This window comes from Pantherophis guttatus, chromosome 4 (assembly GCF_059756535.1).
Source record: "Pantherophis guttatus breed Tessera chromosome 4, ASM5975653v1, whole genome shotgun sequence".
In the NCBI taxonomy this organism is placed as follows: domain Eukaryota; kingdom Metazoa; phylum Chordata; class Lepidosauria; order Squamata; family Colubridae; genus Pantherophis; species Pantherophis guttatus.
In genome coordinates, this window is record NC_142066.1 from 6,748,646 (window position 1) to 6,809,593 (window position 60,948).

Sequence of the window (60,948 nt, forward strand, 5' to 3'; positions counted from 1 at the left end):
ACAGAAATGAGACTGGCCCCCATTTTGACACTCTCACGAAAGGCTCTGAAGGCCTGGTTTTGCCAGCAGGCCTAGGGAGCCAAGAGTGGACTGGAGCCCATCAAATGGCTTATTTGACTTGTTACCAGAAGGGGATATAGTTTTTTTTAAATTAATTTTTATATTGTGTTTTATTGTTGTAAACTACCTAGAGTCGCCGTGAGCAAGTAGGTGGCTATACAAATTTTCTACATAAATAAATAAGGAAAGTGCAAACATGATTTGATTCAATATCTCTAATCTTCTAAAAAAAAAACAACTGAATTCTCAATGTCTTTCAATCTTGGGGTGTTGAAAGAAGGAAGTGTCTAATTAAAGAATCTTGGAGAATGATTGCAAATGCAGCAGCATGAGCATTTTTTTTTGCAATTGGCAACTATAATAAATCTTATTTGTCAGGTTAATCCTCCATCAATCCTCTGTTGTCAGAATTAAGGACTTCTATATGTATCCTATGGACAGCAAACAATCCTTCTTTCTTTTTTTTCATGAGCAATTTCTCAAAGCCAGAAATATTACACCAAGTGTTAATTCCTCTTTATCAGTTGCTCCCTGTGGTTTAGCTCAGGCCGTACAACAATGATGTAGCACTTTGGCAAGAATATGCATCCTAGTAATGCAGCGCTGGAGGCCAAGATGGAGAAGACCTCCACAGCTACCATGGCTTTTCCTTTTGTGCTCAGATAGGCTGGAAAGAAGGAGATCCACACACTGCAAAAGGCCAACATGCTGAAGGTGATGAATTTGGCTTCATTAAAGCTGTCAGGTAATTTACGGGCAAGAAAAGCCACAATAAAGCTGGCGATGGCCAAGATACCCATGTAGCCCAAGACACAGTAGAAGAAGAAAGCTGACCCCTCATTGCATTGTAAAATCATTTCTTGGAGCTCTGTGTGCACGTCCAACTCAGGGAATGGGGGAGATGCTGACAGCCAAAGAATACAAATACATACTTGTAATAGAGAGCATGAAAGGACAACAGCAAAAGCCAATCTTTTCCCCACCCACTTCCTCATCTGAGAACCTGGTTTAGTGGCCATGAAAGCCACAACCACGGTGATGGTTTTAGCCAGTACACTAGAAATAGCCACTGAGAAGGTGATGCCAAAAGTTGGTTGTCGGAGAAGGCAGGTCACTTTGTTAGGTTGGCTGAGGAAGAGCAAAGAGGAGAGAAAACAGATCAGAAGAGAGACAAGCAGGGTGTAGGTGAGGGACCTGTTGTTGGCTTTGACAATGGGAGTATCCCTGTGTTTAATAAAAATTCCAAGTACCCAAGATGTCAAGAAGAAGAAACAAAGAACTGCTGAGGATAAACCAATTCCTAAGGTTTCTTCCAAAGTGAGAAAGACCAGCAGTTTCAAAATACATCCTTTTTTTTCTTTATTTGGATAATGATCTTCTGAACATTGAAAACAGTCCTCCATATCTGAAAGAAAAGCCAAGGCATGTTTTTATACATTCCATATTTTTGAAAATAATATTCTTTATGAGTACCAATAATTATCACACTCAAGTTTTTTTCCTATTTACTACCAGTTGGATCATGTTTCTATGGAAATGCAGTTTTTCCATCATTGAATAAGCTGGGAACCACCATAACAGAAGTACAATGGAAAGGGCAATTATTCACTGAAATACAGTCCTGTCTAATAAATCTTCCAAATTTTAAAATTTTGACCAATTTGACATTTCCCATTTTTCCAAAACACAGAGAAGAAATTTGTAGGGGTGGATATAAGAGCTCAGCTCTCATGGGCATTGTGATTCACAGGTATAGAAATGAATACTCACCTTGAAAAATTCAAAAAACTACTTGCTACACTAAAACAGTGTATTACAATTTGCTTCTATTGAGGACTTGCCGGAATGTCTAACCTACCCTTTTGATTTGAAATCTTCCCTTCTGGACACAGGACACAGTTGTAGCAACAGAATTGCTTTCCTTCCAACCCTTTCTTCCAGTATCCAGGGGAGCAATGGTCATTACACAGAGAAATTGGAAGAACCTGGTGATAAACATAAAAGGTTTCTGCAAAGAGGATTTTTAAGCAGTTTGTACTGCTAATTTGTTAATATTTGAATTCTCAAAGGGTTAGTCCAGGTGTTTTTATAAGGTAAAGGTTTCCCTGTCCAGTTGTTTTCAGCTCTAGGGCACAGTGCTCATAGTGTTTCTTGGCCGAGGGAGCAAATAATGTCTGAAGATATTTTCCATGATCATGTGGCCAGCATGGCTATATGCCAAAGGCACAAGGAACATTGCTACCTTCCCACCAAAATGGTACCAATGACTCTACTCACATTTCCATCCTTTTGAATTCCTAGGTGGGAAGGAGCTGCGGCAGGAATGGGAGCTCAACCTATTGCATAGTGCTCAGGTCTCAAACCCTGCCTGTCAGCTTTCCAGCTGTGAAGCTCAGTGTCTTTGACCACTGAGCCATTGCATATTTATACTATCTATTAAAATGCTGACATTATAAGGATGAGCAAAGGGCGTGTTTGGAGAATGGCAGGGTGAATAAAGAAATATATGTGATTACAATATGATGGAAATAATGTGACTCCTGTGATTTCAAAGGGAAATGCAAGCCAAATGTGAATACCTGTCTTTTAAATTGTAATGTCATTTTGTCAATTTGATGAAAGCTTGATCACTGACAATATTTGTACAGAGTATGCCATTTCAAAAATCACAAATTAGATTTCTAAAGAGACTGTGTTTAATATTGGATCATAATGGATCGAGGAATAGTTGATTAAATGAGTCCACACCTGGTTAAAAGCTGGTTGCCACACAATCAGCTCTTCATCAATGATTAATTCCTTCACATTGGGAATATGAGGATCCATCTTTCCAACTTTGACTCTCTGAAAAGATCTATTTGGAAAAGTGATCAAGTTGGTGATGTCGAATCCACCTGTTGCTTCCCCTTTCTCATTCAGGAACACTCTCTCCCCAGCTGAATTGTTGAAAGAAATGCCTTGAAGAAATGGATGGAGCTACGAGAGAGAGAGAGGAGGGAGGGAGGGAGGGAGGGAGGGAGAGATGGAAGGATGATAATGAAAAAGTGCCAAGTATATTTAACTTTCACTTACTCATTCAAATAAGTACACTTAGAATATAGATACATACTCATATCAAATAAGTACACATAGAATATAGATAATCTATATTTCAGAGAAAGACACAGGTCTGTTCGAGTATTAATTTAATGTTACTTCCAAGGGAAAAAAATGAAACAACAGCAGTTAACAAATCAAAATCAAAACAAGGGATTGACATTACACAACTTGATTCAGATATGATTTATATTCACTATTTAAACAACTAAACAATCAAACTTGGACCATATCTAAACTCATCCTACATTTTTTGTTCTTTGTTAGTAGAAACGTATTTAACATCATGAGTCCTGACAAATTTCCTTTAGTCAGATTTTATCATCTGAGACTCAATTCTTTTGAGAGAGGGGGGGGAGAGATTGAGTATATATATATATATATATATATATATATATATATATATGTATGTATGTATGTATGTATGTATGTATGTATGTATGTGTATATATATATATATATATATATATATATATACGTATACATATATATATATATATATATGTATATGTATATGTATATGTATATGTATATGTATATGTATATGTATATGTATATGTATATGTATATGTAGGTCTTTGGTTATTCGGGTTTTCTCCTGCATAAAATTGGAAGTGTCTTGGCGACGCTTCAACAAAGTCTCATTCGTCATCTTCAGGCTGGTGTTTTCAGCTTCGTGCTCCTAGAAGCACGGGAAAAGACCCGAATACACCAAGACTTGCATACCTGTACCCGTGAAAATCTACGTAAACAAAAATATATATGTGTGTGTGAGAGTGTATGTGTATTCTTAAAAACAGAGGTTTTAAAGGGTGGAGGACACAGGTGAAAAGGACTGACATTTGGCCCATTCCTCTTGAACATTTATAGAGAGATAATGCTCTGCATCCCAACTCTGAAAGGTTCGTGATTCAAGGAGAAGTAGATTAGAGAACTGTTGAGGATAAGTTTGGATAGCAATAGCACTTAGACTTATATACTGCTCCACAGTGCTTTGAAACCCTCTCTAAATGATTTACAGAGTCAGCATTTGCTCCCAACAATCTGGCTCCTCATTTTACCAACCACAGAAGGATGGAAGATTGAGTCAAACCTTGAGCCGGTGGGCATCAAACTGCAAACCATTGATAACTGGCAGCCAGTACAAGGAGCCTGCAGTACTGCTTTCTAACCACTGTGCCCCCATGGCTCTGGTGAGTATTATTTAAAAGCTAATAAGAAAAGTGAAATGTCTACATTTCATAAATATTTTTTTTTTAAATTTGATTTATATGCCGCCCTTCTCCGGAGACTCAGGGCAGCTTACAATGTGCTAAGCAATAGCCTTCATACTTTTGTATATTTATACAAAGTCAGCTTATTGCCCCCACAAATGGGGGTCCTCATTTAACCTACCTTAGAAAGGATGGAAGGCTGAGTCAACCTTGAGCCTGGTGAGATTCGAACCTGCAGTAATTGCAGGCAGCTGTGTTAATAACAGGGTGCATTAAACCACTGTACTACCAAGGCTCATTTTGGGAGCACAATAAAAGAAAGACTGCCTTTGGACACAATACAGTTGAATTCTTCTTGGAACCAGGTTGGATAAATTTACAAGACAGGCCAATTCTATGTGGAGGTTAAAAGTTATATATACAATGAAAATTGATGCATACAGTAAATCCCACTGACTATCCTGAAATTAATAAAGACACAGTTTATGTTCATCCTCTTATTTTATAAAACTAATGTCTTTGTTGCCTCAGTTTCTCTATTGAGTTGCAGCCATAGACCAGGGTAAATAAAATATATTAGATTGTGGATGATTGTGGATAATCATTGAAATACACGATAGGTGTGGCATGGAAAGATTACCTGCCAAGGCATCAGATTTGGAAATTCAACCCTTTGAATCTCTCTTGGTTGGGATTTTGATCTCACTGCCTCATGCAAAGAATGTGCCACTGCATAAACAGCATTGTAGATACTGTAGGTTTGGCCAGTCATCTGAAATTCAAACAGAGGTGCAGGTAGATTCTCCAAATTCTCTTCTCCAGTACAGGTTTCATTCATCATTGAAGATAATTCTGTATTTGAAAATGAACAATCGAACAATTGTTCCCAAACATCTTGAAGAAATTGATCTTTCTGGGTTGAAGGTTTGATGACTTGAAGAAATTCTTTAAAGCCTTGAATGTCTCTTGAATGCACAGCAAAGGAAAGAGCCCCCTGGAACATCTGGAGATCCCAGCTCCTTTGACCTCCCATCAGGATGAAATCGATAGGATTCATCAGGATCCAAACCTTCCTAAATGATGCACTCTCTTTATTTTCAGGATCACGTAGAAACATGATGCTTCTGAGCCACGCTATTGTGAATGAATCTCCATAGACAAGAAAAACATTTGCTTTCTGATCTATTAGTCTATCAGAAATAATTGTGACTGAATTACACAATTTGGACAAGTTTTCCAAGTCGAGATATTGGGGAATTTTTTCTGTGAAAGCTAAACAGATCCCGTTCTGTGAAAGCAATGGCTGCAGTTTCTTCAAAAAATGTCCTTCCTTATTTTCAAAAGCAAAGACACCAATCCACGTCCATCCAAAATGGAGAAGAAGTTGTATAAGTCCAGTGTACTGATGCTCCTCTTTTGGGACCATGCAATAAAGTGGAAATAATTTAGTAATCTGAAAGTCTTCTTGGGCAAAGGAACCATAAGTCAACTTAACAAACGAAAAAGAGAAATTGGTTATTTATGAAAATCATGGGAAAAATATGAAGACTGCTTGTTAGAAATTTAATGAAGGTCTCCCTACATTGAACATTTGTCCAATTCTATGTAGATTATGATAATTCTGATGAAAAAGAGAAGCAATTAAAACCCCATGATGAAATATTTTCACATCTAAAATTTAACTAGATTACAACCATACTGCTTCCTTATAGAGTTCCAGTATGTTCATCCCCTTAGAACATCTGGAAACTTGCTAAATAGCTGAGCTTGTGAACTCTTCTCAGCCTAAGGAAAGGATTGTTAAGAGCTAGATTTACTGGGTTACCTTCTTCCCTTATTTGTAGCAGATAAAATAAAATACTTATACATGAAAAACTATGCCCATGAGATTCTGGAGGAATTGAAAGGATTAATCATGTGTTCATTTACTGCAATTATTATAGATATCTCCAAAAGTACCACATATCCTCAATCGTTCAACAATTTCCAGGCAAATCAGTTGAGTTTTAAATTCAGTTATTACTATCAGACCCAACCAAGACATACCAAAGAGAGTTCTGACCTATTGTCAGATAGCTTGGTGGAATCTGGAGTTGAGTTGTGGACAGCAGTGAAAATACTGATGAGTTGGGAATGGGCTGCAAGTGGCTGGAAGCTGATAGCTTTGATTTCAGGAAGTGGTTGAAAGGAAATCCTTCCTAAAACCATGAGACATGATAGCAGTGTTCCAATATTTGAGGTGCTCCTACAAAGTCGAGGGGGTCAAATTATTTTCCAAAGCACCAAAAGCAATACAAGAAACAATGGATGGAAACTAACCAAGGAAAGAAGCAACCTAGAACTAGGGAGAAATTTCCTAATGTTGAAAACAATTAACCAATGGAACAACTTGCCTTCAGATGTTGCAGTTGCGCCATCACTGGAGGTTTTAGAAAGAGACTGGACAGTGATTTATCTGAAATGGCATTGGGTCTCCTGCTTAAAGAGGGGGTTGGACTAGAATACCTCCAAGATCCCTTCCAACTCTATTATTCTATGTTCCATGTGATAGCCTGCCTTTTCTATCCTCCTCTTCGCACAGCTCCAGATTTCACCACAGATAGTGGTCAATCCAAAACATCAGGTTACCCTCTCAAATAAGATTAATTTTGTACTCTAATTTGTGATTTAAACTTTCTATATTATGATTGTAATAAAAGATTTTCTTGACTGATGATTTTGAGCCAACATATTGAGTTGTGGGATCAATTGCAGAAGGGAGAGCAAAGAAAGCCAAATTGAAGTCCTGCAGAAAGACATGGCAAAATACTAACTAGCAGCAATCCTTCAACAATTGCTAGGAAGAACAGTTGAGTTTTATACTAAACTACTGTTATCACACACCAATCAAATCATAGCAAGAAAAATTGTGACCTATTGCTGCATGGAAGTCAAACCACATGTATGATTGTAATAAAAGATTTTGATTTAATTGGATTACCTTGAGCTAGTCTATTGAGTTGTAGGAAAAACAGATGAGGGGTGATAAAAGTGTATTTAATTGAAGTACTGGAGAAAGGTATAGAAAGCAACTAGAATCTACTATCAATTACAGAAGAATTTTCCCTCTCATTCCACCCCATACTACCTGTGGAATTTTGTAGACATGTACACTTTCTGCCATAAAGGATGATGTATCAGGACTTAGTCCCCCAATGATGGCCATGAGATTCTTCTGGCTATCACATTTGTAGTTTGGGACAAATTCCTGGGCTTTGAAAAGCAGGTCCAGCGTGGTGCGATAGGTCATCCTTGCATTGTTGTAACTGTCATAGATGTGGAACCCAAGAGTGACGTTAGGTAAGATCTGGGAGTCCTCATTGATCTCCTTCACAGCAAAGGACAAGGCAAGGGCATGCTGGTAGAATTTGGTTATTACACTGCAAATAGTTTAAACACTGCCATTGAACAAATAAATTGACAATTCTTTGATGGTGAAAGCATTGATATATGAGTAACAACCATTTCTGTCTCTATTGTAAATAAGAACATAGGAGTCTTTGTAAAAAAAGCCAATAATTTGTATAGTTTTCAACTATCTAAAATATTTTTCTGATTTGCAACGAATAAGTATAAAACAAAATCGTGATTTTTTTTTATGCTATCGCATTTATTTCTATCTGTTTGGCTCAAAATATAATACAACCAGCAAATATCACTTTTTTAATACATGTAAGTTATGCAAAGAGTGATTGCTCAGACTGGATACTTTTAATTATCTTACACTCCCTAAATGTTTTCCAAAAGACTTCTTGCAGAATAGTTTCATACATTTCATGAGTAAGATTTTAACACAATGAAAATGATTTGTTTTCTCCACAATCCAATAAGTTTGAAAGACAAGGAAGGACATGTAAGTTTATATACAAAACCATGCATTTATACTCAAAGAGCTATTAGCCCTATAAGCAATTAAGGGAAATCTGGCTAAGATTAGAAAATGAATGGAAAGAAAAAAATCCTTACATTGGTAAATCATAACGTTTTAGAGAAGGGTGTTCCTTAAATTCAAGTTCAAAAAATGTTTGAATTATCTGAGACACCATCCCACCCACGATGAGGTCACCAGGCTGGTACCATTCATGGGGAATCGGGAAAGCATCACTCGCAGGGCAGCTCAGAGCAACTGCTTTCTGCACCAAGACCACAAGAAGGAACAACATCTTCAGGCGTTTGTCATAGGGAAAATATTTGTGTGTCCTGTCCATAAGGAAGTTTGTATTTCAGTGGTTCATTCAATGATTGAGCCAAGGTTGATATCTGACAATGCACCTAATCAGAAATCCCATCGTTTTCTATTTGAAGTTCCTTGTGTGTGCAAATTTCTATACTGACTATCACTAGGATTGAACAGATGTTTTGAAAAAGAAGAAATGAGGGAGACAACTAGTAGGACTGAATCTGATGGAACCATTATTATCCCTTTGTGCCAAACTCCCTGGGGTTCAAGAGTTTCTTTATAGCCAGACTGATACCTTCATTGTTGGATTTAAATACCTTTTTGCACAGTCCTTGATGTTTTGGCCTAGCTAAAAAAAATATGTTGATTCCTGTAGGAAATAATTATTTTGTTTTTGTGAGAGAATAAGGAGTTCAACTGATGGTTCAACAACTCTCCCCTCCCCCAACAACCAAAATTAGGCTTCCACACCCCCATCTTCATCCAGGTCCACCACCACAGACCTTAAATGCAAGCTACTTAATGCAAGAAGCCTTGCAAACAAAATGCCTGAATTCCTCCTCCTACTAAATACGACTCTATATTCAATCTTATATTTTTCTGCAAGATGTGGTTGAACATATCCTTCCCAGACTCCGTTACCACATAAGTGGTACTGGTCCGACTGTGAAATGTGTAGATGGGGTGGTGTTGCTAGCTTCTATAAAAAGTCCCTAGATTTGAAGAACATTCAAGTTACACGGGATCTTGCTCTTCCAGAGACCATCGTCTACGAACTCTCCCTAAATTCCATGTTTTGCTTCTTAGTATGTTACAGAGCCCCTGATTACGTCCTCGTTCATGCGAACAAGCTAAACTCACTATTTATTTATTTATTTTATTCAATTTGTATACCGCCCTTCTCCTAGTGGACTCAGGGCGGTGCACAGCCAGAACTAAAATACATACCAATACAAAATTTAAATTTTTTAAAAGAATTACATGACTTTGGCCCAAAATTTAAAACATTCAAACTAAAACCCATTGACAATTTAAAAGCTAAAAAAAAAAAGGGGGGGGGTTCACGCCAGCCCTGCTTGATGGAAAAGAAAAGTTTTTAGGGCATGGCGAAAGGCCCGGAGATCCAATGTCCTTCGGATCTCTGGGGGCAAATCGTTCCAGAGGGCAGGAGCTGCCACAGAGAAGGCCCTCCCCCTGGGGGTCACCAGCCGACATTGCCTGGTTGAAGGCACCCTGAGGAGTCCCTCTCTGTGGGAGCGTACTGGTCAGTGGGAGGCTATTGGCAGCAGAAGACGTTCCCGCAAATACCCAGGTCCTATGCCATGGAGTGCTTTAAAGGTGGTAACCAACACCTTGAAGTGCACCCGGAAGACCACTGAAAGCCAATGCAGCTCACTACTAACATGGGCAGCTGTTGTGGCCCATCAGCCGCCTGTGCAGATGTAGCTGATTCTGACAACGAGGAGGCTGGTGTGGTGCTGCACCAGCAACCTGTGCAGCTGGCGCTTGAGTCGGACAGTGTGGAGGCTGAAAAAGATGTGATGCCAGAGGCAGGGATTCAGCCAGGGCCTTCAGAACCTCCAGAAGCTCCTTTAAGTGGAGAGGAAGAAGAGGAGAAGCCTCTTCTCGATGCACGGGCGAGCAGAGCTGCCAAAAGGCAGGAGTGGCTCCTCAGGAGGAGGTCTCCTCGAGAGTAAGGCTGGGGGCTAATTAGCCACTCCCTTAGCCCTATTTAAGGAAGGACGACAATTGAGGCAATTTGCAGGGAACAACTAAATTCACTCTCCTTCACGTCTGGATCTTAGTTCTCTGCAAATTTCTTCTGGGCTTTCTGCCAACCATAGTAAGATTACGAAAACTGACTACGTAGCTAATTTTAAAAACTGCTACAAAACCTTATGCCATCAGATCAAGGCAGAATGCACCAATTACTACTGCAAACAAGACGAAAAGCTGTTACACGTGAAATCCACCTGCGCCTTCTATAATTTCGTAAATATCAAACTTAAAGATTCGAAAACCATGCCACCCTAAAAGGACCTCTTCAACATGTGCTTCAGTTCAGTCTTTGTCAACAGCAATGGCTCATGCCCAGTGGTGAAATGTAAATTTTGTTACTATCAGTTCTGTGGGCATGGCTTGTTGGGGGGAGTAATATGACTAAGTGGGTGTGTCCAACTTTTTTTTTTTTTACTTTTAAAACCATTTTTTCTACAACCTCTTCGGCCGAAGAGGTTGTAGAAAAAATGCTTTTAAAAGCCTCTGATGATCCCAGCTAAGCTGCGTGATCATCAGAGGCTTTTTAAAAAACTTTTAAAAGCATTTTTTCGGCCAAAGAGGTTGTAGAAAAAAATGCTTTTAAAAATAAAAAAAAAGCCTCTGATGATTGCGCGGCTCAGCTGGGTAATGGGGGGGGGGGGCAGGGATTTTTGCTGCCAGTTCTCCGAACCACCCACCTCCATCGCTACCAGATCGGACAATCCGGTCCGAACCGGGAGCATTTCACCCCTGCTCATGCCCCTCATTTCCTAGTCATTTCACAACTAATTGCAATGATCTGCTACATATCGATTTTACAGAAGATAACAATGAAAAGGCACTACGTAACCTAAAACCATCCTTATCTATTGGCCCTGATGGATTATGTGCCTACTTCTTGAAAAAGTTTTCCACTGCCATAGCCGAACCACTAAGCATAATCTATGAGATATCTTTCAGAACCGGCTCCTTGCCCGACCAATGGTCATTAGCCCCGGTCATTCCTATCTTCAAAATGAGAGATCCCCAGCCTAGTTGAAAGTTACAGACCAATCTCATTGTGTTGTGTCACCTGCAAAGTCATGGAATCAATCATAAACCAATCCATTACCCTCCATTTAGAGACAAACAACCTACTCTCTAGCAAGCAATTTGGATTAATGAAAAATTTATCCTGTAATCTACAACTCCTACAGTGAAGAAACATTTGGACTACACAACTTGGACTGCACATCAGCACCTTTCATACATCAACAATCTCCCCTGATGAAATCATCGATATTTCCTGTGACAGCCCTGAGTTCCAGTACAGCGACAGCTTGGTGGCCCCACACTTCTGCAGAATCGTTTGCAAGAATGAGTCCAGCAGACACAAATTCATTCATACCATTAAGTCAATTGCCAAAAGCAACACCAACCATAATAAACTTTGCTCACGGCTTGACCTATCCATACTACAACATGCCCGCTCCTGTGAACTCTGCTAGGGTCCAATTAATAAGAGGTAGATTGAGGTCACCAAGCAAGATAAGAGGATGTGGGCAGGAGGCTGCCCACGTTAGTAGTGAAATTAGCTTGTTTGCATATGCGAGGTTGTAATCAGGGGCTCTGTAACATTGTAAGAAGCAAAATGTGGTATTTTGGCACAGCTCTCAGATGATGGTCTCAGGAAGAACAAGCTCCTTTGTAACTTGAATATTTTTTAGATTTATTTATTTATTTATTTATTTATTAAATTTCTATACCGCCCTTCTCCAAAAAGGACTCAGGGCGGTGAACAGCCAAAGTAAAAACAGAGCATACAAAATTTAAAAACAATATTAAAATAATTAAATATTCTGGCCGTAAATTAAAACAACCCAATTTAAAATTAAACTCAAGCCAGCCCAGCTAGTTGAAATAAATAGGTTTTCAGGGCCCGACGAAAAATCCGGAGGTCTGTTATTGTATGTAACTCTAGGGGAAGGTTGTTCCAGAGGGTGGGCACCGTCACAGAGAAGGCTCTCCCCCTGGGGGTCGCCAGCCAACATTGTCTGGCGGACGGCACCCTGAGGAGGCCCACTCTGTGCGAGCGTACTGGCCGGTGGGAGGCTATTGGTGGCAGAAGGTGGTCTCGTAAGTACCCCGGCCCTAAGCCATGGAGCGCTTTAAAGGTGGTCACCAACACCTTGAAGCGCACCTGGAAGACCACCGGAAGCCAGTGCAGCTCGCGCAGGAGAGGTGTCACATGGGAGCGCCTCGTCGCCCCCATAATCCCCCGCGCGGCCGCGTTCTGGACCAGCTGGAGCCTCCAGGTGCACCCCAGGGGGAGCCCCATGTAGAGAGCATTGCAGTAGTCCAGGCGGGAAGTGACTAGTGCCTGAGTGACTGTGCGTAGAGAATCCCGATCTAGAAAGGGACGCAACTGGCGTATCAGGCGAACCTGATAAAAAGCCCCCCTGGCCACGGCCGTCAAATGGTCTTCTAAAGACAGCCATGTGTCCAGGAGGACGCCCAAGTTACGAGCCCTCTCCGTGGGGGTAAGTGATTCGTCCCCAATAGCCAGCGATGGCGTCAGCTGGCTATATCGGGACGCTGGAAGCCACAGCCACTCGGTCTTGGAAGGGTTGAGTCGGAGCCTGTTCCTCCCCATCCAGACCCGCACGGCCTCCAGGCACTGGGACATCACTTCAAGGGCATCGTTGGGGTGGTCTGGGGTGGAAATGTACAGCTGAGTATCATCAGCGTACAGATGGCATTGCATCCCAAATCTACGGATGATCTCATCCAGCGGCTTCACATAAATGTTGAACAGGATAGGCGAGAGGACCAACCCTTGCGGCACCCCACAAACAAGGCACCTCGAGGTCAACCTCTGCCCCCCAGCCAGCATGGACTGTGACTGGTCGGAGAGAAAAGAAGAGAACCACCATAGGACGGTGCCTCTCACTCCCAACCCCTCCAGCCGGTGTAGCATGATACCATGGTCGATGGTATCAAAAGCCACTGAGAGATCTAATAGGACCAGAACAGAAGAACATCCCCTGTCCCGAGCCCTCCAGAGATCATCGACCAACACGACCAATGCCGTTTCCGTGCGGTACCCAGGCCTGAAGCCGGACTGGAACAGCTCCAGATAGACAGTTTTATCCAGGTACTGTGGGAGCTGTCAGGCAACCACACTGTCGACAACATTTGCCATGAAGCGAAGATTGGAGACAGGACGGTAGTTTGCCAAAACAGCCGGATCCAGAGAGGGCTTCTTCAGGAGGGGTCTCACCACCGCCTCTTTCAAGGCGGGAGGTAAGACGCCCTCACTCAAAGAAGCGTTAATAATCCTCTGGAGCCAGCCTCGTGTAACCTCCCGGGTAGCCAGCACCAGCCAGGAGGAACATGGGTCCAATAAACATGTGGCGTTCAATCTCCCCAGCATCCTGTCCACGTCCTCGGGAGTCAAAGGATCGAACTCCTCCCAGATGACATTCTCAAGACCCACCTCAGACACATTGCCTGAACCCACCCAGTCGGAGTCCAAGCCGTCCCGAATCTGAGCGATTTTATCGTGCAGATAATACGCAAAATCCTCAGCACGCCCTTGCAATTGTCACATATTGTCACATGAGGACACTTGAATGTCTTCTCTGAAACTTTCTATTTTTTTTTAAAAAAAACTTTATTAGATTTAAAAAAAAAACATAAAATTGTATAAAACATTCACAACCTTAAAGTACAATCAGCAATATCAACAAACAACAAATAAGGTATATATAATGTATATAAGTACACATATATACAAGAACTTACTTTCCTTTTTCCCCCCCTTAATGACAGTGTATAATTATTACTTGAAATTTCTTACTAAGTTTTGACTTTACTTTCTTTTCCATTAGTTTATCCACTCATACCAACTGTCCCATATCTTAAAATACTGAGAGTCTTCCTTATCTTTCAATTTCAACGTTAGTCTATCCATTTCTGCACATGTGTAAATTTTTTGAATTATTTGCTGCTCCATTGGCAATTGATCTGTTTTCCAGACTTGTGCTAGAGCTAACTAGCTGCTGTAATTATATGTAATATTAGGTATTTTTTTTCCTTTCTAATGTTTTGTTTAAGCATTCCTAACAAAAAAATTTCCGGTTCTAGATCAATATCCTCTGCAATTATTTCTGATATGCAAATTTTTATTTTTATCCAATATTTTTTAATTTTTGGGCAAAGCCACCAGACATGAAAGAAGGTTCCCTGTGCTTGCTTGCATTTCCAACACGTTGGATTAAGGTTTGCATACATCCTCGCCAATCTCGCAGGGGCTAGATACCATCTGTACCACATCTTGTAGTGGTTCTCCTTATATGCTACAGATTTTGTTATTCTATAGTTGGTTTCCCATACTCTTTCCCATTCTTCTAATTGTATATTTTTGCCAATGTTCCTTGCCCAAGCTATCATTTGTCCTTTAACTAAATTTTCTGCTAGGTCAAATTCTAATAAGTATTTGTATATCTTTGAAATCAAATTTCCATCCTTAGTTCCTAATAATTTGTCGGTTGGGATTTATGTCGATTCCTCCTTCCTCATTTCTTTATTGTATCTAGTTTGTATTTGTAGGTAGGGCCGCCAATCTATTTCTATGCCTTGTTCCCTGAGTTCCTGCCGTGTTTTTAATCTTCCTTGGAGGTCCAGTAATTCTTTGTATCTTATTAATTTATGGGGGTCTAGTGTGTTGGGGTGCATGAAACTTTCTCTGAAACTTTCATTGCTACCTCAGCAAATTATAGTCTGCAACTTATTTCCTGAGTGCTGGTTCTTTTGTTGTTGGTTGTCCCAAAAGTGATTTTTCAAAAGGCAACGGGACTTTCTTTGCTTTTGCTCAAAGACATTTTACTTCTCATCCAAGAAGCTTCTTCCATTCTTGGTCAGAGTCAGAAACAAAGAAGCTTTTTAGGTGAGAAGCGAAATGGCTTCAAGGACATTTAGCTTTTTAAAAATTAATTCCTATATTTTGTTTTATTGTTGTAAACTGACTAGAGTCACTGTGAGCAAGTAGGTGGCTATATAAATTTTCTACATAAATAAATAAGTAAAATGCAAACATTGAACAAGATTTGATTCAATATCTCTAATCTTCTAACAAAACAACTGAATTTTCAATGTCTTTCAATCTTTGGGTGTTGAAAGAAGGAAGGTGTTTAATTAAAGTATCTTGGAGAATGATTGCAAATGCAGCAGCATGAGCATTTCTTTTGCAATTGGCAACTACAATAAATCTTAGTTGTCAGGATAATCCTCCATCAATCCTCTGTTGTCAGAATTAAAGACTTCTATATGTCTCCTATGGACAGCAAACAATCCTTGTCTCTTTTTTTCGTGAGCAATTTCTCAAAGCCAGAATTATTACACCAAGTGTTTTGTTTTTTAATTTGATTTATATGCCGCCCTTCTCCGGAGACTCAGGGCGGCTTACAATGCGTTAAGCAATAGCCTTCATTCTTTTGTATATTTTATACAAAGTCAGCTTATTGCCCCCACAAACTGGGTCCTCATTTCACCTACCTTAGAAAGGATGGAAGGCTGAGTCAACCTTGAGCCTTGGAGAGATTCGAACCAGCAGAAATTGCAGGCAGCTGTGTTAATAACAGGGTGCACTAAACCATTGTACTATCAAGGCTCTTTTTTGTTAATTCCTCTTTATCAGTTGCTCCCTGTGGTTGAGGTCAGGCCGCAAAACAATGATGTAGCACTTTGGCAAGAATATGCATCCCAGTAATGCAGCGGTGGAGGACAAAATGGAGAAGACCTCCACAGCTACCATGGCTTTGCCTTTTGTGCTCAGATAGGCTGGAAAGAAGGAGATCCACACACTGCAAAAGGCCAACATGCTGAAGGTGATGAATTTGGCTTCATTAAAGCTGTCAGGTAATTTACGGGCAAGGAAAGCCACAATAAAACTGGCGATGGCCAAGATACCCATGTAGCCCAAGACACAGTAGAAGAAGAAAGCTGACCCCTCATTACACTGTAAAATCATTTCTTGGAGCTCTGAGTGCATGTCCAGCTCAGGGAATGGGGGAGATGCTGACAGCCAAAGAATACAAATACATACTTGTAATAGAGAGCATGAAAGGACAACAGCAAAAGCCAATCTTTTCCCCACCCACTTCCTCATCTGAGATCCTGGTTTAGTGGCCATGAAAGCCACAACCACAGTGATGGTTTTAGCCAGTACACTAGAAATAGCCACTGAGAAAGTGATGCCAAAAGTTGGTTGTCGGAGAAGGCAGGTCACTTTGCCAGGTTGGCTGAGGAAGAGCAAAGAGGAGAGAAAACAGATCAGAAGAGAGACAAGGAGGGTGTAAGTGAGGGACTGGTTATTGGCTCTTACAATGGGAGTATCCCTGTGTTTAATAAATGTTCCAAGTACCCAAGATGTCAAGAAGAAGAAACAAAGAACCGCTGAGGATAAACCAATTCCTAAGGTTTCTTCCAAAGTTAGAAAGACCAGCAGTTTCAAAATACATCCTTTTTTTTCTTTATTTGGATAATGATCTTCTGAACATTGAAAACAGTCCTCCATATCTGAAAGAAAAGCCAAGGCATGTTTTTATACATTCCATATTTTTGAAAATAATATTCTTTATGAGTACCAATAATTATCACACTCAAGTTTTTTTCCTATTTACTACCAGTTGGATCATGTTTCTATGGAAATGCAGTTTTTCCATCATTGAATAAGCTGGGAACCACCATAACAGAAGTACAATGGAAAGGGCAATTATTCACTGAAATACAGTCCTGTCTAATAAATCTTCCAAATTTTAAAATTTTGACCAATTTGACATTTCCCATTTTTCCAAAACACAGAGAAGAAATTTGTAGGGGTGGATATAAGAGCTCAGCTCTCATGGGCATTGTGATTCACAGGTATAGAAATGAATACTCACCTTGAAAAATTCAAAAAACTACTTGCTACACTAAAACAGTGTATTACAATTTGCTTCTATTGAGGACTTGCCGGAATGTCTAACCTACCCTTTTGATTTGAAATCTTCCCTTCTGGACACAGGACACAGTTGTAGCAACAGAATTGCTTTCCTTCCAACCCTTTCTTCCAGTATCCAGGGGAGCAATGGTCATTACACAGAGAAATTGGAAGAACCTGGTGATAAACATAAAAGGTTTCTGCAAAGAGGATTTTTAAGCAGTTTGTACTGCTAATTTGTTAATATTTGAATTCTCAAAGGGTTAGTCCAGGTGTTTTTATAAGGTAAAGGTTTCCCTGTCCAGTTGTTTTCAGCTCTAGGGCACAGTGCTCATAGTGTTTCTTGGCCGAGGGAGCAAATAATGTCTGAAGATATTTTCCATGATCATGTGGCCAGCATGGCTATATGCCAAAGGCACAAGGAACATTGCTACCTTCCCACCAAAATGGTACCAATGACTCTACTCACATTTCCATCCTTTTGAATTCCTAGGTGGGAAGGAGCTGCGGCAGGAATGGGAGCTCAACCTATTGCATAGTGCTCAGGTCTCAAACCCTGCCTGTCAGCTTTCCAGCTGTGAAGCTCAGTGTCTTTGACCACTGAGCCATTGCATATTTATACTATCTATTAAAATGCTGACATTATAAGGATGAGCAAAGGGCGTGTTTGGAGAATGGCAGGGTGAATAAAGAAATATATGTGATTACAATATGATGGAAATAATGTGACTCCTGTGATTTCAAAGGGAAATGCAAGCCAAATGTGAATACCTGTCTTTTAAATTGTAATGTCATTTTGTCAATTTGATGAAAGCTTGATCACTGACAATATTTGTACAGAGTATGCCATTTCAAAAATCACAAATTAGATTTCTAAAGAGACTGTGTTTAATATTGGATCATAATGGATCGAGGAATAGTTGATTAAATGAGTCCACACCTGGTTAAAAGCTGGTTGCCACACAATCAGCTCTTCATCAATGATTAATTCCTTCACATTGGGAATATGAGGATCCATCTTTCCAACTTTGACTCTCTGAAAAGATCTATTTGGAAAAGTGATCAAGTTGGTGATGTCGAATCCACCTGTTGCTTCCCCTTTCTCATTCAGGAACACTCTCTCCCCAGCTGAATTGTTGAAAGAAATGCCTTGAAGAAATGGATGGAGCTACGAGAGAGAGAGAGGAGGGAGGGAGGGAGGGAGGGAGGGAGAGATGGAAGGATGATAATGAAAAAGTGCCAAGTATATTTAACTTTCACTTACTCATTCAAATAAGTACACTTAGAATATAGATACATACTCATATCAAATAAGTACACATAGAATATAGATAATCTATATTTCAGAGAAAGACACAGGTCTGTTCGAGTATTAATTTAATGTTACTTCCAAGGGAAAAAAATGAAACAACAGCAGTTAACAAATCAAAATCAAAACAAGGGATTGACATTACACAACTTGATTCAGATATGATTTATATTCACTATTTAAACAACTAAACAATCAAACTTGGACCATATCTAAACTCATCCTACATTTTTTGTTCTTTGTTAGTAGAAACGTATTTAACATCATGAGTCCTGACAAATTTCCTTTAGTCAGATTTTATCATCTGAGACTCAATTCTTTTGAGAGAGGGGGGGGAGAGATTGAGTATATATATATATATATATATATATATATATATATATATATATATGTATGTATGTATGTATGTATGTATGTATGTATGTGTATATATATATATATATATATATATATACGTATACATATATATATATATATATATGTATATGTATATGTATATGTATATGTATATGTATATGTATATGTATATGTATATGTATATGTATATGTAGGTCTTTGGTTATTCGGGTTTTCTCCTGCATAAAATTGGAAGTGTCTTGGCGACGCTTCAACAAAGTCTCATTCGTCATCTTCAGGCTGGTGTTTTCAGCTTCGTGCTCCTAGAAGCACGGGAAAAGACCCGAATACACCAAGACTTGCATACCTGTACCCGTGAAAATCTACGTAAACAAAAATATATATGTGTGTGTGAGAGTGTATGTGTATTCTTAAAAACAGAGGTTTTAAAGGGTGGAGGACACAGGTGAAAAGGACTGACATTTGGCCCATTCCTCTTGAACATTTATAGAGAGATAATGCTCTGCATCCCAACTCTGAAAGGTTCGTGATTCAAGGAGAAGTAGATTAGAGAACTGTTGAGGATAAGTTTGGATAGCAATAGCACTTAGACTTATATACTGCTCCACAGTGCTTTGAAACCCTCTCTAAATGATTTACAGAGTCAGCATTTGCTCCCAACAATCTGGCTCCTCATTTTACCAACCACAGAAGGATGGAAGATTGAGTCAAACCTTGAGCCGGTGGGCATCAAACTGCAAACCATTGATAACTGGCAGCCAGTACAAGGAGCCTGCAGTACTGCTTTCTAACCACTGTGCCCCCATGGCTCTGGTGAGTATTATTTAAAAGCTAATAAGAAAAGTGAAATGTCTACATTTCATAAATATTTTTTTTTTAAATTTGATTTATATGCCGCCCTTCTCCGGAGACTCAGGGCAGCTTACAATGTGCTAAGCAATAGCCTTCATACTTTTGTATATTTATACAAAGTCAGCTTATTGCCCCCACAAATGGGGGTCCTCATTTAACCTACCTTAGAAAGGATGGAAGGCTGAGTCAACCTTGAGCCTGGTGAGATTCGAACCTGCAGTAATTGCAGGCAGCTGTGTTAATAACAGGGTGCATTAAACCACTGTACTACCAAGGCTCATTTTGGGAGCACAATAAAAGAAAGACTGCCTTTGGACACAATACAGTTGAATTCTTCTTGGAACCAGGTTGGATAAATTTACAAGACAGGCCAATTCTATGTGGAGGTTAAAAGTTATATATACAATGAAAATTGATGCATACAGTAAATCCCACTGACTATCCTGAAATTAATAAAGACACAGTTTATGTTCATCCTCTTATTTTATAAAACTAATGTCTTTGTTGCCTCAGTTTCTCTATTGAGTTGCAGCCATAGACCAGGGTAAATAAAATATATTAGATTGTGGATGATTGTGGATAATCATTGAAATACACGATAGGTGTGGCATGGAAAGATTACCTGCCAAGGCATCAGATTTGGAAATTCAACCCTTTGAATCTCTCTTGGTTGGGATTTTGATCTCACTGCCTCATGCAAAGAATGTGCCACTGCATAAACAGCATTGTAGATACTGTAGGTTTGGCCAGTCATCTGAAATTCAAACAGAGGTGCAGGTAGATTCTCCAAATTCTCTTCTCCAGTACAGGTTTCATTCATCATTGAAGATAATTCTGTATTTGAAAATGAACAATCGAACAATTGTTCCCAAACATCTTGAAGAAATTGATCTTTCTGGGTTGAAGGTTTGATGACTTGAAGAAATTCTTTAAAGCCTTGAATGTCTCTTGAATGCACAGCAAAGGAAAGAGCCCCCTGGAACATCTGGAGATCCCAGCTCCTTTGACCTCCCATCAGGATGAAATCGATAGGATTCATCAGGATCCAAACCTTCCTAAATGATGCACTCTCTTTATTTTCAGGATCACGTAGAAACATGATGCTTCTGAGCCACGCTATTGTGAATGAATCTCCATAGACAAGAAAAACATTTGCTTTCTGATCTATTAGTCTATCAGAAATAATTGTGACTGAATTACACAATTTGGACAAGTTTTCCAAGTCGAGATATTGGGGAATTTTTTCTGTGAAAGCTAAACAGATCCCGTTCTGTGAAAGCAATGGCTGCAGTTTCTTCAAAAAATGTCCTTCCTTATTTTCAAAAGCAAAGACACCAATCCACGTCCATCCAAAATGGAGAAGAAGTTGTATAAGTCCAGTGTACTGATGCTCCTCTTTTGGGACCATGCAATAAAGTGGAAATAATTTAGTAATCTGAAAGTCTTCTTGGGCAAAGGAACCATAAGTCAACTTAACAAACGAAAAAGAGAAATTGGTTATTTATGAAAATCATGGGAAAAATATGAAGACTGCTTGTTAGAAATTTAATGAAGGTCTCCCTACATTGAACATTTGTCCAATTCTATGTAGATTATGATAATTCTGATGAAAAAGAGAAGCAATTAAAACCCCATGATGAAATATTTTCACATCTAAAATTTAACTAGATTACAACCATACTGCTTCCTTATAGAGTTCCAGTATGTTCATCCCCTTAGAACATCTGGAAACTTGCTAAATAGCTGAGCTTGTGAACTCTTCTCAGCCTAAGGAAAGGATTGTTAAGAGCTAGATTTACTGGGTTACCTTCTTCCCTTATTTGTAGCAGATAAAATAAAATACTTATACATGAAAAACTATGCCCATGAGATTCTGGAGGAATTGAAAGGATTAATCATGTGTTCATTTACTGCAATTATTATAGATATCTCCAAAAGTACCACATATCCTCAATCGTTCAACAATTTCCAGGCAAATCAGTTGAGTTTTAAATTCAGTTATTACTATCAGACCCAACCAAGACATACCAAAGAGAGTTCTGACCTATTGTCAGATAGCTTGGTGGAATCTGGAGTTGAGTTGTGGACAGCAGTGAAAATACTGATGAGTTGGGAATGGGCTGCAAGTGGCTGGAAGCTGATAGCTTTGATTTCAGGAAGTGGTTGAAAGGAAATCCTTCCTAAAACCATGAGACATGATAGCAGTGTTCCAATATTTGAGGTGCTCCTACAAAGTCGAGGGGGTCAAATTATTTTCCAAAGCACCAAAAGCAATACAAGAAACAATGGATGGAAACTAACCAAGGAAAGAAGCAACCTAGAACTAGGGAGAAATTTCCTAATGTTGAAAACAATTAACCAATGGAACAACTTGCCTTCAGATGTTGCAGTTGCGCCATCACTGGAGGTTTTAGAAAGAGACTGGACAGTGATTTATCTGAAATGGCATTGGGTCTCCTGCTTAAAGAGGGGGTTGGACTAGAATACCTCCAAGATCCCTTCCAACTCTATTATTCTATGTTCCATGTGATAGCCTGCCTTTTCTATCCTCCTCTTCGCACAGCTCCAGATTTCACCACAGATAGTGGTCAATCCAAAACATCAGGTTACCCTCTCAAATAAGATTAATTTTGTACTCTAATTTGTGATTTAAACTTTCTATATTATGATTGTAATAAAAGATTTTCTTGACTGATGATTTTGAGCCAACATATTGAGTTGTGGGATCAATTGCAGAAGGGAGAGCAAAGAAAGCCAAATTGAAGTCCTGCAGAAAGACATGGCAAAATACTAACTAGCAGCAATCCTTCAACAATTGCTAGGAAGAACAGTTGAGTTTTATACTAAACTACTGTTATCACACACCAATCAAATCATAGCAAGAAAAATTGTGACCTATTGCTGCATGGAAGTCAAACCACATGTATGATTGTAATAAAAGATTTTGATTTAATTGGATTACCTTGAGCTAGTCTATTGAGTTGTAGGAAAAACAGATGAGGGGTGATAAAAGTGTATTTAATTGAAGTACTGGAGAAAGGTATAGAAAGCAACTAGAATCTACTATCAATTACAGAAGAATTTTCCCTCTCATTCCACCCCATACTACCTGTGGAATTTTGTAGACATGTACACTTTCTGCCATAAAGGATGATGTATCAGGACTTAGTCCCCCAATGATGGCCATGAGATTCTTCTGGCTATCACATTTGTAGTTTGGGACAAATTCCTGGGCTTTGAAAAGCAGGTCCAGCGTGGTGCGATAGGTCATCCTTGCATTGTTGTAACTGTCATAGATGTGGAACCCAAGAGTGACGTTAGGTAAGATCTGGGAGTCCTCATTGATCTCCTTCACAGCAAAGGACAAGGCAAGGGCATGCTGGTAGAATTTGGTTATTACACTGCAAATAGTTTAAACACTGCCATTGAACAAATAAATTGACAATTCTTTGATGGTGAAAGCATTGATATATGAGTAACAACCATTTCTGTCTCTATTGTAAATAAGAACATAGGAGTCTTTGTAAAAAAAGCCAATAATTTGTATAGTTTTCAACTATCTAAAATATTTTTCTGATTTGCAACGAATAAGTATAAAACAAAATCGTGATTTTTTTTTATGCTATCGCATTTATTTCTATCTGTTTGGCTCAAAATATAATACAACCAGCAAATATCACTTTTTTAATACATGTAAGTTATGCAAAGAGTGATTGCTCAGACTGGATACTTTTAATTATCTTACACTCCCTAAATGTTTTCCAAAAGACTTCTTGCAGAATAGTTTCATACATTTCATGAGTAAGATTTTAACACAATGAAAATGATTTGTTTTCTCCACAATCCAATAAGTTTGAAAGACAAGGAAGGACATGTAAGTTTATATACAAAACCATGCATTTATACTCAAAGAGCTATTAGCCCTATAAGCAATTAAGGGAAATCTGGCTAAGATTAGAAAATGAATGGAAAGAAAAAAATCCTTACATTGGTAAATCATAACGTTTTAGAGAAGGGTGTTCCTTAAATTCAAGTTCAAAAAATGTTTGAATTATCTGAGACACCATCCCACCCACGATGAGGTCACCAGGCTGGTACCATTCATGGGGAATCGGGAAAGCATCACTCGCAGGGCAGCTCAGAGCAACTGCTTTCTGCACCAAGACCACAAGAAGGAACAACATCTTCAGGCGTTTGTCATAGGGAAAATATTTGTGTGTCCTGTCCATAAGGAAGTTTGTATTTCAGTGGTTCATTCAATGATTGAGCCAAGGTTGATATCTGACAATGCACCTAATCAGAAATCCCATCGTTTTCTATTTGAAGTTCCTTGTGTGTGCAAATTTCTATACTGACTATCACTAGGATTGAACAGATGTTTTGAAAAAGAAGAAATGAGGGAGACAACTAGTAGGACTGAATCTGATGGAACCATTATTATCCCTTTGTGCCAAACTCCCTGGGGTTCAAGAGTTTCTTTATAGCCAGACTGATACCTTCATTGTTGGATTTAAATACCTTTTTGCACAGTCCTTGATGTTTTGGCCTAGCTAAAAAAAATATGTTGATTCCTGTAGGAAATAATTATTTTGTTTTTGTGAGAGAATAAGGAGTTCAACTGATGGTTCAACAACTCTCCCCTCCCCCAACAACCAAAATTAGGCTTCCACACCCCCATCTTCATCCAGGTCCACCACCACAGACCTTAAATGCAAGCTACTTAATGCAAGAAGCCTTGCAAACAAAATGCCTGAATTCCTCCTCCTACTAAATACGACTCTATATTCAATCTTATATTTTTCTGCAAGATGTGGTTGAACATATCCTTCCCAGACTCCGTTACCACATAAGTGGTACTGGTCCGACTGTGAAATGTGTAGATGGGGTGGTGTTGCTAGCTTCTATAAAAAGTCCCTAGATTTGAAGAACATTCAAGTTACACGGGATCTTGCTCTTCCAGAGACCATCGTCTACGAACTCTCCCTAAATTCCATGTTTTGCTTCTTAGTATGTTACAGAGCCCCTGATTACGTCCTCGTTCATGCGAACAAGCTAAACTCACTATTTATTTATTTATTTTATTCAATTTGTATACCGCCCTTCTCCTAGTGGACTCAGGGCGGTGCACAGCCAGAACTAAAATACATACCAATACAAAATTTAAATTTTTTAAAAGAATTACATGACTTTGGCCCAAAATTTAAAACATTCAAACTAAAACCCATTGACAATTTAAAAGCTAAAAAAAAAAAGGGGGGGGTTCACGCCAGCCCTGCTTGATGGAAAAGAAAAGTTTTTAGGGCATGGCGAAAGGCCCGGAGATCCAATGTCCTTCGGATCTCTGGGGGCAAATCGTTCCAGAGGGCAGGAGCTGCCACAGAGAAGGCCCTCCCCCTGGGGGTCACCAGCCGACATTGCCTGGTTGAAGGCACCCTGAGGAGTCCCTCTCTGTGGGAGCGTACTGGTCAGTGGGAGGCTATTGGCAGCAGAAGACGTTCCCGCAAATACCCAGGTCCTATGCCATGGAGTGCTTTAAAGGTGGTAACCAACACCTTGAAGTGCACCCGGAAGACCACTGAAAGCCAATGCAGCTCACTACTAACATGGGCAGCTGTTGTGGCCCATCAGCCGCCTGTGCAGATGTAGCTGATTCTGACAACGAGGAGGCTGGTGTGGTGCTGCACCAGCAACCTGTGCAGCTGGCGCTTGAGTCGGACAGTGTGGAGGCTGAAAAAGATGTGATGCCAGAGGCAGGGATTCAGCCAGGGCCTTCAGAACCTCCAGAAGCTCCTTTAAGTGGAGAGGAAGAAGAGGAGAAGCCTCTTCTCGATGCACGGGCGAGCAGAGCTGCCAAAAGGCAGGAGTGGCTCCTCAGGAGGAGGTCTCCTCGAGAGTAAGGCTGGGGGCTAATTAGCCACTCCCTTAGCCCTATTTAAGGAAGGACGACAATTGAGGCAATTTGCAGGGAACAACTAAATTCACTCTCCTTCACGTCTGGATCTTAGTTCTCTGCAAATTTCTTCTGGGCTTTCTGCCAACCATAGTAAGATTACGAAAACTGACTACGTAGCTAATTTTAAAAACTGCTACAAAACCTTATGCCATCAGATCAAGGCAGAATGCACCAATTACTACTGCAAACAAGACGAAAAGCTGTTACACGTGAAATCCACCTGCGCCTTCTATAATTTCGTAAATATCAAACTTAAAGATTCGAAAACCATGCCACCCTAAAAGGACCTCTTCAACATGTGCTTCAGTTCAGTCTTTGTCAACAGCAATGGCTCATGCCCAGTGGTGAAATGTAAATTTTGTTACTATCAGTTCTGTGGGCATGGCTTGTTGGGGGGAGTAATATGACTAAGTGGGTGTGTCCAACTTTTTTTTTTTTTACTTTTAAAACCATTTTTTCTACAACCTCTTCGGCCGAAGAGGTTGTAGAAAAAATGCTTTTAAAAGCCTCTGATGATCCCAGCTAAGCTGCGTGATCATCAGAGGCTTTTTAAAAAACTTTTAAAAGCATTTTTTCGGCCAAAGAGGTTGTAGAAAAAAATGCTTTTAAAAATAAAAAAAAAGCCTCTGATGATTGCGCGGCTCAGCTGGGTAATGGGGGGGGGCAGGGATTTTTGCTGCCAGTTCTCCGAACCACCCACCTCCATCGCTACCAGATCGGACAATCCGGTCCGAACCGGGAGCATTTCACCCCTGCTCATGCCCCTCATTTCCTAGTCATTTCACAACTAATTGCAATGATCTGCTACATATCGATTTTACAGAAGATAACAATGAAAAGGCACTACGTAACCTAAAACCATCCTTATCTATTGGCCCTGATGGATTATGTGCCTACTTCTTGAAAAAGTTTTCCACTGCCATAGCCGAACCACTAAGCATAATCTATGAGATATCTTTCAGAACCGGCTCCTTGCCCGACCAATGGTCATTAGCCCCGGTCATTCCTATCTTCAAAATGAGAGATCCCCAGCCTAGTTGAAAGTTACAGACCAATCTCATTGTGTTGTGTCACCTGCAAAGTCATGGAATCAATCATAAACCAATCCATTACCCTCCATTTAGAGACAAACAACCTACTCTCTAGCAAGCAATTTGGATTAATGAAAAATTTATCCTGTAATCTACAACTCCTACAGTGAAGAAACATTTGGACTACACAACTTGGACTGCACATCAGCACCTTTCATACATCAACAATCTCCCCTGATGAAATCATCGATATTTCCTGTGACAGCCCTGAGTTCCAGTACAGCGACAGCTTGGTGGCCCCACACTTCTGCAGAATCGTTTGCAAGAATGAGTCCAGCAGACACAAATTCATTCATACCATTAAGTCAATTGCCAAAAGCAACACCAACCATAATAAACTTTGCTCACGGCTTGACCTATCCATACTACAACATGCCCGCTCCTGTGAACTCTGCTAGGGTCCAATTAATAAGAGGTAGATTGAGGTCACCAAGCAAGATAAGAGGATGTGGGCAGGAGGCTGCCCACGTTAGTAGTGAAATTAGCTTGTTTGCATATGCGAGGTTGTAATCAGGGGCTCTGTAACATTGTAAGAAGCAAAATGTGGTATTTTGGCACAGCTCTCAGATGATGGTCTCAGGAAGAACAAGCTCCTTTGTAACTTGAATATTTTTTAGATTTATTTATTTATTTATTTATTTATTAAATTTCTATACCGCCCTTCTCCAAAAAGGACTCAGGGCGGTGAACAGCCAAAGTAAAAACAGAGCATACAAAATTTAAAAACAATATTAAAATAATTAAATATTCTGGCCGTAAATTAAAACAACCCAATTTAAAATTAAACTCAAGCCAGCCCAGCTAGTTGAAATAAATAGGTTTTCAGGGCCCGACGAAAAATCCGGAGGTCTGTTATTGTATGTAACTCTAGGGGAAGGTTGTTCCAGAGGGTGGGCACCGTCACAGAGAAGGCTCTCCCCCTGGGGGTCGCCAGCCAACATTGTCTGGCGGACGGCACCCTGAGGAGGCCCACTCTGTGCGAGCGTACTGGCCGGTGGGAGGCTATTGGTGGCAGAAGGTGGTCTCGTAAGTACCCCGGCCCTAAGCCATGGAGCGCTTTAAAGGTGGTCACCAACACCTTGAAGCGCACCTGGAAGACCACCGGAAGCCAGTGCAGCTCGCGCAGGAGAGGTGTCACATGGGAGCGCCTCGTCGCCCCCATAATCCCCCGCGCGGCCGCGTTCTGGACCAGCTGGAGCCTCCAGGTGCACCCCAGGGGGAGCCCCATGTAGAGAGCATTGCAGTAGTCCAGGCGGGAAGTGACTAGTGCCTGAGTGACTGTGCGTAGAGAATCCCGATCTAGAAAGGGACGCAACTGGCGTATCAGGCGAACCTGATAAAAAGCCCCCCTGGCCACGGCCGTCAAATGGTCTTCTAAAGACAGCCATGTGTCCAGGAGGACGCCCAAGTTACGAGCCCTCTCCGTGGGGGTAAGTGATTCGTCCCCAATAGCCAGCGATGGCGTCAGCTGGCTATATCGGGACGCTGGAAGCCACAGCCACTCGGTCTTGGAAGGGTTGAGTCGGAGCCTGTTCCTCCCCATCCAGACCCGCACGGCCTCCAGGCACTGGGACATCACTTCAAGGGCATCGTTGGGGTGGTCTGGGGTGGAAATGTACAGCTGAGTATCATCAGCGTACAGATGGCATTGCATCCCAAATCTACGGATGATCTCATCCAGCGGCTTCACATAAATGTTGAACAGGATAGGCGAGAGGACCAACCCTTGCGGCACCCCACAAACAAGGCACCTCGAGGTCAACCTCTGCCCCCCAGCCAGCATGGACTGTGACTGGTCGGAGAGAAAAGAAGAGAACCACCATAGGACGGTGCCTCTCACTCCCAACCCCTCCAGCCGGTGTAGCATGATACCATGGTCGATGGTATCAAAAGCCACTGAGAGATCTAATAGGACCAGAACAGAAGAACATCCCCTGTCCCGAGCCCTCCAGAGATCATCGACCAACACGACCAATGCCGTTTCCGTGCGGTACCCAGGCCTGAAGCCGGACTGGAACAGCTCCAGATAGACAGTTTTATCCAGGTACTGTGGGAGCTGTCAGGCAACCACACTGTCGACAACATTTGCCATGAAGCGAAGATTGGAGACAGGACGGTAGTTTGCCAAAACAGCCGGATCCAGAGAGGGCTTCTTCAGGAGGGGTCTCACCACCGCCTCTTTCAAGGCGGGAGGTAAGACGCCCTCACTCAAAGAAGCGTTAATAATCCTCTGGAGCCAGCCTCGTGTAACCTCCCGGGTAGCCAGCACCAGCCAGGAGGAACATGGGTCCAATAAACATGTGGCGTTCAATCTCCCCAGCATCCTGTCCACGTCCTCGGGAGTCAAAGGATCGAACTCCTCCCAGATGACATTCTCAAGACCCACCTCAGACACATTGCCTGAACCCACCCAGTCGGAGTCCAAGCCGTCCCGAATCTGAGCGATTTTATCGTGCAGATAATACGCAAAATCCTCAGCACGCCCTTGCAATTGTCACATATTGTCACATGAGGACACTTGAATGTCTTCTCTGAAACTTTCTATTTTTTTTTTAAAAAAAACTTTATTAGATTTAAAAAAAAAACATAAAATTGTATAAAACATTCACAACCTTAAAGTACAATCAGCAATATCAACAAACAACAAATAAGGTATATATAATGTATATAAGTACACATATATACAAGAACTTACTTTCCTTTTTCCCCCCCTTAATGACAGTGTATAATTATTACTTGAAATTTCTTACTAAGTTTTGACTTTACTTTCTTTTCCATTAGTTTATCCACTCATACCAACTGTCCCATATCTTAAAATACTGAGAGTCTTCCTTATCTTTCAATTTCAACGTTAGTCTATCCATTTCTGCACATGTGTAAATTTTTTGAATTATTTGCTGCTCCATTGGCAATTGATCTGTTTTCCAGACTTGTGCTAGAGCTAACTAGCTGCTGTAATTATATGTAATATTAGGTATTTTTTTTCCTTTCTAATGTTTTGTTTAAGCATTCCTAACAAAAAAATTTCCGGTTCTAGATCAATATCCTCTGCAATTATTTCTGATATGCAAATTTTTATTTTTATCCAATATTTTTTAATTTTTGGGCAAAGCCACCAGACATGAAAGAAGGTTCCCTGTGCTTGCTTGCATTTCCAACACGTTGGATTAAGGTTTGCATACATCCTCGCCAATCTCGCAGGGGCTAGATACCATCTGTACCACATCTTGTAGTGGTTCTCCTTATATGCTACAGATTTTGTTATTCTATAGTTGGTTTCCCATACTCTTTCCCATTCTTCTAATTGTATATTTTTGCCAATGTTCCTTGCCCAAGCTATCATTTGTCCTTTAACTAAATTTTCTGCTAGGTCAAATTCTAATAAGTATTTGTATATCTTTGAAATCAAATTTCCATCCTTAGTTCCTAATAATTTGTCGGTTGGGATTTATGTCGATTCCTCCTTCCTCATTTCTTTATTGTATCTAGTTTGTATTTGTAGGTAGGGCCGCCAATCTATTTCTATGCCTTGTTCCCTGAGTTCCTGCCGTGTTTTTAATCTTCCTTGGAGGTCCAGTAATTCTTTGTATCTTATTAATTTATGGGGGTCTAGTGTGTTGGGGTGCATGAAACTTTCTCTGAAACTTTCATTGCTACCTCAGCAAATTATAGTCTGCAACTTATTTCCTGAGTGCTGGTTCTTTTGTTGTTGGTTGTCCCAAAAGTGATTTTTCAAAAGGCAACGGGACTTTCTTTGCTTTTGCTCAAAGACATTTTACTTCTCATCCAAGAAGCTTCTTCCATTCTTGGTCAGAGTCAGAAACAAAGAAGCTTTTTAGGTGAGAAGCGAAATGGCTTCAAGGACATTTAGCTTTTTAAAAATTAATTCCTATATTTTGTTTTATTGTTGTAAACTGACTAGAGTCACTGTGAGCAAGTAGGTGGCTATATAAATTTTCTACATAAATAAATAAGTAAAATGCAAACATTGAACAAGATTTGATTCAATATCTCTAATCTTCTAACAAAACAACTGAATTTTCAATGTCTTTCAATCTTTGGGTGTTGAAAGAAGGAAGGTGTTTAATTAAAGTATCTTGGAGAATGATTGCAAATGCAGCAGCATGAGCATTTCTTTTGCAATTGGCAACTACAATAAATCTTAGTTGTCAGGATAATCCTCCATCAATCCTCTGTTGTCAGAATTAAAGACTTCTATATGTCTCCTATGGACAGCAAACAATCCTTGTCTCTTTTTTTCGTGAGCAATTTCTCAAAGCCAGAATTATTACACCAAGTGTTTTGTTTTTTAATTTGATTTATATGCCGCCCTTCTCCGGAGACTCAGGGCGGCTTACAATGCGTTAAGCAATAGCCTTCATTCTTTTGTATATTTTATACAAAGTCAGCTTATTGCCCCCACAAACTGGGTCCTCATTTCACCTACCTTAGAAAGGATGGAAGGCTGAGTCAACCTTGAGCCTTGGAGAGATTCGAACCAGCAGAAATTGCAGGCAGCTGTGTTAATAACAGGGTGCACTAAACCATTGTACTATCAAGGCTCTTTTTTGTTAATTCCTCTTTATCAGTTGCTCCCTGTGGTTGAGGTCAGGCCGCAAAACAATGATGTAGCACTTTGGCAAGAATATGCATCCCAGTAATGCAGCGGTGGAGGACAAAATGGAGAAGACCTCCACAGCTACCATGGCTTTGCCTTTTGTGCTCAGATAGGCTGGAAAGAAGGAGATCCACACACTGCAAAAGGCCAACATGCTGAAGGTGATGAATTTGGCTTCATTAAAGCTGTCAGGTAATTTACGGGCAAGGAAAGCCACAATAAAACTGGCGATGGCCAAGATACCCATGTAGCCCAAGACACAGTAGAAGAAGAAAGCTGACCCCTCATTACACTGTAAAATCATTTCTTGGAGCTCTGAGTGCATGTCCAGCTCAGGGAATGGGGGAGATGCTGACAGCCAAAGAATACAAATACATACTTGTAATAGAGAGCATGAAAGGACAACAGCAAAAGCCAATCTTTTCCCCACCCACTTCCTCATCTGAGATCCTGGTTTAGTGGCCATGAAAGCCACAACCACAGTGATGGTTTTAGCCAGTACACTAGAAATAGCCACTGAGAAAGTGATGCCAAAAGTTGGTTGTCGGAGAAGGCAGGTCACTTTGCCAGGTTGGCTGAGGAAGAGCAAAGAGGAGAGAAAACAGATCAGAAGAGAGACAAGGAGGGTGTAAGTGAGGGACTGGTTATTGGCTCTTACAATGGGAGTATCCCTGTGTTTAATAAATGTTCCAAGTACCCAAGATGTCAAGAAGAAGAAACAAAGAACCGCTGAGGATAAACCAATTCCTAAGGTTTCTTCCAAAGTTAGAAAGACCAGCAGTTTCAAAATACATCCTTTTTTTTCTTTATTTGGATAATGATCTTCTGAACATTGAAAACAGTCTTCCATATCTGAAAGAAAAGCCAAGGCATGTTTTTATACATTCTATATTTTTGAAAATAATATTCTTTATGAGTACCAACAATTATCCTGCCCAAGTTTTTTTTCTATTTACTACCAGTTGGATCATGTTTCTATGGAAATGCAGTTTTTCCATCATTGAATAAGCTGGGACCACCATAACAGAAGTACAATAGAAAGGGCAATTATTCACTGAAATACAGTCCTGTCTAATAAATCTTCCAAATTTTAAAATTTTGACCAATTTGACATTTCCCATTTTTCCAAAACACAGAGAAGAAATTTGTAGGGGTGGATATAAGAGCTCAGCTCTCATGGGCATTGTGATTCACAGGTATAGAAATGAATACTCACCTTGAAAAATTCAAAAAACTACTTGCTACACTAAAGTAGTGTATTACAATTTGCTTCTATTGAGGACCTGCTGGAATGTCTAACTTACCCTTTTGATTTGAAATCTTCCCTTCAGGACACAGGACACAGTTGTAGCAACAGAATTGCTTTCCTTCCAACCCTTTCTTCCAGTATCCAGGGGAGCAAGGGTCATTACACAGAGAAATTGGAAGAACCTGGTGATAAAAATAAAAGGTTTCAGCAAAGAGGATTTTTAAGCAGTTTGTACTGCTAATTTGTTAATATTTGAATTCTCAAAGGGTTAGTCCAGGTGTTTTTATAAGGTAAAGGTTTCCCTGTCCAGTTGTTTTCAGCTCTAGGGCACAGTGCTCACAGTGTTTCTTGGCCGAGGGAGCAAATAATGTCTGAAGATATTTTCCATGATCATGTGGCCAGCATGGCTATATGCCAAAGGCACAAGGAACATTGCTACCTTCCCACCAAAATGGTACCAATGACTCTACTCACATTTCCATCCTTTTGAATTCCTAGGTGGGAAGGAGCTGCGGCAGGAATGGGAGCTCAACCTATTGCATAGTGCTCAGGTCTCAAACCCTGCCTGTCAGCTTTCCAGCTGTGAAGCTCAGTGTCTTTGACCACTGAGCCATTGCATATTTATACTATCTATTAAAATGCTGACATTATAAGGATGAGCAAAGGGCGTGTTTGGAGAATGGCAGGGTGAATAAAGAAATATATGTGATTACAATATGATGGAAATAATGTGACTCCTGTGATTTCAAAGGGAAATGCAAGCCAAATGTGAATACCTGTCTTTTAAATTGTAATGTCATTTTGTCAATTTGATGAAAGCTTGATCACTGACAATATTTGTACAGAGTATGCCATTTCAAAAATCACAAATTAGATTTCTAAAGAGACTGTGTTTAATATTGGATCATAATGGATCGAGGAATAGTTGATTAAATGAATCCACACCTGGTTAAAAGCTGGTTGCCACACAATCAGCTCTTCATCAATGATTAATTCCTTCACATTGGGAATATGAGGATCCACCTTTCCAACTTTGACTCTCTGAAAAGATCTATTTGGAAAAGTGATCAAGTTGGTGATGTCGAATCCACCTGTTGCTTCCCCTTTCTCATTCAGGAACACTCTCTCCCCAGCTGAATTGTTGAAAGAAATGCCTTGAAGAAATGGATGGAGCTACGAGAGAGAGAGGGGGGGGAGGGAGGGAGGGAAGGAGGGAGAGAGATGGAAGGATGATAATGAAAATATGGCCAGTATATTTAACTTTCACTTACTCATTCAAATAACTTTCACTTACTCATTCAAATAAGTACACTTAGAATATAGATACGTACTCATATCAAATAAATACAGATAAGAATATAGATAATCTATATTTCAGGGAAAGACACAGGTCTGTTCGAGTATTAATTTAATGTTACTTCCAAGGGAAAAAAATGAAACAACAGCAGTTAACAAATCAAAATCAAAACAAGGGATTGACATTACACAACTTGATTCAGATATGATTTATATTCACTATTTAAACAACTAAACAATCAAACTTGGACCATATCTAAACTCATCCTACATTTTTTGTTCTTTGTTAGTAGAAACGTATTTAACATCATGAGTCCTGACAAATTTCCTTTAGTCAGATTTTATCATCTGAGACTCAATTCTTTTGAGAGAGAGGGGGGAGAGATTGTGAGTATATATATATATATATATAATTGGAAGTGTCTTGGCGACGTTTCGACGAAGTCTCATTCGTCATCTTCAGGCTGGTGTTCTCGGCTTCGTGCTTCCAGGAGCAATTTGTAGTGCTCCTTTTCCCGTGCTTCTAGGAGCACGAAGCCGAGAACACCAGCCTGAAGATGACGAATGAGACTTCGTCGAAACGTCGCCAAGACACTTCCAATTTTACGTGGGAGAAGACCCGAATAACCAAAGACCTACATACAAACACCCGCGAAAACCTGAGAAAACAAATATATATATGTATGTATGTATGTATGTATGTATGTATGTATGTATGTGTAGGTCTTTGGTTATTCAGGTTTTCTCCTGCGTAAAATTGGAAGTGTCTTGGCGACGCTTCGACAAGGTCTCATTTGTCATCTTCAGGCTGGTGTTTTCAGCTTCGTGCTCCTAGAAGCACGGGAAAAGACCCGAATACACCAAGACTTGTATACCTGTACCCGTGAAAATCTACGTAAACAAATATGTGTGTGTGTGTGTGTGTGTGTGTGTGTGTGTGTGAGTGAGTGTGTATTCTTAAAAACAGAGTTTTTAAAGGGTGGAGGACACAGGTGAAAAGGACTGACATTTGGTTCATTCCTCTTGAACATTTATAGAGAGATAAAGCTCTGCATCCCAACTCTGAAAGGTTTGTGATTCAAGGAGAAGTAGATTAGAGAACTGGTTGAGGATAAGTTTGGATAGCAATAGCACTTAGGCTTATATACTGCTTCACAGTGCTTTGCAACCCTCTCTAAATGATTTACAGAGTCAGCATTTGCTCCCAACAATCTGGCTCCTCATTTTACCAAGCACAGAAGGATGGAAGATGGAGTCAAATCTTGAGCCAGTGGGCATCAAACTGCAAACCACTGATAACCGGCAGCCAGTACAAGGAGCCTGCAGTACTGCTTTCTAACACTGCGCCCCCATGGCTCTGGTGAGTATTATTTATTTTATTTTATTTTATTTATTTGATTTGTATACCGCCCTACTCCCGAAGGACTCAGGGCGGTGAACAGCCAACAATAAAATACATAAATACACAAAATTTAAAAACCCGATAAAATCAAATTAAACTTTTTGGCCCAGACAAATTAAAATACCCCAATAATTTAAAAACAGATTAAAATTTACATATTTAAAAAGGGAAGAGATCAGGCCAAGCTAAAAGCTAATAAGAAAAGTGAAATGTCTACATTTCATAAATATTTTGGGAGCACAATAAAAGAAAGACTGCCTTTGGACACAATACAGTTGAATTCTTCTTGGAACTAGGTTGGATAAATTTACAAGACAGGCCAATTCTATGTGGAGGTGAAAAGTTATATATACAATGAAAATTTATTTGTTTTTTTTTTATTATTATTATTGAAAAAGTTTTTCAAATACAAATTTTTCCCCCTTTTTTCTCCCCCCCTCCTCCCTAACCCCCCTCACCACCCGCCCCCCTGTGACTTCTTCAAAATAAAATCCAACTTCGTAACAGATTATATAATATTTTACCATCCTCTTGCTCCATCCCTCAAATACTGACCCTTTCTTTCTAATAATATTATTACATTCCCCTTTTACCATACATTTCAAAATAACATTCTACTGTAACATTGTATAATAACTTCTAGTTTAGCATAATAACATTATTTTAACTCCCAATTTAGCAATAATCTGCCCTTTTTCTCCTCCCTCATACATATATCTATATATTAATATAACATTTCAAAACAACCTTCCATTTTAAGACTATATAATAAATCCTATTTTAACATTTAATCTTTAATGTATATTAATATAACATTTCAAAGCAGCCTTCCCCTAAAAAGCTATATAATAAATCCTAATTTAACATTTATTCAGCTCTATCCATTTCCTCCACTCCCATAAATGTATCTCTTAAACATCCCTTTTCTTAAACTAAACAATCAATAAACTAACCTGTCTCCACCCACTTTCCTACAAAATTACCATACATAACAATTCTTAATATCTTTATTCTTCTGCCCACCCTACTAAAAAAAATATTCCCTTATATAGATAAAATCAATGACTTTAAATTTATAATCCATATAATATAATATCTTCTTTGATGTCTCTCCACTGGATTGTTAACTCCATCACCCATATTAGGGTAACATAGCATCCTGATTGCAACAGAATGTTCAAAAAGTCCTCAGTTATCATCTGCCCCCATCAACAATAAATATCTTCATATATATAAAAAAGGAAAACAACCACCCGAGTGACATTATAATTGTATTCCATATAATATCTGTAGTAGTGGATTTCTTCAGGATTATTAATTCCCACCATCATAATGGGGTAACAACCAGATCTTCTGCATGCCCCAGCATAGCTCTCTTGCCATATAGCTCAGGATAAGCATGATATATTTATATATATATAAAAAAAATCCAAAATGAATAATTCCAATCCAACAATTTAAGGCCCTTTTCACATCCCAAAATTACAGAACTGCAGAGGTCTGTCACTCTCCTCAGGATAATATTGACCAATATTTCGCCTCAACTATCTTTTCATGTATTCAGTCATCTTTTAAATAACTGGCTTCACTGTTGCCTAATTTAGAAATTTTTGTTTTTGCGAGATCTATTTCTTTTTTTCTTGACTTGTTGTGGGTTTGATCTCCATCCTAATTTCCTTTCTACGAGTTGTATATCGACTGATCGGTTTTCATTCTGATTTATAGCTTGATCTTGTTGGTTTTGCTTTTGTGACTCGTATTTCTTTTCTATAAATTGTGTATCAACTAATTGATTTCCATGCTTGTCTGTGACTTGATGAATCATCACATTAGAATCCAATGCCACATCTCTTTTATTTATGGATAATCCAGCTGAGGTATCTAAAGAATCCAAAGGCGATTCATCTACAGAGGCCTCTGTAGCTCGATATTTTTCCTTTATTTTCAACTCCTTCTGTTTATCTTATGTTGTGCATAAAAATGTTGAACTCATTTTCAAAATTTTTGGGTAAAATTCTTCCGCTTTTTCAACAGTATTTAATTGATATCTTACTCCTTGATATCTCAATATTATACCAACTGGAGTATCCCACCTAAATATAATATTTCTCTTTTTAAGCTCAGTCACCAGAAAACCAAATTTCTTTCTTTCCAATAACATCTTAGGTGGTAGCTCTTTGTATAACCAAATCTTTCTTCCAAACAAATGCAGAGTAGAATTAAAAGATTTTTGCACGATATTATTTCTTATTTCTTTGTCTGTAAAATAAATCACCACATCTCTTGGCAATTGCCTTTGCTTTGCAATCCAGGAGTTTATTCTATAAACTCTGTCAATCCTACAAAATACTTCTTCAGGATGAACCTTTAAGATCCCAGCCAGAATTTCAGAATATATTTTTCTTAAGTCATCTCTGTTGTTTTCCTGTAATCCTCTCAGTCTAATCGCATATTCTGTGAGATTATATTGCATCATTAAAACTTCTTTTTCAATCCGTTGTTTTATATTTTCTGCATTACAAGTTTATAATCAGCTTCCATTTTAAGTTTTTCTTCTAAGCTATTATCTTGAGTGTTTATCAAATCATTTTCAGTTCTTTGTATTTTATTGTCCAAATTATCCTCAATTTCCTCCATTTTAGACTCTAATAAGTCAATATTTGTACCCAACTTCATAACAATTTCTGAAAAACCATTAGTCACTTTTGCAATCTTTCGTTGCAAAATATCAAACTTTAATTGCACCATTTCTTTAATTTCCTGCTTAAATTTTTCAAAGTTCTGATTCACAATCTCATCCCTTCTTACAATCTCCTCCAAGAGAAATTCAATTATATTAAAATCAGTTTTCTGAGTCTGTAGGTTTAGAACTTGTTCATGTAGTTTATAGATGGGGGAATCCCCACCCACTGCTTGTTTGTCTGGCTTTGTAAGTCTGAACGCCATATTTCCACACAGACAAACTCTCTTAGAAAAGAAAAGAAAAACAAAGAAAGAGAAAAAAGCTTCTTTCCAAACAAGATCAATACCAAATCTCCAGGAAAGAGGAAACACAAAAGTGGAGCTTTTTCTTCAATTGTAGCCAGGAGTATTTATTCCGCTACTTTGTGGCTTAATAAGAAACGGAAGGACTTTCCCTTTTCAGCTTCCCTGCTCAAACTTCGGCAGTCGCCATTTTAAAAGTTCTTTTTTACTTTGTTCAGTATCCTTTGCAAAATAAATATAAGTACTTGCGATTTAGGGTCACAGGTCCAGGTCCAGATCTCATCCTCTTTACTTAGTCTGTTAGTTATCTTGAAAAGCTTGTTTTCGTCGCCTTGCTCTGCAAAAAGGCAGAGGTCTCCCAACACCCGGAGCGAATGGCGAGTGATATAGGGAGCCTCATCCGCTCGCCCCAAGAGTAAAAAAAAAACTCTGGGGGCTTCGCGGAAAGCTCTACCTACACTCACCTGCTCTATCTCTCATTTCCTCCTGGAAATGGAGTTTTTCGAGCCGCCTTTCCGTTGTAAAGGCGGCTCTTTACAGGCGATGGGGCTGGCGGTCCCGAGGGACTGTCTGACAGCGACGAGAAGCAAGCTGGAAAATTGATGCATACAGTAAATCCCACTGACTATACTGAAATTAATAAAGACACAGTTTATATTCATCCTCTTATTTTATAAAACTAACGACTTTGTTGCCTCTCTCTATTGAGTTGCAGCCATAGACCAGGGTAAATAAGATATATTAGATTGTGGATGATTGTGGATAATCATTGAGATACACGATAGGTGTGGCATGGAAAGATTACCTGCCAAGGCATCAGATTTGGAAATTCAACCCTTTGAATCTCTCTTGGTTGGGATTTTGATCTCACTGCCTCATGCAAGGAATGTGCCATTGCATGAATAGCATTGTAGATACTGTAGGTTTGGCCAGTCATCTGAAATTCAAACAGAGGTGCAGGTAGATTCTCCAAATTCTCTTCTCCACTACAAATTTCATTCATCATTGAAGATAATTCTGTATTTGAAAATGAACAATCGAACAATTGCTCCCAAACATCTTGAAGAAATTGATCTTTCTGGGTTGAAGGTTTGATGACTTGAAGAAATTCTTTAAAGCCTTGAATGTCTCTTGAATGCACAGCAAAGGAAAGAGCCCCCTGGAACATCTGGAGATCCCAGCTCCTTTGACCTCCCATCAGGATGAAATCGATAGGATTCATCAGGATCCAAACCTTCCTAAATGATGCATTCTCTTTATTTTCAGGATCACGTAGAAACATGATGCTTCTGAGCCACGCTATTGTGAATGAATCTCCATAGACAAGAAAAACATTTGCTTTCTGATCTATTAGTCTATCAGAAATAATTGAGACTGAATTACTCAATTTGGACAAGTTTTCCAAGTCGAGATATTGGGGAATTTTTTCTGTGAAAGCTAAACAGACCCCGTTCTGTGAAAGCAATGGCTGCAGTTTCTTCAAAAAATGTCCTTCCTTATTTTCAAAAGCAAAGAGTCCAATCCATGTCCATCCAAAATGGAGAAGAAGTTGTATAAGTCCAGTGTACTGATGCTCCTCTTTTGGGACCATGCAATAAAGTGGAAATAATTTAGTAATCTGAAAGTCTTCTTGGGCAAAGGAGCCATAAGTCAACTTAACAAACGAAAAAGAGAAATTGGTTATTTATGAAAATCATGGGAAAAATATGAAGACTGCTTGTTAGAAATTTAATGAAGGTCTCCCTACATTGAACATTTGTCCAATTCTATGTAGATTATGATAATTCTGATGAAAAAGAGAAGCAACTAAAACCCCATGATGAAATATTTTCACATCTAAAATTTAACTAGATTACAACCATACTGCTTCCTTATAGAGTTCCAGTATGTTCATCCCCTTAGAACATCTGGAAACTTGCTAAATAGCTGAGCTTGTGAACTCTTCTCAGCCTAAGGAAAGGATTGTTAAGAGCTAGATTTACTGGATTACCTTCTTCCCTTATTTGTAGCAGATAAAATAAAATACTTATACATGAAAAACTATGCCCATGAGATTCTGGAGGAATTGAAAGGATTAATCATGTGTTCATTTACTGCAATTATTATAGATATCTCCAAAAGTACCACATATCCCCAATCGTTCAACAATTTCCAGGCACATCAGTTGAGTTTTAAATTCAGTTATTACTATCAGACCCAACCAAGACATACCAAAGAGAGTTCTGACCTATTGTCAGATAGCTTGGTGGAATCTGGAGTTGAGTTGTGGACAGCAGTGAAAATACTGATGAGTTGGGAATGGGCTGCAAGTGGCTGGAAGCTGATAGCTTTGATTTCAGGAAGTGGTTGAAAGGAAATCCTTCCTAAAACCATGAGACATGATAGCAGTGTTCAAATATTTGAGGTGCTCCTACAAAGTCGAGGGGGTCAAATTATTTTCCAAAGCACCAAAAGCAATACGAGAAACAATGGATGGAAACTAACCAAGGAAAGAAGCAACCTAGAACTAGGGAGAAATTTCCTAATGTTGAAAACAATTAACCAATGGAACAACTTGCCTTCAGATGTTGCAGTTGCGCCATCACTGGAGGTTTTAGAAAGAGACTGGACAGTGATTTATCTGAAATGGCATTGGGTCTCCTGCTTAAAGAGGGGGTTGGACTAGAATACCTCCAAGATCCCTTCCAACTCTATTATTCTATGTTCCATGTGATAGCCTGCCTTTTCTATCCTCCTCTTCGCACAGCTCCAGATTTCACCACAGATAGTGGTCAATCCAAAACATCAGGTTACCCTCTCAAATAAGATTAATTTTGAACTCTAATTTGTGATTTAAACTTTCTATATTATGATTGTAATAAAAGATTTTCTTGACTGATGATTTTGAGCCAACATATTGAGTTGTGGGATCAATTGCAGAAGGGAGAGCAAAGAAAGCCAAATTGAAGTCCTGCAGAAAGACATAGCAAAATACTAGCTAGCAGCAATCTTTCAACAATTGCTAGGAAAAAAACAGTTGAGTTTTATACTAAACTACTGTTATCACACACCAATCAAATCATAACAAGAAAAATTGTGACCTATTGCTGCATGGAAGTCAAACCACATGTATGATTGTAATAAAAGATTTTGATTTAATTGGATTACCTTGAGCCAGTCTATTGAGTTGTAGGAAAAACAGATGAGGGGTGATAAAAGTGTATTTAATTAAAGTACTGGAGAAAGGTATAGAAAGCAACTAGAATCTACTATCAATTACAGAAGAATTTTCCCTCTCATTCCACCACATACTACCTGTGGAATTTTGTAGACATGTACACTTTCTGCCATAAAGGATGATATATCAGGACTTAGTCCACCAATGATGGCCATGAGATTCTTCTGGCTATCACATTTGTAATTTGGGACAAATTCCTGGGCTTTGAAAAGCAGGTCCAGGGTGGTGCGATAGGTCATCCTTGCATTGTTGTAACTGTCATAGATGTGGAACCCAAGAGTGACGTTAGGTAAGATCTGGGAGTCCTCATTGATCTCCTTCACAGCAAAGGACAAGGCAAGGGCATGCTGGTAGAATTTGGTTATTACACTGCAAATAGTTTAAACACCGCCATTGAACAAAATAAGTTGACAATTCTTTGATGGTGAAAGCATTGATATATGAGTAACAACCATTTCTGTCTCTATTGTAAATAAGAACATAGGAGTCTTTGTAAAAAAGCCAATAATTTGTATAGTTTTCAACTATCTAAAATATTTTTCTGATTTGCAACGAATAAGTATAAAACAAAATCGTGATTTTTTTTATGCTATCGCATTTATTTCTATCTGTTTGGCTCAAAATATAATACAACCAGCAAATATCACTTTTTTAATACATGTAAGTTATGCAAAGAGTGATTGCTCAGACTGGATACTTTTAATTATCTTACACTCCCTAAATGTTTTCCAAAAGAGTTCTTGCAGAATAGTTTCATACATTTCATGAGTAAGATTTTAACACAATGAAAATGATTTGTTTTCTCCACAATCCAATAAGTTTGAAAGACAAGGAAGGACATGTAAGTTTATATACAAAACCATGCATTTATACTCAAAGAGCTATTAGCCCTATAAGCAATTAAGGGAAATCTGGCTAAGATTAGAAAATGAATGGAAAGAAAAAAATCCTTACATTGGTAAATCATAACGTTTTAGAGAAGGGTGTTCCTTAAATTCAAGTTCAAAAAATGTTTGAATTATCTGAGACACCATCCCACCCACGATGAGGTCACCAGGCTGGTACCATTCATGGGGAATCGGGAAAGCATCACTCGCAGGGCAGCTCAGAGCAACTGCTTTCTGCACCAAGACCACAAGAAGGAACAACATCTTCAGGCGTTTGTCATAGGGAAAATATTTGTGTGTCCTGTCCATAAGGAAGTTTGTATTTCAGTGGTTCATTCAATGATTGAGCCAAGGTTGATATCTGACAATGCACCTAATCAGAAATCCCATCGTTTTCTATTTGAAGTTCCTTGTGTGTGCAAATTTCTATACTGACTATCACTAGGATTGAACAGATGTTTTGAAAAAGAAGAAATGAGGGAGACAACTAGTAGGACTGAATCTGATGGAACCATTATTATCCCTTTGTGCCAAACTCCCTGGGGTTCAAGAGTTTCTTTATAGCCAGACTGATACCTTCATTGTTGGATTTAAATACCTTTTTGCACAGTCCTTGATGTTTTGGCCTAGCTAAAAAAAATATGTTGATTCCTGTAGGAAATAATTATTTTGTTTTTGTGAGAGAATAAGGAGTTCAACTGATGGTTCAACAACTCTCCCCTCCCCCAACAACCAAAATTAGGCTTCCACACCCCCATCTTCATCCAGGTCCACCACCACAGACCTTAAATGCAAGCTACTTAATGCAAGAAGCCTTGCAAACAAAATGCCTGAATTCCTCCTCCTACTAAATACGACTCTATATTCAATCTTATATTTTTCTGCAAGATGTGGTTGAACATATCCTTCCCAGACTCCGTTACCACATAAGTGGTACTGGTCCGACTGTGAAATGTGTAGATGGGGTGGTGTTGCTAGCTTCTATAAAAAGTCCCTAGATTTGAAGAACATTCAAGTTACACGGGATCTTGCTCTTCCAGAGACCATCGTCTACGAACTCTCCCTAAATTCTATGTTTTGCTTCTTAGTATGTTACAGAGCCCCTGATTATGTCCTCGTTCATGCGAACAAGCTAAACTCACTATTTATTTATTTATTTTATTCAATTTGTATACCGCCCTTCTCCTAGTGGACTCACAGTGGTGCACAGCCAGAACTAAAATACATACCAATACAAAATTTAGATTTTTTAAAAGAATTACATGAGTTTGGCCCAAAATTTAAAACATTCAAACTAAAACCCATTGACAATTTAAAAGCTAAAAAAAAAAAAAAGGGGGGGGGGTCACGCCAGCCCTGCTTGATGGAAAAGAAAAGTTTTTAGGGCATGGCGAAAGGCCCGGAGATCCAATATCCTTCGGATCTCTGGGGGCAAATCGTTCCAGAGGGCAGGAGCTGCCACAGAGAAGGCCCTCCCCCTGGGGGTCACCAGCCGACATTGCCTGGCTGAAGGCACCCTGAGGAGTCCCTCTCTGTGGGAGCGTACTGGTCAGTGGGAGGCTATTGGCAGCAGAAGACGTTCCCGCAAATACCCAGGTCCTATGCCATGGAGTGCTTTAAAGGTGGTAACCAACACCTTGAAGTGCACCCGGAAGACCACTGAAAGCCAATGCAGCTCACTACTAACATGGGCAGCTGTTGTGGCCCATGAGCCACCTGTGCAGATTGTAGCTGATTCTGACAACGAGGAGGCTGGTGTGGTGCTGCGCCAGCAACTTGTGCAGCTGGCGCTTGAGTCGGACAGTGTGGAGGCTGAAAAAGATGTGATGCCAGAGGCAGGGATTCAGCTAGGGCCTTCAGAACCTCCAGAAGCTCCTTTAAGTGGAGAGGAAGAAGAGGAGAAGCCTCTTCTCGATGCACGGGCGAGCAGAGCTGCCAAAAGGCAGGAGTGGCTCCTCAGGAGGAGGTCTCCTCGAGAGTAAGGCTGGGGGCTAATTATCCACTCCCTTAGCCTATTTAAGGAAGGACGACAATTGAGGCAATTTGCAGGGAACAACTAAATTCACTCTCCTTCATGTCTTGATTTTAGTTCTCTGCAAATTGCTTCTGGGCTTTCTGCCAACCATAGTAAGATTATGAAAACTGACTACGTAGCTAACTTTAAAAACCGCTACAAAACCTTATGCCATCAGATAAAGGCAGAATGCACCAATTACTACTGCAAACAAGACGAAAAGCTGTTACACGTGAAATCCACCTGCGCCTTCTATAATTTCGTAAATATCAAATTTAAAGATTCGAAAACCATGCCACCCCTAAAAGGACCTCTTCAACATGTGCTTCAGTTCAGTCTTTGTCAACAGCAATGGCTCATGCCCAGTGGTGAAATGTAAATTTTGTTACTATCAGTTCTGTGGGCATGGCTTGTTGGGGGGAGTAATATGACTAAGTGGGTGTGTCCAACTTTTTTTTTTTTTTTACTTTTAAAACCATTTTTTCTACAACCTCTTCGGCCGAAGAGGTTGTAGAAAAAATGCTTTTAAAAGCCTCTGATGATCCCAGCTAAGCTGCGTGATCATCAGAGGCTTTTAAAAAAACTTTTAAAACCATTTTTTCGGCCAAAGAGGTTGTAGAAAAAATGCTTTTAAAAATAAAAAAAAAGCCTCTGATGATTGCGCGGCTCAGCTGGGTAATGGGGGGGGGGCAGGGATTTTTGCTGCCAGTTCTCCGAACCACCCACCTCCATCGCTACCAGATCGGACAATCCGGTCCGAACCGGGAGCATTTCACCCCTGCTCATGCCCCTCATTTCCTAGTCATTCCACAACTAATTGCAATGATCTGCTACATATCGATTTTACAGAAGATAACAATGAAAAGGCACTACGTAACCTAAAACCATCCTTATCTATTGGCCCTGATGGATTATGTGCCTACTTCTTGAAAAAGTTTTCCACTGCCATAGCCGAACCACTAAGCATAATCTATGAGATATCTTTCAGAACCGGCTCCTTGCCCGACCAATGGTCATTAGCCCCGGTCATTCCTATCTTCAAAATGAGAGATCCCCAGCCTAGTTGAAAGTTACAGACCAATCTCATTGTGTTGTGTCACCTGCAAAGTCATGGAATCAATCATAAACCAATCCATTACCCTCCATTTAGAGACAAACAACCTACTCTCTAGCAAGCAATTTGGATTAATGAAAAATTTATCCTGTAATCTACAACTCCCACAGTGAAGAAACATTTGGACTACACAACTTGGACTGCACATCAGCACCTTTCATACATCAACAATCTCCCCTGATGAAATCATCGACATTTCCTGTGACAGCCCTGAGTTCCAGTACAGCGACAGCTTGGTGGCCCCACACTTCTGCAGAATCATTTGCAAGAATGAGTCCAGCAGACACAAATTCATTCATACCATTAAGTTAATTGCCAAAAGCAACACCAACCATAATAAACTTTGCTCACGGCCTGACCTATCCATACTACAACGTACCCGCTCCTGTGAACTCTGCTAGGGTCCAATTAATAAGAGGTAGATTGAGGTCACCAAGCAAGATAAGAGGATGTGGGCAGGAGGTTGCCCACGTTAGTAGTGAAATTAGCTTGTTTGCATGTACGAGGTTGTAATCAGGGGCTCTGTAACATTGTAAGAAGCAAAATGTGGTATTTAGGGACAGCTCTCAGACGATGGTCTCAGGAAGAACAAGCTCCTTTGTAACTTGAATATTTTTTAGATTTAGGGATTTTTTTTATAGAAGATAGCAACACTACCCCCTCTACATATTTCACAGTCGGACCAGTAAACATGATAGATGGAAGGCTGAGTCAACCTTGAGCCTGGTGAGATTTGAACTTGCAGTATTTTTTTTTTAATTTGATTTATATGCCGCCCTTCTCCGGAGACTCAGGGCGGCTTACAATGTGCTCAGCAGTAATTGCAGGCAGCTGGTGTTACTTAACAGCACTTTAGTCTGCTGCACCACCAAGGCATCAAAAGACATCAAAAGACGTCTTGGTCTTGACGTCTTTTGAGTTCAGAATAGAGTTCATGGGAATAACCCAATCCATTTCCCTCCACTTAGAGACAAATAACCTACTCCCTAACAAGCAGTTTGGTTTCAGAAAAAAAATTGTACTGCAATCTGCAACTCTTACACTGCAAAAACATATGGACTACACAACTCGACCAGGGTAAAGCAATAGAGGCAATTTACATTGTTGTTGCTGTTAGTTGCGAAGTCATGTGCGACCCATCGCGACCCCATGGACAATGTTCCTCCAGGCCTTCCTGTCCTCTACCATCCTCTAGAGTCCATTTAAGCTCATGCCTACTGCTTCAGTGACTCCATCCAGCCACTTCATTCTCTGCCACCCCCTTCTTCTTTTGCCCAGCATTAGGCTCTTATCGAGTGAGTCCTTCCTTCTCATTAGATGGCCAAAGTATTTCAGTTTCATCTTCGGGCCTGGTGTTCTAAAGAGCAGTCAGGGTTGATCTCCTCTAGGACCCATTTGATCGCCTTGCAGTCCAAGGGACTCTCAGGAGTCTTCTCTAGCACCAGAATTCAAAGGCCTCAATTCTTTGGTGCTCAGCCTTTCTTTTTTTTCTCTTTTTTTACTTTTCTTAAAAAAAGTTTTTTATTTTAAACACATTAAAAACACATTAAAAATCAAACATATATATACAACAAAAAGTAACACAAAAAAGAAAAATATCACTTTTCTTTCAGCTATACACAGCGGTCTGCTCTTTCTATACATCAATATTTACAAATATTTAAGTATATACTTATTTGATGTTCATTTTCTACTTTATATCATTTCTTCTTTACTAACAAAAGATCATACACATTTTCCCCCTCCTTTCTTCATTCATTTAACTTATTTCCTTATGTTTCAACCATTCATACCATCTACTCCAAACCTTATAATACTTTGATTCTTCTTTCCCCTTAATTTCTTTAGTTAATTTATCTAATTCTGCACATTCTAGAATTTTTTTAATTAAATCCTCTTCCGTTTGTAGTGTTTCCTTCTTCCAATATTGTGCATATACAATACGTGCTGCAGTCAATATATGCAATATAAGGTACTGTATTTCTTTAGTATAATTTTCTATTGAGATTCCTAACAGAAATTGTTCCGGTTTTCCCTCTGTTGGGTTCTGAATTATTTCTACTATCCAAGTTTTGATTTTCTTCCAGAATTTTTGTGCCATCGTACAGGTCCACCATTGGGGATAGTATGTTCCGTAGCCAGTCTTGCACTTCCAACATTTCGGGGAGTTGGTAGGAAACATTTTTGCAATTCTGGCCGGTGGAAGGTGCCATCTATAAAACATTTTCATCTGGTTTTTCTTGTATGCCGTCGCAATTGTTAGTTTCATGTTTGTTTTCCACATCCTCTCCCACTTCTCTAGTTCTATCACATGGTTAAAGTTTTGTGCCCATTTGATCATCGTGTCTTTCACCATTTCCTCTTCCATTTTATACCGAATTAGAAACTTGTATATTTTACTTATTAGTTTTCTATCATTCCCTAGTATGATTTTATCTAATTCTGTTTCTTCTAGTCGAACTTGATCTTTTTTTATATCCTCCGTGTACTTTGAATTTATCTGCAGATATGTCCACCAAATTAGGAAAGATTTGGAAAACTGGACAAAGTTGCAGATTTCATGGATGGGAAGAGTGGCAGTAATAAAAATGAATATCTTGCCCAAAATTTTATTCCTCTTCCAGACTATTTCGATAAAAATGGGGAAATTTTTTTTTGACTTATTAAATAGATTAACTACAAAATTTATTTGGCAAGGAAAGAAGCCTAGAATTAGGTTAAAAGTATTACAAGATACCGGAGAGAGAGGAGGAGCCGCCCTCCCAGATTGGGAGAACTACTATCAAGCAGCAGGATTAGTTTGGATAAAGGAGTGGATGGAATTGGAAAATAAAAGGCTGCTAACATTAGAAGGACATGATCTAACTATAGGGTGGCAGTCATATTTATGGGGACGAAAACAAAATATTTATGGATACTTTAGAAGGCACACAATTAGGAATTCTTTACTAATAATTTGGAATAAAATTTAAAAACAGCATTATATACAAATCCCGTCTTGGATTTCCCCAGAGGAAACTTTAACATATCCAAATTTAGTAGACTGGACAAAATTAATTAGGTATAGAGACATAATAACCAAGAGGGGAATATTAAAAACTAGAAATGAATTGGAACTGGATTTAGGAAGAGAAGTGCAATGTGGCGCTCAGCCTTTCTTATGGTCCAACTTTCACAGCCATACATTGCAACCGGGAAAACCATAGCCTTGACTATACACACTTTTGTTGGCAGGATGATGTCTCTGCTTTTTAGTATGCTGTCTAGATTTGCCATGGCTTTCCTCCTCAGGAGCAAGTGTCTTTTAATTTCTTGACTGCAGTCTCCATCTGCGATGATCTTGGAGCCCAGGAAAATAAAATCTGCCACTACCTCCATTTCTTCCCCATCTATTTGCCAGGAATTGAGAGGGCCAGATGCCGTGATCTTAGTTTTCTTAATGTTGAGTTTCAAGCCAACTTTTGCACTCTCCTTCTTCACCAGCATCAAGAGGCTCTTTAGTTCCTCTTCTCTTTCTGCCATTAGAATGGTATCATCTGCATATCTGAGGTTGTTGATATTTCTCCCGGCAATCTTAATTCCAACTTTTGATACATCTAGCCCTGCCTTTCTCATGATGTGCTCTGCATATAAGTTAAATAGGCAGGGTGACAGTATACAGCCTTGCTGGACTCCTTTCCCAATTTTGAACCAATCGGTTCCCACTGATGCTTCTTGATCTGCATATAGGATCATATATATTCTCAAGAGACAAATAAGATGGTCTAGTACCCCCGTCTCTTTAAGAACTTGCCACAATTTGTTGTAGTACACACACACACACACACACACACACAATTTGCTTAGACTTCTGCAAAGCCTTTGATTCAGTGGTACATGACAAACTACTTCTAAAACTCAAATCTTATGGCATTTCCGGATCCCTACATAAGTTGATAGCTGCGTTCCTGTCAAACAGGCAACAAGTAGTCAAAATAGGGAGTGCTCTATTAAACCCTGCACCTGTTAACAGCGGTGTCCCCCAAGGTAGTGTTCTACGACCCACACTCTTTATACTTTACATAAATGACCTTTGTGATCATATTATAAGCAACTGCATTCTCTTCTCTGACTATTTAAAACTATTCAACATCACTGACAATACTGCTCTATAAAGAGACTTTAACTATGTGTCAGAATGGACAAACAATTGGCCACTCAAAATTTCAACCAACAAATGCTCTGTCTTACACATCGGCAAAAAAAAATCAGAACATCAAATACAAGCTGGGCAGACACGACCTCGTAGATGATGCTCATTCTATCAAGGACCTTGGAGTACTCATCTCAAATGATCTAAATGCCAGAACTCATTGCAACAACATTGCCAAAAAGGCATTAAAAGTTGTTAACCTAATCCTATGAAGCTTCTTCTCTGGTAATATTGTACTGCAAACTAGGGCACACAAAACCTTTGCTAGACCAATTCTCGAATACATCTGCCTGGAACCCGCACTGTATATCAGTCATTAATACAATTGATTGAGTCCAGGGTTATTTCATGAGAAGAGTCCTCCACTCCTCTGCTCAAAACAGAATAGTTTATAAAACCAGGCTTGAAATTTTGGGCTTAGACAAATTAGAACTACGCTGCATTCGGTCTGACCTAAATGTAGTACACAAAATTATCTGCTACAATGTCCTACCTGTCAATGACTACTTCAGCTTCAACCACAACAATATGCGAGCATACAATAGATACAAACTCAAGGTAAAACGCTCCAAACTCGATTGCAGAAAATATGACTTCAGCAACAGAGTGGTCAATGCCTGGAATGCACTACCTGACTCTGTGGTTTCTTCCCCAAACCCCCAAAACTTTAACCTTAGACTGTCTACTGTTGACCTCACCCCATTCCTAAAAGGTCTCTAAGGAGGCGTGCATAAGCGTACCAACATGCCTACCATCCCTGTCCTACTGTCCCCATTTATTCGTATCCTTATCCTGCATTCATAATCATGTTTATACTTATATCTGTTATCTTACATGTTTGACAAATAATAATAAATAAAATAAAATAAATGTCACTTATGAGTGAATGGAGCAATCTTTTTTTGAGCAGGGAAGTCCAAAGCCATGAACAAAAGTAGGAAATATTGAACTGATACTCAAAGAAAAGAAAAATTGTGGTTGCTGGGTGTGACTTTCACAATTTCCATGGCTCTGTTTCAGTAGGTTGTGTGTTCTTCAGGGAATCCTTATCTTCCTGTATATTGTCACATGAGGACACTTGAATGTCTTCTCTGAAACTTTCTATTTTATTTATTTTTTTTGGTTTTAAAAACAAACTTTATTAGATTTTAAAAAAAACATAAAATTGTATAAAACATTCACAACCTTAAAATACAATCAACAATATCAACAAACAACAAATAAGGTATATATAATGTATATAAGTACACATATATACAAGAACTTATTTTCCCTTTTTTTCCCTTAATGATGGTGTATAATTATTACTTTAAATTTCTTACTAAGTTTTGACTTTATCTTCTTTTCCATTGGTTTATCCACTCATACCAACTGTCCCATATCTTAAAATACTGAATCTTCCTTATCTTTCAATTTCAATGTTAGTCTATCCATTTCTGCACATGTGTAAATTTTTTGAATTATTTGCTGCTCCGTTGGCAATTGATCTGTTTTCCAGACTTGTGCTAGAGCTAACCCAGCTGCTGTAATTATATGTAATATTAGGTACTTTTTTTCCTTTCTAATGTTTTGTTTAAGCATTCCTAACAAAAAAATTTCCGGTTCTAGCTCAATATCCTCTGCAATTATTTCTGATATGCAAATTTTTATTTTTATCCAATATTTTTTAATTTTTGGGCAAAGCCACCAGACATGAAAGAAGGTTCCCTGTGCTTGCTTGCATTTCCAACACGTTGGATTAAGGTTTGCATACATCCTCGCCAATCTCGCAGGGGCTAGATACCATCTGTACCACATATTGTAGTGGTTCTCCTTATATGCTACGGATTTTGTTATTCTATAGTTGGTTTCCCATACTCTTTCCCATTCTTCTAATTGTATATTTTTGCCAATGTTCCTTGCCCAAGCTATCATTTGTCCTTTAACTAAATTTTCTCCTAGGTCAAATTCTAATAAGTATTTGTATATCTTTGAAATCAAATTTCCATCCTTAGTTCCTAATAATTTGTCTAGTCGGTTGGGATTTATGTCGATTCCTCCTTCCTCATTGTCTTTATTGTATCTAGTTTGTATTTGTAGGTAGGGCCACCAATCTATTTCTATGTCTTGTTCCCTGAGTTCCTGCCGTGTTTTTAATCTTCCTTGGAGGTCCAGTAATTCTTTGTATTTTATTAATTTATGGGGATCTAGTGTGTTGGGGTGCATGAAACTTTCTCTGAAACTTTCATTGCTACCTCAGCAAATTATAGTCTGCAACTTATTTCCTGAGTGCTGGTTCTTTTGTTGTTGGTTGTCCCAAAAGTGATTTTTCAAAAGGCAACTGGACTTTCTTTGCTTTTGCTCAAAGAAATTTTACTTCTCATCCAAGAAGCTTCTTCCATTCTTGGTCAGAGTCAGAACCAAAGAAGCTTCTTAGGTGAGAAGCGAAATGGCTTCAAGGACATTTAGCTTTCTTAAAATTAATTCCTATATTTTTTTATTGTTGTAAACTGACTAGAGTCACTGTGAGCAAGTAGGTGGCTATATAAATTTTCTACATAAATAAATAAGGAAACTGCAAACATGATTTGATTCAATATCTCTAATCTTCTAAAAAAAAAAACTGAATTCTCAATGTCTTTCAATCTTGGGGTGTTGAAAGAGGGAAGTGTCTAATTAAAGTATCTTGGAGAATGATTGCAAATGCAGCAGCATGAGCATTTCTTTTCAATTGGCAACTATAATAGATCTTATTTGTCAGGATAATCCTCCATCAATCCTCTGTTGTCAGAATTAAGGACTTCTATATGTATCCTATGGACAGCAAGCAATCCTTCTTTCTTTTTTTTCATGAGCAATTTCTCAAAGCCAGAAATATTACACCAAGTGTTAATTCCTCTTTATCAGTTGCTCCCTGTGGTTGAGGTCAGGCCGTACAACAATGATGTAGCACTTTGGCAAGAATATGCATCCCAGTAATGCAGCGCTGGAGGCCAAGATGGAGAAGACCTCCACAGCTACCATGGCTTTGCCTTTTGTGCTCAGATAGGCTGGAAAGAAGGAGATCCACACACTGCAAAAGGCCAACATGCTGAAGGTGATGAATTTGGCTTCATTAAAGCTGTCAGGTAATTTACGGGCAAGAAAAGCCACAATAAAGCTGGCGATGGCCAAGATACCCATGTAGCCCAAGACACAGTAGAAGAAGAAAACTGATCCCTCGTTGCATTGCAAAGTCATTTCTTGGGACTCTGAGTGCATGTCCAACTCAGGGAAAGGGGGAGATGTCAACAACCAAACAATACAAATACATATTTGGATGATAGAGCATGAAAGTACAATAGAAAAGGCCAATCTTTTCCCCACCCATTTCCTCATCTGAGATCCTGGTTTAGTGGCCATGAAGGCAACAACCACAGTGATGGTTTTGGCCAGTACACTAGAAATGGCAACTGAGAAAGTGATGCCAAACATTGATTGTCGGAGAAGGCAGGTCAGCTTGCCAGGTTGGCTGAGGAAGAAGAAAGAGGAGAGAAAACAGAGCTGAAGAGAGAGAAGCAGGGTGTAGGTGAGGGACCTGTTGTTGGCTTTGACAATGGGGGTATCCCTGTGCTTGATAAATGTTCCAAGTACCCAAGATGTCAAAAAGAAAAAACAAAGAGCTGCTGAGACTAAACCAATTCCTAAGTTTTCTTCAAATGTTAGAAAGACCAGCAGTTTCAGGTTACATCCATTCTTTTCTTTATTTGGATAATGATCTTCTGAACATTCAGAGCAATCTTCCATATCTAGAAGGAAAATCAAGGAATTTGACATATTATTCAAATTACTTTCTGAACAGGTGACAGTTGTTATTCCTTTTCAGTTCTTTCCACTGGTTACCAGATGGATTGTGTTTCTATGAAAATTCCATTTTTCCTCAAATGGAAAATTTAGGATTGGCGTAACAGCAAGCAGAAATGGAAGGACAATTGTTTTTTGAAATGCAACCCTTTGTATGATTTTAAAATTTATTACAATGTAGGCAATTTGGACTTTTCCCATTTTTTTCCAAAATGTGGAAAAGAAAACCGTGAGGATATATGTACGTCTCAGGTAACATAATGTATTGACAAAGTTTGAAACCTGAACAACAGAATGTGAGTCACAGCTATAAAAATGAATATTCATCTTGAAGAAGACGTAAAAGTATTAGTTATGTTCACGCTAAGGTAATGTATTACAGTTTGCTTAAATGAGAATATAGAATATAGAATAACAGAGTTGGAAGGGACCTTGGAGGTCTTCTAGTCCAACCCCCTGCCCAGACAGGAAACCCTACACCACTTCAGACAAATGGTTATCCAACATCTTCTTAAAAATTTCCAGTGCTGGAGCATTCACAACTTCTGGAGGCAAGTTGTTCCACTTATTAATTGTTCTGCCAGGAAATTTCTCCTTAGTTCTAAGTTGCTTCTCTCCTTGATTAGTTTCCACCCATTGCTTCTTGTTCTACCCTCAGGTGCTTTGAAGAATAGTTTGACTCCTTCTTCTTTGTGGCAACCCCTGAGATATTGGAAGAGTGCTATCATGTCTCCCCTAGTCCTTCTTTTCTTTAAACTAGACACACCCAGTTCCTGCAACTGTTCTTCATATGTTTTAGCCTCCAGTCCCCTAATCATCTTTGTTGCTCTTCTCTGCACTCTTTCTAGAGTCTCAGCATCTTTTTTACATTGTGGCAACCAAAACTGAATGCAATATTCCAAGTGTGGCCTTACCAAGGCATTATAAAGTGGTATTAACACTTCATGTAATATTGATTCTACCCCTCTGTTTATGCAGCCTAGAACTGTGTTGGCTTTTTTGACAGCTGCTGCACACTGCTGGCTCATATCTAAATGGTTGTCCACTAGGACTCCAAGATCCCTCTCACAGTTATTACTATTGAGCAAGGTACCACATATACGGTACCTGTGCATTTTGTTTTCTTCCCTAAATGTAGAACCTTACTTTTTTCACTGTTGAATTTCATTTTGTTAGATAGCATCCAATGTTCAAGTCTGTCAAGATCCTTCTGTATCTTGAGCCTATCTTCCAAAGTGTTGGCTATTCCTGCCAGCTTGGTGTCATCTGCAAATTTGATGAGTTCCCCATCTATCCCCTCATCCAAGTCATTGATGAAGATGTTGAAGAGCACTGGGCCTAAAACAGAGCCCTGGGGTACTCCACTGCATACTTCCCTCCATGTAGATGCAGTTCCATTGAGGACTACCCGTTGAGTGCAGTTGGTCAGCCAGTTACGAATCCATCTGGTGGTGATGCTGTCTAACCCACATTTTTCTACTTTTCACAAATTCACTTAATTATTTAGTGTATGGTGATGTTACATTAGCCAGGAGACTATAATGCTAATATAACAATTAGTTTGGCTGCCAAAGATTCCTAGCCATTTGGTTCACACTTGTATGTTTCCAAAATGCAGCATAGGGAGTGAACTAGCTCTGCATCAGAAAGAAAGTTGAGTGGTCTTGGCTGCAGCATCATATGGGGCTCTGTCCCACCACCAAAGCTGCCTCGCAAATGGGCATTGCAAATGGGAAGTGCAATGCCAGCAGGATTCTATGAGTCCACATGAAGTGTCAGCTTGTCTTCCCACCGAAGTGGTACCTATTTCGTTACATTGGCATCCTTCAGTCTCAAGAGACTATGGTATCGTGCTCTGGAAAGAGGTCCTAAAACAGCATCTAGTGTGACTAAAAAGGCCAATTCGAGAGTGGCAATCCCTTCCACACTGAGGGCAGATACATTCTGTCCCCTGCCCAGCCCCCAGATTTCGCTGGTTCCGGGACTGCCCTTTTGCCTCAGCCTGCTGAACAAGTGTCTATTCGAATTGGAGAAGGCCATGCTGCGTCTTTAGCCTCCAAACTGAACAATCAGAGGTCAAGGTTTCCCAGAGTAGATAAATAGGTACCCAGTTTTCTAGGCACCTATTTATCTACTCGCATATAACACCACTCCTCTTTGTTTGCTTAAATCAACCTAATGAAAACTTCCTAGATTGTCTAACCTACCCTTTTGATTTGAAATCTTCCCTTCTGGACATGGAACACAGTCATAGCAACAGAATTGTTTTCCTTCAGTCTCCTTCTTCCAGTATCCAGGGGAGCAATGGTCATTACACAGAGAAATTGGAAGAACCTGGTGATAAAGATAAAAGATTCTTGCAAAGGGAGATATGTTTTTTTAAACCCATTTATTAATCCTGCAGGATCCAATCTGGGACAGTCACCAGGACCAAAGGTTGACCGGTGACCAACTCAGAGTAGATTCTTCAACATTATCTTGGGTCATCTTCATTCGTGAGTTGTTAATCACCCTCTTTTATTGGGGTAAATAATTCTTTACTTCCCAAAGGGCAAGTATTAAGTATTAATCCTAGCAGGATTTATATTCTACATTAAAAGTTGTCGAAATTACAATGATGACAAAAAGGGCCTCTTTGAAAAAGGCAAGGTGGGTAAATAAATATGCGAGATGACAATGTTATAAAAAATAAGGCAACGTCGATAATTTGAAAGGTAATTGCAACCAAAAGAAAAAGCAGACTTTTACATTGTAAGATCATTTTGTCAATTTGATTAATGCTTGATCCTGGGCCGTATTTGTTCAAAGTATGCCATTTTTTTTCTTACAAACATAGAAATTAGATTTCTAAAGAGGCTTTGCTCAATATGGTTTAAGAGACCAAGGCCTCTGTTTGGGATCATAATAGCTCAAGATATAGTCCATTAAATGAGTCCATGCCTGATTAAAAGCTGGGTGCCAGACAATCAAATCTTCATCAATCAATAATTTTTTGCCTGTTGGAGAACTCGGATCTATTCTTCCGATTCTAACTCTTTGAAAAGACCGATTGGGAAATGTGATGAGGTTGATGATATCAAATCCACCCATTACTTCCCCTTTTTCATTCAGGGAAACTTTCTCTCCAGCCGAATTGTTAAAAGAAATGCCCTGTAGAAATGGATGGAGCTATGTGAAAGAGAATTAAAAAAAGAGAGAGAGTTGTAAGGCTAATACAGGTAGTCCTCTATTTACAACAACTTGTTTAGTGACTATTTGAAGTTGCAATGGCACTGATTTATGTCCATTTTTCAAATTTGTGACCTTTGTCACCTTTTGACAAGCAAAGTCAACGGGGAAGCCAGGTTCCCTTTACAACTCTATTACTTAACAAGACAGTAGTTTCTTGACTACTGTCAATGATGAAAATCTACTGTCAATGATGAAAATGTAGTTTCAACACTGATCCGCTGTTAGATCCCTACCGAGCAAATAGATCGACAGATGATGCTGTTAATATGTCTCTGCACTACATTCTACAACATCTTGAATCTCCAAAGAGCTATGCAAGGGTCATAGGTCTTTGGAGGGTCCTCTTTGTAGACTTATTATTTATTTATTATTTATTATTCGAATTTCTATACCGCCCTTCTCCTTTCGGACTCAGGGCAGTGAACAGCCAAAATAAAAAACATTTATACATAAGTACGATTAAAAAATAGATTTAAAATAATTAAATTTGGCCCATAGTTTAAAATTTATCAATTTAAAATCCATATCAAAATTTAAAACCAACCATAAAATCATAAAATCAAGAGAGACCGGCTAACTGAAAGAGATGAGTTTTTAGGGCCCGACGAAAGGTCCGGAGGTCGGAGATCACTCGTATCTCTGGGGGTAGATTGTTCAAAAGGGTAGGTGCCACCACAGAGAAGGCTCTCCTCCTGGGGGTCGCCAGCCAGCATTGTCTAGCCGACGGCACCCTGAGGAGGCCCTCTCTGTGGGAGCGAACTGGCCGGTGGGAGGCTATTGGTGGCAGAAGGCGGTCCCGTAAGTACCCTGGCCCTAAGCCATGGAGCGCTTTAAAGGTGATCACCAACACCTTGAAGCGCACCCGGAAGTCCACCGGAAGCCAATGCAGCTCGCGCAGGAGAGGAGTCACATGGGAGCGCCCAGTCGCTCCCATAATCCCCCGTGCGGCCGCATTCTGAACCAGTTGGAGCCTCCGGGTGTACCCCAAGGGGAGCCCCATGTAGAGAGCGTTACAATAGTCCAGATGAGAGGTGACGAGTGCTTGAGTGACTGTGCGTAGGGAGTCCCGATCCAGAAAGGGGCGCAACTGGCGTATCAGGCGAACCTGATAAAAAGCCCCCCTGGCCACGGCCGTCATATGCCCTTCTAAAGACAGCCGTGTGTCCAGGAGGATGCCCAAGTTGCGGGCCCTTTCTGTGGGGGCCAATGATTCGCCCCCAATAACCAGCGATGGCGTCAGCTGGCTATACCGGGACGCCGGCAGCCACAGCCACTCGGTCTTGGAAGGGTTGAGTCGAAGCCTGTTTCTCCCCATCCAGACCCGCACGGCCTCCAGGCACTGGGAGATCACTTCCAAGGCATCGTTGGGATGATCTGGGGTGGAGATGTACAGCTGAGTATCATCAGCGTACTGATGGAACTCCACCCCAAAACCACGGATGATCTCACCCAGCGGCTTCACATAAATGTTGAACAGGAGGGGCAAGAGGACCGACCCTTGCGGCACCCCACAAACAAGGCGCCTCGGGGTCGACCGCTGCCCCCCTGTCAACACGGATTGCGACCGGTCGGAGAGATAGGAGGAGAACCACCGCAAAACGGTGCCCCCCACTCCCAGTCCCTCCAGCCGGTGCAACATGATACCATGGTCGATGGTATCAAAAGCCGCTGAGAGGTCTAACAGGACCAGGATAGAGGAGTAACCCCTATCCCGAGCCCTCCAGAGATCATCCACCAACGCGACCAATGCCGTTTCCGTGCTGTACCCAGGTCTGAAGCCGGACTGGAGCGGATCCAAATAGACAGCTTCATCCAGGTACTGTGGAAGCTGTCGCGCCACCACACTCTCAACAACCTTCGCAATAAAGCGAAGGTTGGAGACTGGACGATAGATAGCCAAAACAGCCGGACTTCAGCTCAGCATTCAATACCATCGTTCCAGATATTCTTCTAACTAAACTAAATCAGCTAGCTGAACCTGACCACAGTTGTAAATGGATCATAAGCTTCCTAACAGACAGGAAGCAGCAGGTGAAGCTAGGCAAAATTACATCAAATACCTGCACAATTAGCACAGGAGCCCCCCCAGGCTGTGTGCTCTCTCCACTTCTCTTCTCTCTATGCACCAATGACTGCATCTCAAATGATCCCTCTGTTAAAATACTGAAGTTTGCAGATGATACAACAGTGATTGGTCTCATTCAGGACAATGATGAATCTGCATACAGACGGGAGGTGGAACAACTAGCCTTGTGGTGCAACCAGAACAATCTGGAACTAAATACACTCAAAACCGTAGAAATGGTGGTGGATTTTAGAAGAAAACCTCCTATACGACCACCTCTTACCCTACTAAACACCACAGTATCAATAGTAGCGTCCTTCAAGTTTCTAGGTTCTATCATATTTCAAGACTTAAAATGGACACCTAACATCAAACACGTCATCAAAAAAGCTCAACAAAGGATTTTCTTTCTGCACCAACTCAGAAAGCTCTAACTGCCCAAAGAACTGCTGATTCAGTTCTACAGAGGAATTATTGAGTCTGTCATCTGCACCTCCTTAACTGTCTGGTTTGGCTCTGCAGCCCAACAAAACAGATACAGACTTCAGAGGATAAGTAGAACTTCAGAAAAAACCATGGCTACCAACCTGTCTTCCATTGAGGACCTGTATCCTGCACGAGTCAAAAAGAGGGCTGTGAAAATATCTACAGACCCCTCACATCCTGGACATAAATTGTTTTAACTCCTACCCTCAAAAGGATGATATAGGGCTCTGCACACCAGAACAACTAGGCACAAGGACAGTTTTTCCTGAATGCCATCACTCTGCTAAACAACTAATTCCCACAACACTGTCAAATAATTTACTAAGACTGCATTACTATTCTTCTTCTCTTCTTTACTAGTATCTATCTCTTCCCATTTATTACTGTAACCATGTTGCTTGCATCTTTCAATTATATTGTTTTTATTTGTTTCCTAGTACGATTTGATAGCTTATTAGTAACCTTGACTATCACTAAGTGTTGTATCTTTTTATTCTTGATGAATATTCTCCTTATGTACCCTGAGAGCATATGCACCTAAGACAAATTCCTTGTGCGTCCAATCACATTTGGCCAATAAAGAATTCTATTCTATTCTATTCTATTCTATTCTGTTCTGTTCTGTTCTGTTCTGTTCTGTTCTGTTCTGTTCTATTCTATTCTATTCTATTCTATTCTATTCTATTCTATTCTATTCTATTCTATTCCAACTGAACTGGATTTCATAAGCAGAAAATATGAAGACTTTCTGCTATAGGTTCAATTGGTAATTCTATATCAAATTGCTCATTGAAATAAAAGAAGTGTCCAATGCAGAGAGAATACCTGCCAAGGCTGCAGAGGGGGAAGGTTAGTTTTTTTACCCATCATTGTTTTTTTCTTATTGAACCCCGACATGAATAGAGCCTGCAAAGCATGAGCCACAGAATAAACAGCATTGTAGACACTGTAGCTGTGGCCAGTCATTTCCATTTCAAACACGGGCCCAGGAAGATCCTCCAGTTTCTTTTCCACTGGGCACTGCCTATTGGGCATTTCTTGTATTTCTGATTTTGAGAATGAACAATCAAATGCTTGTTCCCAAACGTCCTGCAGAAACCCATCTCTGTAGTCTGCATGAGGCTTGATGGTCTGAAGAAACTCCTTGAAACCTACAACTGCTGTTGAATGAACCGTGAAGGAAATAGCCCCATGGAACATCTGGAGATCCCACATGATTTGAAAGCCGGAGAGCACAAAATCAATCTGTGCAGTCATGATCCACACCCTTCTAAATAATGCTGTTTGCTTGTTTTCAGGATCTGCTACAAACATGATAGCCCTGAGCCACATAATTGTCAGTGATTCTCCATAGACAAGAAATGCAGTGGTGTTGCTATTCCTCAAATTAATGATAATATTTGAGATTAGATGATAAAGTTCACCAAACTGTTCTATGTGGATTAGTTGTGCAAGCCTTTCTACGAACGATGAACAGATTCCATTTTGTGAAAGTATGGG

At 39.8% G+C, this 60,948-nt stretch overlaps 4 protein-coding genes across 4 annotated transcripts; all 4 read right to left on the reverse strand.

The window, feature by feature from the left end:
* Nucleotides 1–566: 566 nt before the first annotated feature.
* On the reverse strand, nt 567–8,617 carry LOC148113634 (vomeronasal type-2 receptor 26-like). The gene is made up of 3 exons (XM_087892257.1): nt 8,376–8,617; nt 1,919–2,100; nt 567–1,465 (listed from the first exon to the last, which is right to left on the reverse strand). The coding sequence occupies exons 1-3, from the start codon at nt 8,615–8,617 to the stop codon at nt 567–569; spliced, it is 1,323 nt and encodes a 440-aa protein (XP_087748383.1).
* Nucleotides 8,618–16,006: 7,389 nt separating this feature from the next.
* Nucleotides 16,007–18,374, reverse strand: LOC117657925 (vomeronasal type-2 receptor 26-like). The gene is made up of 3 exons (XM_087892259.1): nt 18,249–18,374; nt 17,359–17,485; nt 16,007–16,905 (listed from the first exon to the last, which is right to left on the reverse strand). Exons 1-3 carry the CDS (start codon nt 18,324–18,326, stop codon nt 16,007–16,009), a joined length of 1,104 nt encoding a protein of 367 aa, XP_087748385.1. The 5' UTR covers nt 18,327–18,374.
* Nucleotides 18,375–31,441: 13,067 nt separating this feature from the next.
* LOC117657517 (vomeronasal type-2 receptor 26-like) lies at nt 31,442–32,856 on the reverse strand (the record flags this gene model as incomplete). Its single annotated transcript, XM_060685616.2, has 2 exons — nt 31,442–32,340; nt 32,793–32,856. Coding segments are annotated over 2 exons (963 nt in total), but the record flags the coding sequence as incomplete, so codon positions are not given.
* Nucleotides 32,857–52,712: 19,856 nt separating this feature from the next.
* Nucleotides 52,713–60,705, reverse strand: LOC148113635 (vomeronasal type-2 receptor 26-like). The gene is made up of 3 exons (XM_087892283.1): nt 60,604–60,705; nt 55,874–56,000; nt 52,713–53,611 (listed from the first exon to the last, which is right to left on the reverse strand). Exons 1-3 carry the CDS (start codon nt 60,703–60,705, stop codon nt 52,713–52,715), a joined length of 1,128 nt encoding a protein of 375 aa, XP_087748409.1.
* Between the last annotated feature and the right edge of the window lie 243 nt (nt 60,706–60,948).

Coding starts and splice junctions, on each gene's coding strand:
- LOC148113635 (XM_087892283.1), bottom strand. CDS start 60,705: ATGACTGCACAGATTGATTTTGTGCTCTCCGGCTTTCAAATCATGTGG. Junction 56,001..60,603: donor CGGTTCATTCAACAGCAGTT/GTAGGTTTCAAG, acceptor CTTTATCACCAG/GTTCTTCCAATTTCTCTGTG. Junction 53,612..55,873: donor GAAGATTTCAAATCAAAAGG/GTAGGTTAGACA, acceptor TTTTCCTTCTAG/ATATGGAAGATTGCTCTGAA.
- LOC148113634 (XM_087892257.1), bottom strand. CDS start 8,617: ATGGACAGGACACACAAATATTTTCCCTATGACAAACGCCTGAAGATG. Junction 2,101..8,375: donor AAACGTTATGATTTACCAAT/GTAAGGATTTTT, acceptor TTAACAAATTAG/CAGTACAAACTGCTTAAAAA. Junction 1,466..1,918: donor GAAGATTTCAAATCAAAAGG/GTAGGTTAGACA, acceptor CTTTTCTTTCAG/ATATGGAGGACTGTTTTCAA.
- LOC117657925 (XM_087892259.1), bottom strand. CDS start 18,326: ATGGATCCTCATATTCCCAATGTGAAGGAATTAATCATTGATGAAGAG. Junction 17,486..18,248: donor GGCAACCAGCTTTTAACCAG/GTGTGGACTCAT, acceptor GTTTATCACCAG/GTTCTTCCAATTTCTCTGTG. Junction 16,906..17,358: donor GAAGATTTCAAATCAAAAGG/GTAGGTTAGACA, acceptor CTTTTCTTTCAG/ATATGGAGGACTGTTTTCAA.